The sequence below is a fragment of the Hermetia illucens genome, chromosome 5, assembly GCF_905115235.1.
Source record: "Hermetia illucens chromosome 5, iHerIll2.2.curated.20191125, whole genome shotgun sequence".
Classification (NCBI taxonomy): domain Eukaryota; kingdom Metazoa; phylum Arthropoda; class Insecta; order Diptera; family Stratiomyidae; genus Hermetia; species Hermetia illucens.
Window position 1 is genome coordinate 68,906,539 of NC_051853.1, and position 72,089 is coordinate 68,978,627.

Consider the following 72,089-nt stretch of genomic DNA (forward strand, 5'->3'; position numbering starts at 1 on the left):
TAAACATTATTGAGTGCACCTGCATAACGGATGCACAAACTAATAGAATCATAAACATTATTAAGTGCACCTGCATAACGGATGCACAAACTAATAGAATCATAAACATTATTAAGTGCATCTGCATAACGGATGCACAAACCAATAGAATCATAAACATTATTAAGTGCACCTGCATAACGGATGCACAAACCAATAGAATCATAAACATTATTAAGTGCACCTGCATAACGGATGCACAAACGAGCGAGCATCATAGGTATTTAAGGTAGCACTAAGGATTAGAAAAGGGGAGTCGAGTTGTAACTGTGGAAGGATGAAGATCAATAAAATATATTAAATAAATAACTACGAGTCTAGGTGGAACTGTACGAGGGGGAGTCTAGTTGAATCTGTACGATGATTAAGATCAATAAAAATATATTAAATTAATAATCATCAAGTGTTATTAATTTTAGTTGTATAAGGCAGTGAATGTCCGGTGTCACGGTGTCTAAGAAAAGAGCAAAGAGGAGTGATGAGAAGGCACCTCTTTGATAAATACTTACAAAGGCACGAAGCGGGTTTGATATGTCTGCAACACTTCGAATGTTACTTTTCGGATTGTGGTAGAGCAAGTTAACCCAGCGCACCAGTTCTTCTGGTACTAGGTATTAGGGTAGAACATAACAGCTATGTTGGTGCAGTACACCGTCAAACGCTTTCCCTATAAATGCAATGTAAACAGAGCGATGGTTCTCGCGGCGAGTCTCTCGAGTAACCGCGCCATATTACATCAGTAGTTCTGCAGCTCTTGACAAACCAAGCTTGATAAGAATGTGTTCAAAACTATTCATGTTACGGGACTGCAACCGGATCGGACTGTAATTAGAAACTTTTGTTGGACTGCCTTCTTTTTTCCATATTGGAACGGTGGTGTCTTCTGCCAGTCAGACGGTGGTCTACCTTCCTCAATAATCCGATTGAATAATTCTCTGAGCCGCAGTGTTGGGTTGCTGGTTTTTGCTTTCCACACATCAGATGCGATGTTGACAGGTCCTGTTGCTTTCACCGAATTCACTCGTTTTATTGCTTCCTCAACGTCAGTAGCGTTTCCAAGTAGAATTGGTCTTAAAGTCGGCAGTGCTTGTAGAAGTGATGGATGAACAAATTCTTTCATAAAAATCTGCTCAAAATATTCTCTCACGCTTTGCAATCAGCAACGATGGTAAAATGTCGACGCTTCATGATCAAATAGTCGATTTGCTTTTTACTTTTTTCATTATAAAATGTATGAAGATGAGACAATCGTTTGTTGAACCATGTATTCATAATTATAAAGTCATGAGTTGTCAGCAGAATCGACTATAAGCCCGCCACCCAAATTACGTGCTTCATACCCTTCCTCCCATCTGCTGTTGTCTGTCTTTTCACCAACATGAGCATTAAGCCCAGTTGCAATGGTGATATAATCATCGGCAGCCAAGTCACAGGACTTTGCTTCGAGAAGTTGCCAGAGGGCGTCTGTCTGTAGCGCATATGCCTTGAAGAAGTAAATGGTGTGATCAGCTGACATAATGGCGAGCTTCATCATACGGTCATCAAATCGGCCGAATTCTTTAATAGCATCAAGGAAACCCTCAGAGATGGCAATGCCAATACCGTGTTTAGTGCGTGAGCTAGCAAAATAGAGAAGTTTATAGCCCTTTCAACCGCGTTCATGTTCAATGTTGTAGCTTTTGGCACCAGAACACCGGGTTCCTTGTAGAGCGCAGATATCAATGCACTTTTCCCGTTTTTGCTCGGAATAATTTACTTGCATCTTGACGCCGCCCATGCGTCAAACCCCTCGACAAGACCAGGGCCTGTCTGGTCGATTTGACTAAGAATGCCCTAGGATTTCTTCGAGGTTAAGGAATGAAGTGCTCTAACACACTTCAAGGCCCTGATCCAATTTGATTGTTGCACCAACGATTATTATTATTATTAGGATCTCTCAACACGATCATTTTGCTTTGAACGCCATTGGATGCATTTTATCGGTCGGCCTGTCACGGGTCCTGTTACCAAGAGGGATCAGATAGGATTGAGTATAGTGGACTAGCTCCAATTATCTTTTCCGCTGATTTCAGCATTTTATTTTTGTTTTACTGAGGACAGTTAATACAAAGTATGTTACCTTAAACTCTGCTGCTTTACCTGGGCTTGGGAGCAACACGCTATGTAAATAACACGACGGAGTTCGATTTAGTGTTACGTTTAGATAATGTAACTAATTTATTGTTAATAATAATTATGGAGGCGACAATCCAGTTGAATCAAGACTTTGAAGCGTTGTAGAGCACTTCATTTAAGACGGTAATGGTATTACAAATTTTCGGTACATTGTAGGAGTTGATGTGGTCAGCTTTGCGTTCGCCCGTGATTATTTCCTGAGGTATTAATAGCTGAGTCGGCTGGTATCCAACAGCCAGTCACGATACAAATCCCTCTGCCACGAGAAAGACTTCAACCGCGACCTTCCGCTACGATAGCCTTCCGTTTTAACCATCTAGCCATTCAGGTACAATATGCTACAGCTCGCAAATAGAAACCTGTTGTTCGCAAACCAATAGTATCAAACTTATAAGGCTTTCAACAGGTTGCCATATCAAAAACATTGAAATTCGCCGTTTCAAGCTTTTCCCAGGTTATATAGATAACGCTCCAGGTATGAAAGGTTCTGTTGATTTTCTATGTAGGCTTGACTAGACGATAACTCCATTTATATAATATATAGCATGCAGTAATGTGGTACTGACATTTACTCTCGTGGAGAGTAGTGATTTGACACAATAGGGGAAAATTTCATCTACTATTACATTTTTTAGTCTCCGGATAGCTGAGTGGTTAGCGCACAAGACTATCGTACGGAAGGGCGTGGTTCAAATCTCACTGGGTGCAGTGTGATTTGAATCGTGATTTGACGTGGGATACCTGTGGACTCAGTTGTGAATGAGTATCTGAGTCAAATCAGGGTAATCATCTCGGGCGAGCGCAATTCTGACAACATTACCTCCTATAGGGTACTATAGTCCGGTAGTGGACCGTTACGTTCTTGCTCTCAGGGCAGAGGTGAGCCAGCGTTTGACGATTTGCCTCTGCCCTGGTAAAAAACCGTAAAGCCGTCTTCGCCTAATATCCGTCCTCACTGTTCGGTGCCATGCGTTCTTGATACATAGAATAGTATAGAATTGAGTTGTCCGGGGTACTACGATCTCACGATGCGGCAGTCACTTTTCATGTTACTACTCAAATAATACATAGTGGTAAGGAAAGAATACAGAACTGTTCTATTCCGTTTCCAGAAATAATACTAAAAATTGATTAAGGCATTCAGTGATCTTTCTCAGAACGCTAGTGTTTACCTTAAATCCGATTCTGCTTGGGTCCTTTTCCAAATCCAGAGTCATTCGGCTAATGTCCATAACTCATTTTAAGAGCAAACACACCCTTTTTGGACCCCTGCAATCCTCCATTTCGTAACCAATTTCAAAGCGGATATCCACTTAAAAAATTACTAATTGAGACCTTTTATTTGATACCTCACATTGGCATATTCGCTGGAAAAAAATGCTGCACCCATCTTTTACGCGTATGGGGAAGGCCCTTAAGTTCAACGTGAAATAATGCAATTCACCACTGATGTGATTTCCCATCTTGGCACAGTTGTTTCTGAAAAAAGTGCATGTGACTGACAGACAGACAGTGAACCGATTTTAATAAGGTTTGGTTTTGTAACAAAGTTCTAAAAAGTAACATTCGTTATTTTCTTTGTTTGAGGAACATTAACTCTGTGTCTATGGGGTGGGGGGAAGCATAACCTCCTAGCACTCAGTAATGGCAACGTAGTTTCTTAGCACACGTAGTAGCTAAATGTACTGGGCGCCCCTGCTAATATTTCAGGTTGTCCATTAGTGGATGAGATGCTACCCGCTGCAGCTGGAATACCTGCATCGAAAAACCTAATATTCCGATTGCGGCATCTCAGAATTCAGATCCCCTTTTGTTATGGTATTTGAGAATTGATTTTTCTCATCACCATAGTCTGTGTACCAAAGGTAGTTCTATCATATTGAATCTATCAATAGAGGTTAAACGAGTGCTACATTCCTGAACGATTTTTGAGGTGATCAGTAACTGCTCAAGTCCTTTAGGGCTTAGCTTACGGGTAGCACGTCTGCCCAGGGACTGGCGTAAATAGGGCTCGATTTTTAGTCGGCTCATAAAGATATTTTTCATACATATAGTGCAGTGTGTGAGGAAGACCTTAGTTCGACAACCAGTTGAAGCTAAAAAATTTTTTAGAAATTGCTATAAGTTCGTTTTTGCATTAGTTTACTAAAGACGGCGGAAGAGGCCAAGGATAGCAAAATTGCCAGTGAAGAGTTACCATTGGTATCTTTAAGTGCGAATGATCCCTTCACGCGGAGTGCTAAATTGATGAGATCACACATATTTCAGTCTCAATTAGGACTACAGACAGTAAGCTGGGTTAATGTTAATGTGGTATGGCTTAGTGATACACAGATAGCGTCTATAAGCCTTCCTATTGGAACAGCAAAAAAGTCGAATGCAGCAAAAAAATACGGGTTGGTTGGGCATCTGCTTGCTATGTGAACAGAGTCCAGTACAAAAATGCTTTAAGTACTGGCGGTTTGGCCACATAGCGAAGGGTTGCACTAGTTCCCAAAACAGATCCAAACTGTGCCCCAAATGCGGAGACCAAGGACTGCAACGGAGCACTAAAATATGTTTTCTGTACAAGAACCAAAAATAGCGACAGCGCCCATATTGTATGAAGCAGTAAATGCTGAGAGGAGCTTATAACTATGTGAAAATGAAGTTTATGTAATTAAATCTGAATTCGAGCGGCCCAAAACCTGATCTCGCAGAGCGTGTTCGAAAGGAACGTTGATGTAGCCATTATGGGGGACAATACAAAAATCTGCAAGAGGAGTATAAATAGCAAGCGAAAACAGCAATATAGTCATCTGCAGCTATGGCAGTCGAGCAAAAGAAGACGTGAAAAAACACCCGGAGGACAGACTTACGCGTGCCGAAATAGGAGGTATATACTTCTTTGGCTGTTACGTAGCACCGAGCCTCAGATTAGAAGAATTCATGTTATTGCTGGAAAAGCTATCCTTCGATGCAAGCTGATATAATCCAAAATTAATAGCCGGCGAACTCAACATGAGGATGGACGATTCCATAGCTTACATAACGACGAAATCTATGAGCGATACCATGACCGTCCGGTTGTGGATTAAATCCGGCTCAATAGGTTACGGTGGGCGGGTCATTTAATCTGTATGGATGAGGATGATCCCACCCGGAAAGTCTATAAGGGCAATATCTATGGTAGAAAAAGAAGAAGAGGCAGACCCTGCCTAAGATGGAGCGGTGGCGTAGGTCAGGACGCCAGACACCTTTTAGGGATATCGAATTGGTGGACCTCGGCGCAAAACCGGGATGTCTGGAGTTCCTTATTAAGGCAGGCCTAGACCGGATACCCGTTTTTGCGCGGTTGATGATGATGATGATGATGACCTGAACATATGGGGAGAAGAGTGTGGTAGCAGAGAAGGTTTACAAATGGACCGATATTGCTAGATACATTTTTACACTTTAATATGGTACTCGTCAATTATGGCGGAGTTTTTGGGAGGGAAAATTACAATCGGTTGCGGACATCACCTTCGTGAGTGATGCGCTGGCCTAGGATCTGCAGTGGCATGTCAGCGAAAAGTACACACACAGTGATCACGGGGTTGTCGTCTTCTAATCGCCGTAACAAATATAACAAGTTGGGAAACCGCAAGCTGGACGCTTCAGGTACGAAAGGTTTTGTGTATTTCTTAGTACGTAGCACGTAATATATGCATATGTCCACTTTCGGGTGATATTGACATTGATAGTCTTAAATTTTCAAAGAAGCAACGACTTCGACGTATTATAAATTTGTTAGTAATGGTGTGATTTCCATGAAACTTGGTATGATCATGCTCTACATTATAGCCTACATCACTGCCGCTAGGATGAATTTAAGGGGGGTTTCCAGCCAATTACAAAAAATTATAGTAACATACAATTATTAACTTTCTTTGAACAGATATCGGTATGAAAGGTATTTCGGAGCCAAGGCACCATATAGTGGCAGCCTCCTGATTTTTTCAGATTTTTCGGTTCAGTAGTTTCTGAGAATGGCCCCCTTAAAGAAATGATCACTTTCAACCCCCCATGTTTCGAAGAAATGTCAAAACTAAGACCGGCTTCGAAAAGTACTAATCGAGACCTTTCATTTGATACCTCACATGACTATATTTGATGGAAAAAAATTTTACACCCCCTTTTTGCATGTATGGGGCCCCTCTTTAAATTCAACATAAAATCATGTAACTCACTGTATGTGTGAGCGTTCACAGTTCCCACCTTTCTACTGGTGTCAATCGCTATGACCGTCTCCGAGAAAAATGCGTGTGACGGACAGACAGACAGACATACAGACAGACGGACAGACAGACAGACGGTAAACCGATTTTAATAAGGTTTTGTGTTTACACAAAACCTTAAAAATGATAAGCTGGGTAACCAATAAATTTGATGCGGAGATGTTAAAGGAGCTATTTCCGGAAGTCGCTTTATTGACGGGAAGCGCAATAGAAAAAGTTTCAGAGGTCGGGCAAAAATTATAGCGAGCATGTGATTTCTCGACGGAGAGCTTTCCGGAGACGAAATCCCAATTTCTGGTGGAATTCAGAAATCGAAGAATATCAGAAATACTGTTTCAAAGCTAGGAGGCGCTCCCAGCGCAGAAGAATCCGCACTATAAAAAGGAGGATGAAAAAATTGCAAATAGCTATAATGAAGAGCAAAACCGGGTATTACAAGCCTACGAGTACCAGAGTTAGTTCAAACGGATGGAGTGGCCAATATAGGTTGGTAATGTCATCACTAAGAAGAGAAAGAGAAGGGTTCTGGAGACATCAAAGAAACTCACTGAAAATAATTCTCCAGGGCTGGGTGGCGTTGCGGATACCGCTTTGAAAGTGGCAGGAAGCGCAGCACCCATTACGTTTGCCCAGGTTTTAACGGCATTGCTTCGAGTGTTCCCCGCTACAGAAGTCGATACTCATTTCGAAGTCAGGTAAAGCATTGGGTGACCCCTCCTCATATAAACCGATGTGTGTGGTCAATTCAACATTGAGAGAGTATGATCCAGGTGTTGCTCAATAGTGGGGCGATTAACTTGAGAATGAGAATAAATGTTGGACCATCATTGAAAGTGTTTTTTTTTCGCGTCCTCTTTAGCCATTTTCCGGATGTAGAAGAGAATCGATGAATAAGGAGGATTGAAAGCCTATTGATTGCCACGAGTAGAGGCAACTGATATACGCTGCAGCTCTGACACTGTGACAAATCTCGGGAAGCGCAGCCTATTTTGAGAAAAACGCGTAAACTATCGCTACCTTAAATAATAACGACTTTAGGATCATATACGACGTGCAGGTGGTAGCAAATTTTTTTTTGGTTCCTATCAGAGGAAAGGTAAGCAGTCCGCAAGAGTTGCATCTTGTAGCAGATACTTTTTCTTCTCGTTACCAATGACGTCCTCTTTGTTAAAAAGATGGGGAGTAATTCCTTCCTCAATTGCCTTGACTAATGTGACATATGCTTGGCTCTGGATTTAGAAAAAGAGGCGAGCAGAGTTGGACTTACAACAGAACCAAAGCTCTCAGTCTGGTAATTGCACTCTTCTCATCTGGATTAATAGGGAGATTATTGAAGGCCTTAATCAATTTCCTGTGTTATTTTTACCGTCGGCGGCACTGGATCGCCTTTCGCTGATTTCTTCAAAATTTGGAAACGCATCTATTTCAGTGCGTAATAATGAAACAGTTTCGTTTTAAGGTTAATGTTACTATGCATGTGGGGATAGTACATGGAAAGTCACCGACACTTCTATATGAAAGTCTTGATGCTTCGCCAACACTTACCTGCATCGTGAGATTGTAGTACTCTTGTTTGTCGCGATTTCGTATAAAAAAAGGTGTTGACTAGAAGGCGGAAGTGGCAGTGGAGAGGTCATATATAAAGAACGGGCGACAACTCCACTGCTGCCTATTCTATGTAATGGAATCAAGAACGCATGGGGCGAACAATGAGGAAGTAGTTCGAAGTTCTTGGGAAGAAAGGTAAAGAACATACTTTCATGTTAGTTACGGACTGAAAAGCTTCGTTCGAACTGAGTAATTCGACTCACAAAAATAGAGAGAATAGTAAGAAATCCCAGAAGAATCTATCAAGATGTCTATACGTGGCACTTACGCAATAACGTGGCATGTGGTGGACAGTAACATCAGGAATGAACTAAAATTGGAAACAATAACAGAGTCATCATTGACGCGTATGAAACCAGCCGTTCGGTTATGACCGTGATTCAGTGAAATTATGAAAATTATACGGGCCCTATGATTACTATCACATGAGTATTATTTTTCTGCTCCTTGAAGGTAAGCTGACCAGAATTTTATGGTTTCAATAGGAAGCTTTCTCTACGAAAATGAGACTGTCAATCTGAAAAGCTACAAGACAACAACAAGGACAGCAAATATCTGCTTCAGCACTTTCTTTCATAGTGCTTAAAAGACATGGACAATCAAAAACTGACACACCTGAAAGCTTATCAGTTACAGATACCAACGTAGGGCTCTTCCATTTCCATAAGTCTAGGAAGATCTCCTACAAAGCATGATCAGCCCCGCAAATGTATCCAGCGCATTGGCTGCAAGTTTGAATGCCTGATTAGGTTTTCTTAGCAACCAGCTTGAAGTTTCTTTAGTCTTTTTTAAAATCACCAAAAGTTAAGCTTTCTGCTGGGGAATGTGCGTCATCTCGACACTAAGTCGCATTTTTTTCTATAGAAAGCTGGCTTTGGGCCGGTACCCGATTTAAGCCATCCTCCACAAAAGCTTGCTGGACTATGGTTTTTGTCAGCCAGTTTGACAGTCTTACCATTTCGTAAGTATTCTGAAAGTGACTTTCCGAAAATTGAGTTCAATCGAATTTTATTTTTGCGCTCCACTTCTTGGTATTTGGCACCAACAGTAAGCTGTTGTTCAAAGCCTCCCTTTCTCCGCATAATTTGGGGCCGGGCTTCATTCCAGGGCAATGTGTTCTGGATTGAGAGATTTAATCGATACTCCTTTACATGATTTCAAGGTAGAGAATAGTACTGTTCTCCCTCACACCCCCCTCACAGACAGATGAGATGGGAAGTGTGATATTTTTACAATTAAGTGACAGTCCTGATTGTCCATAATCGTGCAATCGCCTAGCTTTACTACCAACACCAATAGCTTTACTACCAAACCCTATCTTCACCTTCACATGGTGACCGTTGGGAGTTCTTTTCTAATAAAAACTGCGGAGGAGGGTGAAGGCCTGTCTCCCGCGGCACTAACCGGTCCTTCAGGTTGGGGGTTGGGTGGGGTGATAACCCTACACCGAAAACCGAAGCTACGATGTCACGAAAGGAGCCATGGACTTAACGAATTTTAGCACGACGAACCCGATAACGAAAACGGATTAATGATTTCCGCATTTTCCCATGGAACATGTGCTCCTTGTACAGATCAAATGATACCCAGTAGCTAGCAGATACCCTGTCCCACTATAATATACTTCAAAAATAGCGATGCAAGATACGTGCTGGATAGGCACCGGTTTCCTTTTGAGGAGTCACTTCACCATATATTAAAGCGGCCATCCAGCAAATCATATGCTCGGAGTAGTTTTTCTAGTCAGTTAAAAACTTAAATCTGCTGTTATCGCCTTTGAAACATAAGCGAAAAGCAATGCACCCTGCGTTTGCGAGGCAAATTTCAAAATATTAGCTAACGTTCACGCCGCTACAGAGGAGACTGCAGTGCCGAAGAATACCTTCTACTAGGCAGTAAAGCGGAGCTTCGATGCCTGTCCTAAATATGACAAGAAAATCATACTTGAAGTTTTTGATAGTAGAGTAGAAACGGAACCAATATTCAGGCGATCCGTGGGCTCCTATAGGTTACGTAAAAACACTAATGGCAACGGATTACGAAGTATTTAGTTAGCAGTATCGAACTACAGCAAGCAATCGCTCCAGGCCCGCAAGTTTTATCAACAATTCGGCAGGATGAAGCTTTATACACTTCGATGCTCATTCTGCCGCGATTAAGATGGAAATCCGATTTTGAACAGAATGGACATATTGGAACAATCGGTTGAGTGCTTTGATGAACCGCTCAACAACAAAAATATCGACGAGTTGGAGGTCCTGCCAACTGAAGACGATGGAATTCATCGACTTGAAATAACGGACGAATTGATAATCAAATCGGAAAACCGGAAGCTACACGCTTCAGGTATGAAAGGTTTTGTGTATTTCTTTTATAAAGAGATTTGAGTGTGTATTTGTCCCATTAGTACGTAGCACGTAATATATGCATATTAGCAATAGTGCGATTTCAACCAAACTTACTCTATATGCTAACCTACATTGCGCAATTACGTGGTACTATGATGAACTTCAAGGGGGGTTTCCAGCCAAATACTAAAAATTATAGTAATATACTCTTATTAAGTTTATTTGAACAGACAGCGGTATGGAGAGTATTACGGAGCTTAGGCAATATACAGTGACAACATCTTGATTTTTTTCTGATTTTGCAGTTTAGTAGTTTCTGAGAATGGGTCCGTTAATAATGATCACTTTCAATCCCCGCACTCCCCACCTTTCCAACAAATATCAAAACTAAAACCGGCTTCGAAAAGTATTAACCAAGACCTTTAATTTGATACCCCACATGACTATATTTGACGAAAAAAAAATTATCACCCCCCTTTTGCCTGTATGGGGACTTCCCATTAAATTCGACGTAAAAGGATGTAATTCACTGTATGCGTGAGCGTTCACAGTTCCAGCATACACCAAATTTGGTGTCAATCGCTTGTTTTACACAAAACCTTAGAAATGGAGGCGATCAATTACAATAAGCGGTTCATCAGCTTACCGTCAAGGAGTGGGGCAGCGAATCAATGCCTAACGACTGGCAACGGGGCATCATCTGTTTGTGTAATGAAAAGGGGGATATTACGCAATGCAGCAATTATAGAGGTACCAAGTTCTTAAGTACTATTAAATATTGTCTTCTATCTTCCTAGGCCAGCACATCATGGGATTATACCAGGTAAATCAGCAATAGATCAGGTTTTCTCTGTGCGGTAGGCGATGATATCCCGACGGCCAGATCTCTCAATACCATTCGACATCAACAACAGTCTAAGACAAGGCGATGCCCTATCATGTGTCCTCTTGAACTTGGCCCTGGAAAAGCGATCCTTAATGCAGCTCTTTAAGTCCACCCCTATACTCGAGACGTAAAAACTGCCTTCATCCAGGTCGAACATTCGGCCATTGTCGCGAGGTCTTGGGCTGAATATTAATGAGGGCAAGACGAAGAACATGGTGGCAATGTTAGAACCAGAAACGAAAGAACCAACAGCATAAAATGGCACCGGTGAAATGAAAACAATAGAGGCAACAATTTTGAGACAATAGAGCCTATTTTATCCTAAAAAAAAATGTTTCCCTTGAAATGCCTCACCATGTATTCTTCGGGGACTGAGTTTTAAGAACGAATAAATGGGAACTTTTCGCGCGTTCCAGAGTAGAATCCTGTGAAGAATTTTTGCTCCCCTAATTGAAGATGGGCGATTCCATAGTCTCTATAATGATTAAATTTGTGAACGGTAGCACGATCGTCTGGTTGTGAATAAAATCTGGCTCAACAGGTTAAGGGCAATATTTATGGTAGAAAAAGAAGACCAGGCAGACCCTGCCAGAGATGGAGTGATGGAGTAGTTCAGGATGCCACATATATTTTAGCGATATGTTTTTGGAAACCCGATAGTTCCTTACTGAAGTAAGCCTAGACCGAATACCGGTTGTTACGCCCTTGATGATGATGGTGAAGTACATTGATTGGGCAGATTAAGTTTTCCGGACTAAATAATCGTGGTTTTCGTAATGATATTTCTTCCAGCATGTTTCAATTCCCTTTTGTTTCAAGAAAATTATTTTTCATAGCTCCGTATATTTCCTTCGATAGAATAGAAGTTTGTACCAAATTTTTCTTTTAGTGATAGTAGTCGCATGTTGTATAGGTTTTTTAGAAATATATGTATTCAATTTAAAGCACTCTGTTGTTGCTTAGTACTAGATTTATTGATGCCATAGCCCATCTTGAATCAAATAGTGGTTTCTGGGAATTGAAAATTATCATTTTGTCTATAGATATTGCTAGTTAGATCAGAGGATAATACGATTTCAGTAATATACTCAATAGACTGCATGTTTGTTTCTCTTCCTCTTCAGGTAATGCCTTGAGAATTACTGCCTCAAATTACCATTCAGCAGCGAAAGCGTTCACTTTCTAAAGGATATTCATTTGTCTCCACCTACAAAACCCCCCTTATCAATCAAATTCCACAGAAACGATTATGCAGTTATAAAGCGATCTAATGTCTGTAATGACGTTGTATCATTAATCTCTGCAATCTTAATATTCATTAAGGTAAAAGCCATGAATTCAAGAATCAGGTGTGGTAGATCATTGCTGCACTTTGATCCTTTTGAGTGATGTCTTAAGTAATCATATCAACACCATCTCATACAAGGCATCTGGAGGTAAACCAAATCTCCTTACATTCCAGCAGAGCCAGGATAGTCACATTAAATGAGGCAATTTTCCATCTTCAATTGCGGTAAAATTCCTCTTATCTCAATGGGCAGCCAAACATATTAGTGTAAACATACTCAAATACGCTCCAAGGATTTGTTCTTATGTGGTTTATCCCTTTCACCATAATTCCTCATAATCAATGCTCCCGCAATGTCGTTGTTGTCGTGCGAAAATTAAATCAAGAGCCTAGACATTTCTCTCAGCAGTGGTACAAAGTGATAGCCCGGATATCTGGTAATATTTTCGTTAGAGGAGAAGTTGACTAATTCCAAAGAGAGACTATAACTTTTAAGGAAGAATTTGAAGGTTTTAGGCAAGATATTGTTACAGGAAGGAAATAACGAGTTAGTCCATCTAAGATGAATTCAGAATCATGGAGAAAAATATCACTGAATCATCGGCCCCTGGAGCTTGAATTTCGAATGAAGTATGATATTTCTAACAGTTCCAATTAAATTATTCCGACGAAAAGTGTCCCACTGCCGAATTCTCGCTTCTGCACCCAGTTCCACTGTATTCCCCTATTATCTTGCATCCTTTTAACATCTCCTCATATCTAAGGATTCATATATTGAAGTGGTTTCATGCGTGAGTTGATAGACTTGAAGTGAGGATATTCAGGTGTGATTAAAGTAGGATTACATATACCATATTTTGGATTTGAGCCTTCTGAAATTATTCCATCACTCATTCTCTACTCACCACGACTCTGTGGTCTTACTATTTGTTACATTAATTAACTCTGTGAATTATTGTTGCGTTAAGATAGTGCTTAAATTCGCCAATGAAATCATCAAAGCTTAGGTGTGAAGCTTGGGGACCGTAAATAGTTTCGAGGTCTGCTCGCAGGTTAACCAACTGCTTGCGCGATTTTTATGGGGTTGTTTATGAAAGGATTAGCGATTAAATTAGAGGACGAATTTTTAAATTAAGTTATGGAGAGGGACATTGTGCTTGATGGAAATTTGGCATACCTATTTTTCTGTAGTTTATGACGAACCTGAGTGCTGGCATCGGGTAGTTCAGAAGTAAAAAAGAATGTCTCCTCCGTAACATTTTGACTTGCTCAAATTAGTAGCTCGAAAACCACTTCAGTAGGAAAATGAAAAATTTAAATTGGTGCACCTGGTATCACCCTTCGCGTGGTAACCTTGATACGTCTACTTCCTGAAGGGGAAGATTCGTGTAAACGGTTCAAAAATCTCATATTTTTTCTTCAGTTAAAAGTGTTGATAATCTTCTGTATATAAACCCTGAGAAATACAAATCCAAACTTGAAATCGCAAAAACACGATGAGAGTGCAAATTATATCCAAGTTAAACCGCCAATAGTTTGAGCCTAAGCCAGGATAAAGCTGGATTATTGTTTAGGATATGAGGGATGCTGAGTCCACATCTACTTGATGTTGGACCGGACCAAATGGAAACCAACTTACTCCCACGTTTTTCGGTGAGGTGAGTAGGGGTCTGATGAGTTGCCTCTACCCTGGACGAAACCGTTAGTCTATCTTTTTGATTGCTTGGGTAATATGCCCCAAACGAAGGGTCCATGGATCCGTGGACCAAAAAACCTGGTACTAAGTTGCTCTTCATTTGGTGTGGTCTAACATCGAGTGGATGTAGGCTTAGGATCCGTGACATTCCAAACAATACTGTACACCATTTTGATTCATTTTAGATGATTGACTGCTATCTTCTTCTTTTTCTTCAGCCTTTGTCCCGTTCACAAGCGGGGTCGGCTCGTCGTGATCGGCTTCGCCATTTGGCTCTATCGAATGCCTGATCTGGGTGCAATCTCGAGGCTTTCAAATCCCCATCCAGCGTATCAAGCCACCGTTGCTTAGGTCTGCCTTTTGGTCGTTTACCATCGACTTCGATGTTCAGACCAATCTTTGCAAGTGAATTCTCGTTTGCACGAATTGCGTGACCATACCATCGAAGACGCCTCTCTCGCAACTTTTCCACGATCGGTGCAACCCCATAACGATCGCGGATATCCTCATTTCGGATGTGATCTAAACGTGTGACTCCACTAGTCCAACGCGATGATTGACTGCTATATTACTTACTAACTCAACTTAATTGTTATATACAAACATATATGTATATACAGTTGTCCTTAGAAATATCGATTTTCACTTATTGAAAGTTTAAAAGCGTTTTTCTCAAAACGGTATTTTTAAAGTTCGTTTCGTTTTTAATTTTGCCGAAATGTTCCAGTTTTTCCTTTATTAATGAATCCTTCATTTGCAGAAAATAAAACTCACATTAAATAATTAAACCTTAAATCTAAGGTACTTAACATGCCTCTTTCTAAAGATCGAGGTGTGTATGATCGTTAGATGCTAATAGAACGTTATGTTTTCATCAAAAATTAATATTATTGGATCTTCCTTTCAAATATTTCAAGCCTTTTGGGCAGTCGAGTTTTGGACTTTCTAAGCAGATTATGTGCCAAACTGTTGGGATGAGTTGTCAGTTTGTACATGTATTTGCAGGTATAGACTGCAATCGCAAGACTGTTGGTATCTGAAAATCTCTGTAAAGCTCGTAATTTTTCACAAACCAAGGTGGCTTTGTAATTGTACGCAGAATTCTGGTTTGTAAGCGTTGCAGTAGCTCTATATTAGATATTCTCGCAGAATCCTATAACTAGATCTCACATGTCCCGATAGATCTCACATATCCCGATAGGTTTTATGATTTAATTTAAGCATAGTGCGCTTGTTTAAAAGCCATTGTAGACTTCTTGCTTTAATGGTCATTTGTTGACTTGAATATGCCTTTTCTGCCCAAGTGCAATCCCAGGTATTTGACACCACCAGGTTGGGGAACCTGGGTTCCATTTAAATCGATTGGAGGGTAGGTTTTCCGATGGAGCGCGACTGTGGTATGAGTGTATTTCGACTCATTGATTTTGATTTTCCAAGTGGTCAGCTATTTCGCAATCCGATTTAAATGCCGCTGGTGTGTGGATAAGGTACAGCATCGGTCCTAGAACGCCTCTTTGCGGTACATCAGCATTGACGTTATGGTCACGTACTGAATTCTAAACGTCCGTCCAATTACGATTCAAGAATCTTATAAATATTAGCCGGAAGCAGCTTCTTAATTTTGTACGCAAGAGCTTCGTGCCATATCAAATGCCTGTGCTACGTCTAGGGACACCGCACAACATTACTTCGCTACAATTCCATGTACTTGCTCCGTCGTGCTATGCCTTTTGCGGAGGGAAAATTCATGTTGGAGAATTACTTTTTCGTCGGAAAAGAAAGTTTAGAGTTATGACAGGAGGAGGCTCTCGAAAAGCTTTACATTTAAAGATACCTAATTAATATATATACATACTTGGTTGCCATTTATCCCTTCAGGTATAGTGCGTAAACCACCTTTACGTGTCATCATTCGCGCTTAACTGATATGCTTTTCAGCACCTCATGATTTCCTGAGACGCCTGCACTGCTTCTCTACGGTTCGGGCACCAAGTGCCTATAGGAAGACCTACCCGTCGGCAATTTTGGGAGAGTGGAGTCCTTTAGATGGTATAGGCAACAATGCAGTTGTCGATTCTCCTTAATGTATAATCTATCTACTGCCACTTTCGCCTCCCGATCACATTGTGTACGGACACCAGGATTGTGCGCCGACCATGTTCCTCGTTTGTAATAGTATCAGACCAACGTACCCTAATGATACTCGCAGACAGGTGTTGACGAAGACTTGGAACCTTTGAGTAGCAGTCGAGGTAACTTTCCATGTGCTACTCCCATATAGCCACACTGATAGGACACTAACATGGCTCTCAACTCGATCTTGGTGTTGTGATAACTGGATTTCCAGATTTAAGGCAAGGTAGCAAAATCGCAACGGGCAACATCCACGTCGGTGCGACCGTCCAGCAAAAATTACGTCCCCGAGATATATAATTTGATCGACGCTTTTGATGTTCTGCTTGATTGGACTTAGAATCTTGGGTTTGTTGATATTCATCTTCGACCAACCCAATTAGCTTTTCTTCCCAAAGTCTAGGGCCATTTGAGAGAGTAAACAGATGACATCAGCGTAGTCGAGGTTTTTGAGGAAAGATGTAATGATCCATTGAACTTTTTCACGCCTTCCTAAAAAGGAAATATGAAGAACGGCACCGATAACAACAACACGCTTTCGACTGGAACTTCTTCTGGGGTTTAGCTTCGGTGCAACACGTGACATTTTGTGAATTAGATGCCGCCTTGATAATAGTTGTTGCTTTTTTTGGAATGCTCCTCCTGTTGAGAGCATGCCAAATGCACTCTTTCTTCATTCTATCGGAAGCTCCTAAATCTATTGCTGGTAGAAATCGATGAACAGCAGGTGAAGCGAAGATCTAAACTCCACGCACTGTTTCAAAATGATCCATAAGGTGTTGATTGTGAAGTGTGAAGGATTCGGAGCGGAGACTAGACTGCTCTTTGCAGACAAGCATTCGAAATGTTCCTGAATACGTTCCAGGAATATTCTAGCTGTTATCTTTTAAACGGTAGGAAGCAGAAAATAATAATAATAATCATCGTTAGTGCAACAATCCATACTGGATCAGGATCTTGAAAAGCACTTCATTCAAGACCGCAACGGTAGACTACTGTACGAAGCCATGCGGTCAGCATTGCGCTCGCTCGACATCCGACATCCAGTCACGATAGCAAATCCTTCTACCACCAGCGAGATTTGAACCGCTACCTTCCGCTACGACAGCCCAGTACTCTAACCACTTGGAATTTTAACGATAATTTCCTTTTTCCGTTTTCTAGGAAAAGTCTCGGATGGCCAACATTTTCGCACGAGTGAAAGTAGTAGATCTCCGGTAACTGCAGATGTAACGACAGCCCATCGCTTTGACCTTGTTTGAGTGCATTGGTCGGAATGATTTCTTTTCTCTTTGGAGGAACAGTTTTCAGTTGTCGATTTGCGACCAAATATACTTGTGAAATCATTGCTCGCTTCCACGACCAGCGTTATAGCAAATTCCCGTTTGTCACGAAGCACACTATGCTGAGCTTGCAGGTCCAGCGTTAACGCCCGCCATCGCTCGCAGTGGCCAATAAAGCCTTAAACCATTTTCGTTCATCGATTTGCTTCCGTAATTCCTTTTTCAGTCAGATCGTATAACGCCCCTTCAAAAGGTGGCAGACGACCAGTGTGGTAATCAAGAAGAGAGGCTTTTTGATAGCGGCTCAATGCACATCTACATTCTCAGCTGAATTACTTAGGTTTCTACCGGTCGATTAGCAAGATAGTTCTTCTATTGTCGAGCGACAGTTGGATGATACAAACCTTTGGGGGCACAGTTCATCATCCCTTTCGAGGCTGATGTCAGCACTTCTCTTGTTACGCATATTCAGGATACAACTAATTGATCTAATTGCTCATACGGTGCCTGTTAGTTGAATCCCAACTGGCCTTATGGTAGGCTATGTGCTCATGGAATGTGCTACTAATGACGAGGCTATGGAAACTAGAGAAATCCACAAACCTCCCATCATTACTGTTGCGGTCGATAACGCCGTGTTTCCATCACATATCCGAGCAAGGTGTTGCCAGAGACCATCGGGGCATTCAGATCACTCATCACGATCATACGTGGAGTTGCTTATAGAAACCACCATGAAGTCTCTATCCTGGCCCAAGAAATGAACTTGAGAAAGATGGTCATCCACGCGCGATCATGTGACTTAAATGGGTCTCTTCTCAAAGCGGTGAAAGAAAGCTTCCTCAAATATCAGAATTGGCAATCAAACCATATACTTGCAACTAGCGAAATATCTGGGATCCATGGTTAATAATCTTAACCGACCCTTTGGGAGTTTAGCAAGAAAAGCTAATGGAGCGAGTAATTGCCAGCGGTGATGTTGCTAAATATATATATAGGTGACCCTTTGGCTCGTTATCTCGAGTTTCCTGTCTGGGCCGTAGAAAAAAGCCTAATGGCCTGATCGGCATCTTTGTCAATAAATGCCGACGCTTCTATGAGCCGACATGTGCAGTTAGTGAGTCCTATATCTATCGTCTGCAACTGGCGCGTTTATTCAGGACGGACAAAAGAATAGAACGATTTATCCAAAGTACACTGGACCTGCAAAATTATCCCATTCAAAGCTGGTTAAACTACGAGTTGGAGATTCTAATTCCTAAGCGGGCACGGTATTGTGCGCACTTGTATGGTTTCAGGCATGACGACTCCCTCCCTTTGTCCAACATGTTAGGTGAGCGCGGAAGAGGTGGCGGATGTTACTTTTAAATGCCCAAAATTTGGTGTACATAAAGTAGAGGTGGAAATTGTCACCTGGACTAGTAAGATAGTGGAGAATATTTTATAGAAGATAATTACTTTATAATTACTGCAGTGCATGATATTCCGCTTTTTATCTCGCAATTATACCTCCTTGCTAGTCATCGGGCATTGATTCACTGTCGAAGACCATAAGTGATGAACCGTTAGGTGTAGTCACTTGCCTCCATTTTTAACCAGTTACATCGGCTACTGGTGACTTATGGTTTTTAAGCGAATGAATTGCAGGGACTGTCTCTTTTTTGTTAATTTGAAGGATCGAACTTTCAATCCTCTGAGTGGGGTGAAGTCGTACCAAGAGCGGATCGATGAATGGAAGTCGAAGGCAATGCACGGTAGACACGTGAATTTTCTTTGGCAGCCATTTGTCGATTTGCATTTGTCGAACAGATGGCTGTGTGTTGGGGAGCTTTTTACTGAGACGGAGGGGTTTATGTATGCCATTCAGGACCGCGTGGTCGCCACCTGAGCTTATAAAAAGCTCATCATGACAGAACGGGTAGAGAGCGACCAGTGCAGTGTGTGGTTCGGCGTTGGAGACGTTGGACCATCTCATTTCTGGTTGCACTGTTATGACACCGGTGCAATACACCATCAGGCATAATGCAGTATGTAAGGTGATCCATCGAAACCTTCCATACAAGCATGGGCTGATCACGGGAACATGTCGGGTTTATCGATATGAGCCGCAAGCAGTACTTGATAGTTCTGCTTACTGGGGTTGGCAAGTCCTAACTGATCGCTACGTATCGCACAATAAGCCGGACGTGCTTTTAGTAGACAAGACCGGTCGCTCCACATATATTATTGATGTTACTATATAGAAGAAGGTGAATTATGAGTCATGGGCTCGGGAAATCAAAGAAATTTGGCGCCTCTAACGAATGGTTGCAGCTCTTATAATATTGTCAGCTATAGGTATTCTACCTAAATCCCTCACGGCTTCCTTTAATGTCCTGGGACTTAGTCTGTTTGAACCATGCAAAAGTACAATATTCTGCATACGTGCAAAGAAAATAATTTAGAAAAAAATATTTGGTGGTGGTATCATTTGTCCGTCGCCTTCAGTTGGTAGGATCTCCAATACGCTGATTTTTTTGGTTGTTAAGCAGCTAATCGCCTCAGTATGCCCATACGGTCGGAAGTCAGACTTGCTTCTTTATCTCGGCAGGATGAGAATCGAGGTGTCTAAGGCTGCATCTTACTGACTTGCTGGTGAAACTTCTGCGCCTGCTGAGGTTGCTCCCTGTACTCGTCGAGGTCATTGACGTATTGGTTTTCAAAACTTCCTCTTTCTACCTGTAAAGTCGCTCCTCCGTTCGACTGAGTTCGTAATAGGGATCTGCTCGTGCCCGCGTTTTTTGAGGCTACTGCATTGCTCGATATGCATCCGTCCGCTCCGTTGTTAGCTAACATTCATCGTTGAACCAGTTGCTCCGCTTCTTTTTGGCAACTGAAGGTGTGCTTCTTCTGCTGGTTGTGAAGATCACTTATGGATGTTTTATCTCCAGGAGCTCTCCGTTAGAAGTATTATGAAGCACTTTGTTATGAATGGTTTTATACCAAAAAGATGATGATCCGAGGATATATGTTCTGACATCCATCCATACTGAGAAGTGGGTTCGTTTGATTAGTAAGTCATTAATTTGATTGAAAGTGGTCTCATTTGGAGAGCCGCATTTGTTTGGTTTCCGCACGAATTAGGTATTTCCAACGATCGCTTCGTGTTACACTGCTAGTTGAATAGTCCGTTGTTATTGGTCATTTTAAGCGTCCGGATAGCTGAGTGGTTAGAGCGCAAGGCTGTCGTACAGAAGGTCGCGGTTCAAATCTCGATGGTGGCAGTGGGATTTGTATCGTGACTTGACGTCGGACACCAGCTGTGAATGAGTACCTGAGTCAAATCAGGGTAATAATCTCGGGCGAGCGCAATGCTGACCACATTGCCTCCTAGTGTACTGTTACGGTCTTGAATGAAGTGCTCTAACACACTTCAAGGCCCTGATCCAACATGGATTGTTGCGCCAACGATTATTATTATTATTAAGCAAGCCGTGGTATACGATAATTCGTATTCTCCCTACTTGATTGTTAAAATTTCCAAGTATGATTTTGACATCATATGTAGGGGTAGAGGTATCCTTTTCCGACGTTGCCCTCTTCTTTGTATGGGGCGTTCCATGAGAATTTGAGCAAATCGTTTCTGCGGAGTCGTTGTCGGTTCCGTCGTTGTAGAATCTGTCCAACCTGATGCACTTCTCTCGTGGCTATATTTCGCTGGTTGTTTTTCAAATTAGGTTGTCAGCTTCACCGAACCACAAATCCAGAGCGAGCAGTTGGTACAATTCGTCCTGGTTTTAGGCGGGGGACACTCGCCCTCATCCATCTGAAAATGTAGTTTTTCATTAAGAAAGAACTACTAGCGATCACCACGTGGATGTGGAGATAGAGTTTGGTAGTGGAGCGGTTGTTGTTGGTTTTGTAAGCGTTTTCCAAGTCTCATACTCTTTGTCGTGGGTACCAGACCGCGTTTGGCCTTGGGACCTTAGAGAGCTAGTGAAAATATATAAAGATATCACACAGAGGCCGTATAGTTATTTACTGGTGGATTTAACCCAAGGTATAAACGAAATTCTTAGATTTCGGACCGATATTTTTAAAAAAAGTTTCCTTACATGCTATTGTTCACCAGACGGTATAAGGAATAATCATGGTGTCGAAAGTGAGACGATTAAAGGACAACAAGCATATATTGTGCGTTCTCAAGAATGCTAAATCCTGTTTAAGAAATGCAATAATCAAGACGGCTCATCCAGAAGTGATAAAAGCGATATGTGAAATAACACTAAACACCCTCAATGGTAACCACCTTCCAAGCAGAAAAGTATTTAACCAACTCTGCAAGTATAAAAAGAATATGCGAAAGTTGGCTGAAGCAAAACGCTCTGTTCGAAAACAACGGAAAGTGCTTATACAGCGGGGTGGCTTTGTTCCCATATTATTAGATAGTCTACTTTCAAGTCCTATAGGAGCAGTTATTTAAAAGCAAATATGCAGAGAAACAATGTTCTTAACAAAATGCTTCTATTATCACCCGAGGTATACGAAAACCTCAAAGACGTTATTGAAGAATCGAACAATCAGACTTTGTTTGATAAGGCGATGAGTAAAATACTGAAGAATAAAAACCTTCCTGATATGAATAAGTGGTATAGCTATAGAAATGAGCTAATAAAATTTTTAAACACCAAACGGCGAGGTAGACATGTTCCAGAGCTAAAAGGCGATTTTCCAGCAGCTAGTAAAGGTTTGAGCAAAAAGGAAAGTCTTCGAGACAATCAGACGCAGACAAGATTGATTTTTAAAGAAGATTTATCAACTCAGACATCACCAGAAAGGGAACCGTTCTTGACGGGAGAGAAATACTTTGAGGCAGAGGCTGAAGAAATAACGCCACCTAGAAAATCCCTTTCACCTGCAGCTAAACGACGTTTATCAGCAAGTAGTATTGCCAAAAATCTTCAGCAACCGAAAATACAGAAAACTAGTACAAGTAGATCAGGCACGGATGATTATAGGATAATAACAGCTGATGATGGTATAACTCAATACACAGTTCCTATAGACATGAGTCCCGGTGAAGTTGTCAAAGCTATGGAGAAGTTAGAGGAGAGAGAAGAGGAAGGGTATAAAAGGAAGCAAACAGGTGCTGTCAAAAAGACTACATTAAAACCTTCACGTCTAGATCCTGGTCAATATGAAATATCTTTTCCAGTGAAAAAAACTGCAAGGCAAAGTGAACGTTTGAAAGGTAGAAAGGAGCGAGCCGCTAGTGTACCGGATTTTGATTGGGAAAGGATATAAAGTGATAAAGATGCCCGTCGATATCGAAAGCGATGACTTTTATATTTCCCTCCTAAGTAATAGTTCGTTGCTCTTTTACCCTGATAACACACACGCACGTTTTCGAAATATATTACCAAGATTGTGTAAACTAAACGATACCTGGTGTGTAGGAATCACAGAAGTAGCATTGCCAGTGCAAAAGGTGAGCACAAAAAGATTTCCCGGCGAGTCAATTGAGGAAAGCGGTAAGAAGAGAACAAAACGTGCTTTACCAGAAATAACTAAAGCTGATCCCATAGCTTTGCGAATTGTACTGGACTTTGATGACTTTCATGGTTCACTTAACTGGACGCAAAAGCAGCTCAAAGAGATAAGCAATAAAGATCTCTCCTACTGACCTTTACTACTCTTTGACTTTTTTAACTATGTAAACAGTAAAAATATGCTAATAGAAAGAAAGACTAAAAAATTTAAGTTTTGACAGTTACGTCTTTAAAATTCCAATTTTTCAATTTTCCTTGAGGTATTTGAATTTTTTGTGAATTGGATGCCAACAATAGCTGCAACGGTTTTCGGTCATACTGCTTCGCAGGGCAAAGGTGAGGTAGCGACTGATGAGTTTGCCTCTACCCTGATGAATGAAGCTATCAGCAACATGGATAGAGGGCTCAGGACCACTCTATCCGCCTCTTCAACCTGGTCTAAAACTTAAAGGTATCATCAACTTCTACCTACTATTCTTCTCCTGGCTTCAAAAACTCTGAAATGGAAAATTATTCAAGTAGAGGAATAACTCCATTACTACATAGATATAAGATTCATTCACTCTCTGCAAATAGCCGTCCCTCTCCTTTCGTATTATCTTTTTTTTAAGGCAACAAGGCTGCGAAATACCCTACATACCGATATCTGTTCAAATAAAGTTATTAATAGTACATTCCCTATAATTTTTAGTAATTGGCAGGAAAACCTCCCTTAAGTTCATCCTAGTATCACGAAATTCTGCAGTTGTATTTTGCTATAGCACAGAGCATGATCCTACCAAATTTGGTGAAAATAGCACTATTACTAAGAAAGTTATAAGTCAAAGTTGTCGCTTCTTTGCAAATTCAAGACTTTGAATATCACCTGAATGTGAATATTCTCACATAATATATGCATATATTGCGTGCTAGGTACTAATGGGACAAATTCACAATCAAATTTCTTTCTAAAAGAAATACCTGAATTTGAATGAAACTGGGTTTCCACATTCTGCTACGCAAACTTACTTAGATTTGAGTAAAGAGGGGTTTATTTAGTTGTAGCGACCAAAATGCACATATTATCGGCTTCACAGAGCGCCTATTGAATTCTAGATGAAACCACTTAAACTTCTTAAGTCTTTCATGAAGAATAAACCTTCTTCAATATCCTCAAATTTGATGGGTGGCGTTTTAATAGTGGAAATAGTACTCCTAAAAAATAATTGGATTGACTAAAGTGATTGAATACCTGTAGATTCAAGAGGAACTGGATTTACCAGAAACTGGATAATTTCCATTCAGAAACATACGGTGCGTAGGCTTATCAAGGATAATACCATATTCCATCGCTTATACGATTCGGAAGTTTTTGACTGACTTATATTACATTACAAAAAGGCTCGAAGAAAATTACCTTCTCTTTTTTTGCATCCGCATGAGCCCTTCAAGGAAACTTACCGCTAAAACCAAAGGATTGTACCCTGCCTTTAGCAATTCAAGTAACCAGTTTAAGTTGAATGGCCTTCTACGTACTATTTCTGAAAATATTGGCCAATTATTGGCTTCAGGGAAGGACGCACTGAAAATAATCCGTACTGCCAGTAGGGCCACTTCGGATCACGCTTTTGCGGAGTATCTCCATCATTAATTTGCGTTAGCAGAGAATTCAAATTATTTCCACGAAATAAATGAAACTTCCACAAGTAGATTGATAGTAATTGCCTTACAATAAGTGCGTATTTGGTAAATGATGCTCGCGTCCCTCCTCCATGTGAATACTTACAGACTCATGCGAGCATACCCGATGAAGACAACGAGCGTCACGCTACACAGGTATCCTTTTTCACTACCAACATAACAATTCCATTTTTCATCGACCTCGTTCTAGGTGTGATGGTGATAAATGAGTACGAGTTCGAAACTGCATTAACTTCTAACTGGCAACCATCTATCTGAGTATTGTTGAATGTTATAAATGTTTTTGTTTTTAATATAAATGAAATAAACTGACTTTCGCGACGGTGGATTGAATAATGAAGTTTTCATGTTTGCCACTTGCGAACAGTTTCGAAGGATACTGAAATAAGGAAGATTGAAGTTCTACAAGAATGAAAGGTACATTTCGGAACTACACTTCAGAGGACAACTAATTGTTTAAAATTAAATCTGGGCTAAGTATTTCTATAGAAAATTGAAATATTAAAGGCAAGAAAAGGTGTGGATATATCGCAATGGCGGATCATAAGTTGAAGCCTTTAATATCGGTTGTACGTGTCAAATGAAACACAATGAACGATACAAAATAATTTATTTTCTATAATCATACATCAAAGGAATCATCTGACAATCTGCACAACAAGCCCGTTCCAACTTAATCGAGAGGTGGGAGTGGTGGAAGCCGCTGACCATTTCCTCCAGGGCTCAACTGGAATCTACGTCGACGATTCGGATTGCCCTTTTTGAAGCTTAAATTTCCATTATTTGTGCCAACATATCGCCTCTGAGGTCTTCTTCGTCGCCTTTGTGGTCGTCGTTGACCTTGTTGACGTCGTTGACCTTGTGGTCGTCTACGTTTATTTACTTGTCCTTGGCCCACGCCTTGACCAGCAGGTATAACTGGTTGGTTTCCATTAGCACCAGCAGCATTAGCAGCTCCTGCCGCGAGCTGACCGAGACCTTGCCCTAATCCTAGAACTTGACTTATGCCTTGGGCTATTCCCCCCACTTGTCCTTGAGGAGTCTGCTGAGCAGCGGCGTTTCCTTGAGCGGCAGCAGCAACCTGATTTTGGGCAAGTTGATTTTGCTGCCGTCTCCTTTTTATTGCTTGTTGATTTTCCGGGAAGTAGTCATTGTAATATGCAGGGACGTTTCCTCTACGCCGGTTTACGTTTATTCGGTTTCCATTTACCGCAATCGGGCGACGACGTCGTACAGGGCGAAGGGGCCGGTTTTGTCGACCGATGTATATGTTTTGGGAGGCATCTCGTCCCACAGGTTTGTCTCGGATGATAATTTCTGCCTCTATTTCATCATCTTCGTCAATGTCACCTTCATCATCTTCGTCATCTTCATCATCTTCATTGACTTCTTTGTCATCATCGATGTCGTTGTCCTCGTCGTCTTCTAAATCATCATCCTCATCTTCACTATCGTCATAACGATTATATCTTCGCAAGCCGACCCTATTTTGATCTTCAGCTTCTTCTTCTTTCTCTTTGCGTCCAGTTCCCCCTGTTCCCCCAGTCCCACCGGTTCCACCACCAGTTCCACCACCGGTTCCACCTCCTGTTCCGGTACCGGTTCCGCCTCCTGTTCCGGTACCAGTACCCGTGCCAGTAGCCGTGCCCGTTCCAGTCCCAGTGGCGGTACCTGTACCTGTATTCGTACCCGTATTCGTATTAGTTCCTGTGCCCGTGTTGGTATTGGTGGTGGTCGTTGTACCCGTTGTTCCTGGAGTATTTGTAACAATCACAGGCGGTGGCTGCGGAATTGGGATAGGGATTGGTATCGGTTTGTCAATGGTAATGATTTGAGGGGTACCTCCACCCGCGAAGAATTTTTTTAGAAGAAGGAGCTTCTTCGTGAGAAAAACTCTTCCTTCATTTTCGGAGGATTTGCTTTCATTATTATCTTTTGCATCGCTTGCATCAGACGTTGGTTTAGTTGGTGGTACCGGGGACTGTCCCAACGTTCTTGGCGCATTTATTCTGATCGGGTAGTTGTACAGAATCGCTTCAGATTCTGGCTTGGACTCTGCAATTAAAAGCGTCTTAAATCAAAGTGAACGATAATCGAATGTAAGTTCAATATATACCTGGATCGATCTCAGCGAGAGCACATCCTACCACCAAAATGATGAAGCACAAACACCTCATGGCTGCGTCTCGGCGCTTGTTGACTTTACTTTTTCTCTTTATATACTTTCTATGTGCAATTAAACGCTCATATCCGCCCAAAAAGTAATTGACCGGCCGTCAACAACAGCATCACTTCTATATTCAACTGATGTGGTGGAATTTGTACACTGGCGTATTTATACGTGTACCACCTCCTGCGTTATAAGTTCAAATTCTAAGACAGGTACTTTGCGATCGGCGTGTTCTTACCTAGCAATTTTGCAAGTACCCAACCCGGACGATTCAAAGCGAGTTCATGGATGCGCGAATAATTCATACCAAAATAAGAGTTTCAAGAGCTTATGAGCCATTTTGTTAGGTTTACTGAGAATTTATTGATATTTAGGTATCTATCTTGGGCCCCCCTGCAAATTAGAAAGTAAATAAATTTTTGGTGTTGCTATTCTCATAAAACTCGTAATAGCTAGCTTTTGTTTGTATCTTTGCTCCCAATGAAGAAACAAATTAAAATTATCCTATAATTAATTGCACTTTTCTTTTTGTTCCATCTTTTGGAAAGTATCATTTGTCAAAGAAACTTGGAAATGCTTGCGACATTGGTCTGATAACATAATAGATGTCAGCTTCTTCTACGTTCTTTGATTCTAGCTTAATAGTTCAGGAATGTCGTAGATTTAACAAAAACAGCCTACCTTCTACATTTTCGGTTCATTTTTGGTTCTTCTGCAAGTTTTTAATTCTCCTCTTAGAAGGATCGAAATAGGCTAACGGTTTGGTTAAAAGCTATATTTCTGCTGAGCAGCCCCAAAGGATCCATCATATGTAGCTGTTTGGAAGTATGCTCCAATCAAGTATACTTAGCTATCAGCATCCATTGTGATTTTGGTTTGTTTATTGTTGACTCTCAGCTATTTTTTCTCGAGTGGGTCTAAAAAACCCAGCTTGCAAACAAAACTTTATTAAAATCGGTTCAATGTCTGTCTGTCTGAAACACGCACTTTGATTGACACGAAATTTGATGAGAAGGTGGGAACTGTGAATGCCCAGAAATGCAGTGAGTGATATCCTTCTACATTGAGATTGGGGGGGGGGGGGAGGGGTTCTATCTAGGAGCAGTTTGAGAAATATTGTTAAAGTCTGGGATCATCAATCTTCCTTAAAGATAAGGACTTTCTAATGCGATTTTCGATGTTCCGAAAATGATCATATGAATTAGGTACCGAACCAAGGGAGTTTCAGTTTGCTCTGCCTCATCATAATTGTGTCTTAAATCAAAGTCATTCACGTAGGCGTGCGGAAAATCCAGGTGATAAAATTTCTTTCTGCATTATTCATTATTTTCTGTTTTGTTCGCGAGTACTACACTGACCTGCGAGAAAAGCATTGTACAGAGGGTCAATGAGTGTTCTGCATTCATTTGAAATAAAGGCTCTGAATACATTTTCGTAATCTGGTACCATCAAGCTGCGATCATTCGATTTATAACTTTGCGCATAATTATTGGCCATTAAGCAAGGCAATTTATAGACTTGCAAATGCCCGAATCGTTCAGACGCCACTGTCGTCCGGGAAGCTCAACGTTTGCAGAGTGAAACTAAGGATTCCGTGCTAGTACCGTATCTAATGTTATGATTTTTCGTTGCTGCGCACACAGCATTCTAAGCGGCATCGTTGTCACTGCCGTTCCAGTTATCCCTGCTGAAGCCCTGAAATTTTGAACATCCTGTGCTTGTCTTTGGTGCGAACTATAACAACATCATGTAGACCCAAGGCGAAATAAATAACGCAGTTAATTAAGCCTTCTGGTTCCAATAATCTTCCGTGAATTAGCTGCCGACTTCCCAGCGCCGACCTGCCTAGAACGCCCGGTTTATGGGATAGCATTGACTTCTAGGTCGACTTCAGCAAATTTCGATGGTCCTTGATAATTCGCCCAAGCCACGAGTCGACTGTTCGGGTCCCACGTTGGGCGCCATTTGAATAAAAGGAGCATACTCCACTTTTGCGGCCTGAGAATCCCAAAGAAGGAAACTAACTACAAATGGCGTACTTCCTAAAGGTCTGAAAGAAAACATCTAGCCAGGATCTGATTCGTCATGGATCTTTCCGCTCGATCGGGACAATCTGATCGCGACGTTTACTGTTCCTCACTAGCGATCAAGTAGGTACTTCTTTTTATTTCCAATCCTAGTTTCGAGTGTATTTCACACTAGGTTTGCGATTCGCGGTTTCGGTGCGGACTGACGCGACTCATGCACCGGATAAAGGCCACGTGAAATTTTGGTAAATTACACTTGAGGGTCTGAAATATCCAAAACGATATTCCCCTTATTACTGAGTCTGCCTAGTACAAAAGAGTTGACGGAACATATCAACATTCAGTATTTGACCGCGTATCGCGATGGTCAGTTTACTTAGGGTAAGTTAGATTAGGTTGTCAGGTTTATGGGGTAACTCTCACCTCTTGGCCGACTGCGACCAAACAATAAGTCATAAGAGTTCATACAACCTGTATGACTGTCCTTGATTCAATTATTAAGGTTTTATTAAAGACAAAATATTGTTAAAATCGGTTAACTATCTGTCTGTCGGTCTGTCTGTCACACGTATTTTTCCAGGAAATATGTTAGTTACACCTATTGACACAAAATTTGGTAGAAAGGTTGCAACAGTGGATCCTTATGTATGCGGTAAATTAAATTGCTCCACGTTGAACTTAAGGAGGTTGGATAGGCGTAAAATAAAAACGTGGGATATCAAATGAAAGGTCCCGATTAGTAGTCTCCGAAGCAGGTATTAGTTTCTACATTGGTTCCAAAGGAAAGGAGTGGTGGGGTCGGAAAAGGGTCAGTTACTTCAAGGACTCATTCTCAGAAACTACCCAACCGAAAAATCGAAAATAACACGTACAGGGTGTCTAGGCTTCAAAATAGTTTCGATATGGATAACTGCTAAAATAATAATTGTATATTATTATATTTGGAAAATTTACTGCGAACACCCCTTAAGTTTATCCTGCACCCGTATATACTTCAGTAGTATAAGTGTAATAAACACTTTATTTTTCATATAACCAGAGGCGCCCCTTGTCCTTGGGTCTCCTTGGGTCGTCTCGAACTGACATCGAAAAAAATTTTGGCTGTCAAAAGTTGTTTTTCAATGTCGTGGCTAACTGGATTGGCACTTGCGCGAGTGCAACACGCAAGTTATTTACTCCGCCGCAACACTCCATCGCCAGATGAAACCAAAGGGGGTTTCAGCGAGGAATCACACGCACGGCTCCCTAAACTCGGCTGCAGCAAGTCAAAACGAACGCGTCGCGCGCCTCTCGTCCTGGTTGCGATTTCTTGCTTGATGGGAGGCTTTAGCGGAGCCAAGCGACCCCGTTTAACCATGCTACTGACATTGGGGTTATAATAATGTCGGCCTTGCTCAAGGACTTCGAACGGGCACTCATAAAGTGGCTGCAGCGACTTTCGAGGAGCGTCCGTCCTAATTAGGACGTACGTACAGGATTCGAGATCTCTGGGCAGGACAGTCACGGTTTTTGCAAGGTTAGCGTGTGGTGGCGGCTTCACTTTTTGAATTGCGTCCTTGAGCAGACGTATCAGATTGGTAGTGTTGAGTCTCGACCTGATGTCAAAAACAGAGTCGCTGGGGAGTCTCAGATTCTTCCCGTATACTAGCTCCGCGAAACTTGCAGCAAATCCTTTCGCGATTGGCTGTTCCGAGGCCAAGAAGAACGAGTGGCAGGGTTTGCGACCAGGGGGAGTTGTCTATGGTTATGCAGACTAAAAACGACCCATTTTAGGTTTTCACGGGGGAGCAGAATTTCTCAAGCCATAATAGAGACGACATAGCAAGAGAGTTTCATTAAAAGCCTACTATAATTAGAAAACATCAAAGGAGTATCCACCATCGATGGTGAGTGACCAAAAGGTCAGCCGAAACAACGGTGGCTTGATATGGTGGATGGTGATTTGAAGGTTTCACGATTCCATCCAGATCAATCCTTTGATAAAATAAAATGGCGCAAACAACCACATCGAGCCGACCCCGCTTCTGGATGGGACAAAAGCTAAAGAAGTTTCGCCGAATGTGAATGTTACTCCTAGCAGAAAATTTCGAAATGAATTATCGGAAATCCTAACTGTACTTTTCCCATCTATTCTCCATTGCTTTGGAGACTTTTATCCCTCTATCCTTCCGGGTGAAACGCCCCAGCTCTCCACCATTACCCAATAATTTCTTTCAGTCCTTTTTTCCCTTTTGCTCCTTCATGAAAATTTTTGCCGTTCTTCAAATGATATCGATCTTGTCTTCTTCATCCTTCCGTGTGTGACTTTTCTCAATTTTCTGAAGTTACTCCTTCCCTGATGATGATCATCCTGCCCTTGAATCGATGCATAAATTACTAGTCTCAATCCTCATATTGTACGCCACCCTGCTCAGTTCAGCCGTCGAAAAGTGAAATTCGAAGGTCTGAGTTCAATGCTGTCAACAGTTAACTGGGACTTCATTTTTACTCCTTCAATATGCGAACAAGCACTCGACCGATTTTATACCAATCTTACGAACCTATTTCCTGTTTAGGTCCTTTCCTTCCCCATAATGGCGTATTGCCGCTACGCTCTTATCCATTGTGGTTTAGCACGGCGATCTATAAGAAGTTCTGTTTGAAATACGCTGCAAGAAAAAAATAAGTTAACCTACCTAGCTGGACGCTTCAGGTATGAAAGGTTTTGTATTTTCGTATGTGAGCAACCTTGGGTACATGGCAATTGCATTTACATAATAATTTAGAATTCAATCGCGTACCATTTTCCAGGAGCCATTTACATATTTGACCTTGAGAGTTGGGGCTAAAGAATACACTCAAAGTTTTCCCTGCTTATTGTAAGAGGCGACTAAAAGGAACAGAAATTTGTGAGCTAGCAACCTTCAAATTTTCAAACTTTGTTGCTACCAGAACGTCCACCAGGCTTCCTAAAGTAACATTGTGACTATGATGGGCGATCTGAATGCCAGGGTGGGATCTGAAAGCAGCTTGCTTGAACATATGATGGGAAAACACGGCTCTGGCAATCGCAACCGTAATGGTAGGAGGTTCGTCGATTTCTGCAACTTCCACCGCCTCGTCATTAGTGGCCCTTTGTTCGACCACAGAACCTGCCATAGGGTTAGTTGGGTTTCAACGGACTGACGCCGCGCGTACTAGATTAAGGAGCTGTCTCCTGAATGTGCGTAACAAGAGAGGCTTCGAAAGGGATCACCATCTGATGGCTGCTCACCTTCGCTTGCGTATTCGGTATGAACATCTCTCAGGGTTGGAAGCTGCTCGACAATGGGATATTTCTACCCTGTTGATCGGATGCAAATATAATGAGGAGCCTGCCTGAGAATATCCATGACCATTTTGTTGCTATCAAAATGCTTTCTTCTCGGGTGCTACAAATGTTGTTGGGCACCTCCCGAAGGGTCGTCGTAAAATCATGTTGACTACGGAATCATAGAAGCCGTCTGATGAACGAAAGGGGTTGAAGGCGTTATCGACCACTGCGAATGCTGGCAATTGTGACGTGTTCGAACTCCGATACCGAATGAAAGAGAAGTTCAGCATAGTGTACGCCGTGACATAAGAGAATTTGCTAGTGCGCTGGTCAGGGAAGCCAAAGATGTCATAAAACGTAATGATTTCAGAAGGGCTTACATGTGGCGGCAAATCTTTTCATGGTCCTGTGAAGCACGTCGACGATCGACTTCTGATTTACAACGACGGACAACTGAAAAGAAGAACAATACTTCACCACGGGTCTTAAGCGTATCACATCCCGTGAAGTTCCTCCTCTTATGGATTAAATGGCTAGTCATCGTAACAAGTGGATACGGACAGTTCCTGTAAGTAGTAGCGGACTAAAGCCGTTGAGTTTGATTAGTTCCCCGCAGCTACTGCAGATCTGCTGATTCCACTCGTATAGGAATCCTAGGAAATCGATACTTTTCTCAGAGAGTGGAAGACCGGAATGATCGTTGAGATTCCAAAGAAGGGTATCCGTCTTGGGTGTGATAACTGGATAGGTATTTGCGTGCTTCCTGCCGACGCAAAGGTAATACTTGAAATGATCCTAGGAAGCATCAAAGAACATCTAAACAAGTCGGAATACCGGAAGCTCGCGCTTCGGGTATAAAGGTTTTGTGTTCATCTTATGTAAGAAATTTCAACGCACATTTCTCTATCCGTATATAGCTACAAATCCAACATAATCCTTTATATTTTTCCAAACTACGAGACATACGTACACATTACGCTCACCCTAAACAAACAAACTGCCTATTTCCGAATACTGTACCCATATATGCACGTATATCACTAGGTACTACCCGCAAAGTTCATTAGCACGCATATACTATATACCTACATACACACATGTCTGGTTGGAGTAATTGATATTCACATACAAATGATTAAAAAACTAAAACAAAATAATTCTTTGCGACCCCATCCATAACAACTCATTTCGTTTTGGTATTGACGAAATGATATGTAATGATGACGTCATGCGGGTTGTAGAGTGTACGAAATTCACAAAAAATGGTAAAGTTTTACCCCCTATAACTTTGTTAGTAATAATTGGATTTCTTCTTGAAACTTGACCAAACTGTGCACTATATTCTTCATTATATGCATGCTAAATTTCGTACTTCTGGGATGAACATAAGGGGGGGTGCCGGGTAAATTTCTAAAATGTGGAAATATACTATTATTAACTTTATTTGTGCAGATATCGAAACCGGATATATTTTGAGGCCTAGATTTCGTAGAGACGCACCACTGTGATTTTTTTCAGATTTTTCGGTTGGACAGGTTCTGAGAACGAGACCTGTTACACTTTTTGGGGGTCATATGTTGAGCCCTCACTCCCCTATGTTTCACCCAATATCAAATATTGAACCAGTTTCGAAAAGTACTAATTGAGACCTTTCATTTGATACCCCACATGGCTACATTCTGTGAAAAAAAAATTTGCGCCCTCCATTCACATGTATGGGGAGCCCCCCCTTAGACTTGACACAAGATAGCGCCACTTACTGCATGTAAAGGGAACACCAGATTACATACTCTCACCAATTTTCGTGATAATCGGTCTAGCCGTTTCCGAATAAATCGGGTGTGACAGACAGACACACAGACAGACAGACAGACAGACAGACAGACAGACACACAGACAGACAGACAGACAGACAGACGGACAGACGGACAGACAGACCTGTGCGGAGTTGCCAAATCTCCCATCAGGCACGTCCCTTCGTGCGGATAAGGGAATGCTCGGCGGATGCGTAGGAATATGCACATATACGCATTTGCAGGTGTGCGTGTATGGGCATGCTTATGCGCAGGCCGGGTAGGTGGGAAGTAAACGCCCGCCCGTGGATAAAAATTGGCTATGGGAAGGATACCCAGAAATAAAACCAAACATGGAGGAACAGAAGGAGAATAAAGTTACGGTGCAGGGCTTCGGAAACCCAGTACCGGCGGCTTTTGGGAGTGGGCAAGCAGGCTCCCGGCCGTCGATATCCCTCGACTGCAGTGCCTCGGTGGTGGATTACTTGGCCACGGTTGCATCAAATACTACAAGTAGCCTGGAGAAAGAGGCATTTAAAAGGAGTACATCACTCCCGAGAACGCCTGTTCAAAACCCAAGAAAAGATAGGGCACAAACTGGTCAGGTATTAGCCCATAGCGGGGTAACTACACCTGGTCGAAATATGTCGCAGGACTTAGTGGTTGATCCATTTAAGAGAAGCTCGACGATAGCGCGATCTCCTCCGAAATCAACCTTGATGAAGGAAGGAAATCTGGGAAGCATTCGAAAGGCTAATAAGTACGTAAGCGCCCAATGCGAAAACCAAGCGGAGGAGCTATGTCAGAGTCCGGACGAATCATCGTTTGCCCTACTCGGAGGCAAAATAGTAGAGTTGTCTGAATTTATTAAGGACAAACACAACGTGCACCAGGCCATCAAAAACATGGTGCGTACCATTCGGGTATTATACAATGGTGCCAAGGAAGAAAAAAACGCCTCGAAGAAATCAAGCGTCACCCAGGCAACACAAGTGACACCCCCTCAACATCCAAAGGGCGGTAAACTTGAAAAAAGGAGTAGAGAGTGCGCGAACGATTCTTTCGGATGCTCACAGGACGCGAAAAGGCAAAAAGGCCTCTCACCGGCAAAAGGCAAGGGAAACAAAGTTACCAACATCGTGGAAACTGCGGCGCCGGCTCCAATTGACCCAAGGGAGGCAAAGCCCCAAAAAGGGACCAAGGAAGCATGGACCAAGGTTGGTGGAAGGAAAAACACGACGCAGAAAAGAAGATTACGGCCCGAATTAATCATCATCTCCAAAAAAGGGGATATGACTTACGCCGATATCCTTAGGAAGGTCAAATCCGATCCTGAGCTGATGGACCTTGGAGAAAACGTCAGCCGAATCAGACGCTCCCAGAAAGGAGACTTGATGCTGGAGCTGAAGAAGTCTCCGGGCAAAACGGTAGAAAATTTCCTCGGCAAGGTGGAGAAGTCCTTAGGAGAAGAAGCTCAAGTACGGGCCAGAAAGCAGGAGCTTGTCATCGAATGCAAGGACATTGACGAAATCACGACCAAGGAGGATATCCGTGACGCCCTAGAAAAGCAGTTCGGACCACTTGGCTTGCAAGATTCCGCAATCAGGGGACTGAGGAAGGCATACGGAGGCACGCAAACGGCAACTATAAGCTTACCAACTGAAGCAGCGTTCAAACTGCTGGCGGCTGGGAAAGTAAAAATAGGTTGGGTCGTTTGCCGACTCAGGGAGCAGGTATCCCTTAAGCGCTGTTTTAGATGCCTGGAATTCGGCCACATAGCGGCGAAATGCACCGGTGACTGTGACAGGTCAAAATGTTGCAGAAAATGTGGGGGAGAAGGCCATATGTTCAGGGAATGCAAGGCTGAGCCTGAATGCATGCTCTGCAAGGAAAAAAAGGGCGTCGACTGTCGGCACGTTGCAGGCAGCAGCAGATGCCCAGTGTTTAGGCGAGCCTTGAATGCAGTAAAAAAATGAGGTTGATACAAATCAACCTCAACCACTGCGAGGCAGCGCAAGACCTTCTCTCGCAGACCATCTATGAGAAGGGAATCGAAGCTGCCATAATCAGCGAGCCCTATCGCAACAATAAGAGCGGTGCCTGGACTGCAGATGAAACTGGTAAGGCGGCAATATGGGCGTGTGGAAATCAGGCCATTCAAGAAGTGATGGAGTTTCCAGAAGTTGGATTCGTCAGGGCAAAAATAGCTGGTATCTATATTTATAGTTGCTATGCTCCACCAAGCGTGACGATAACAGAATTCGAAGGAATGCTAGGTATGCTAGTCTCGGATGCAAGAAGTCGAAACCCCAAGATCATAGCTGGTGATTTCAACGCGTGGGCCGTGGATTGGGGCAGTCGCACTACGAACACCAGGGGCCGTATCCTGCTCGAGGCTTTCGCGGAGCTAGATTTGGTGCTTGCCAACACGGGAAACGTTTCCACTTTTCGTTGGACAGGGTCGGGCTCAATAGTCGATCTGACATATGTGAGTACCACATTGGCGAGGAGAATGACATGGTTTGTCAGTGAGCATTATACTCACAGCGACCACCAGGCGATTTTCCTCCAGATCGAATATGGGCCATGCGTCGATACCTGTTCCCGTGAGGCTGGAAACCGGGGCTGGTCCGTGAAGGGGCTTGAGGAGGATGCATTCATAGAGATGCTATTGGGAGGCCAAAGTCCCGGTGGTGCGGCTACGGAAAAGGTAGAGCAAATGATGGGACGCATAACAAGAGCATGCGATGCTGCTATGCCGAGGCGACGAGTTCTCGCAAAAAGGCGCTCAAACTATTGGTGGAATGAAGAGATCGCGGTGCTACGGAATGCATGTTTTCGTGCTAGAAGGATCTGCCAACGAGCTAGAGCAAGACCAGACTTCGACGAGAAACGGCTAGCATATGTGAACCTTCGAGGTAGGCTTAAGCAGGCTATACGGACCAGCAAGCGAGAATGCTTGAAGGAGCTTTGCACAGAGGCAGACCAAAGCCCCTGGGGAACAGCGTACAGGATAGTTATGAAGAAGATGAGAGGGCGAACACCACAATTGACCTGTCCGCATCTTCTGCTCGATATCGTGACGGCGCTCTTCCCCCCGGATAAAGGGGAGCGCAAACAACACAAGCGAGCACTCGACGTCTACACCATACCTGCGGTAACTGAGGAGGAACTTATGCAAATTTGCCGGAGAATTGGTGATAACAAAGCACCCGGTCTGGATGCTGTTCCCAATAGAGTTAAGACCAGACCCGACTGGTTTATCAGCGTGTTTGAGACATGCATGATAGAAGGAATTTTCCCCGATCGGTGGAAGAGGCAAAAACTAGTTTTGCTCCCGAAGCAGAATAAACACCCAGGACACCCTTCATCATACCGACCGATTCATCTACAACAGACTGCTCCCTACCATCGAATATAAGGATGGACTATCGGAGCGACAATTTGGTTTTCGTCAAGCCCACTCAACGATCGACGCCGTAGACGTTGTTTTGAAGCTGGCTCGAGACGCGATGTCGTTTAAAAAATGCTGTGCCGTAGTGACATTGGACATCAAAAATGCGTTCAATTCCGCAAGCTGGGAGTGGATAAAAAGTTCACTGGCTAACACGGGTGTCCCTAGTTACTTGACTAAGCTCCTCAACAGTTACCTTTCGGAGAGGACACTTTGGTACGACACGGATGAGGGATCCAAGCAGTACACCGTCACCGCAGGAGTACCACAGGGCTCAGTGTTGGGTCCTCTCCTGTGGAACGTCATGTACAATGGGGTCCTTGTCCTTCCCGTGCCAAAGGAGGCCACGATAATCGGTTTCGCAGATGATCTAGCTGTGGTTGTCGTCGCGAAAGAACCTGAAGACGTCGAAATGTACGCTAACGAAACCATTAGCGCCATAAAAGCGTGGCTGGAGATGGTTCAGCTTGACCTTGCGGAACAAAAGACGGAGGCGGTCTTGATTACCAATCGTAGGAAGAGGAATACGATTAATATTCGCGTTGGTGGTCACGTTGTCACTTCGAAGCCGGTTATCAAATACCTGGGGGTGATGATTGACGCTAAGATCAATTTCAGGGGACATCTGGACTATGCCTGTGAGAAAGCGGCAAATACCAGCGTATCATTAGCGCGGATGATGCCTAACATTGGAGGTCCAAGGTATAGTCGCAGATTACTTGTGGCCGGAGTGGTTCGCTCCACACTATTATACGCGGCACCAGTTTGGGAGGAAGCATTAGCGTGTGAGAGTAATCGTAGGAGAGTAAATATGACTTACCGCTTAGTGGCGCTAAGGGTGTGCAGTGCCTTCAGAACAATATCAGGCGAGGCAGCGTGTGTTATTGCGGGAATGATCCCGATAGACATTCTGGCAAATGAGACACGCTGCCTGTACGAGGCAAGGAAGATGAATCCTCTTGAAAAGGATGCAGAATTCCGAAAGGCGGCAAGGCGAGAGTCGCTGGAAAAGTGGCAGAAACGGTGGGATGACTCGCAGAGGGGTCGCTGGACCCACACTTTGATTCCCCGCATTGAAGAGTGGATCCAGCGACGACACGGTGAGATTAACTACCATCTGACGCAATTCCTGTCAGGACATGGTGGTTACAGGAAGTACCTGCACCAATTCAGGCTGGATGATTCTCCCTTGTGTCCTGAATGTGGTTGCACACCTGAGGACCCGGAGCATGTTATGTTCCACTGTCCACGATTTCTCTCAGAAAGAAGGAGTCTGGAAAACTCCCTGAAAACCACTCTAAGCCCGCAGAGTATCGTCGGGGAAATGTTGAAATCGGAGGGAAACTGGTGTGCGGTGAACACCGCCATCAAACAAATACAAGAGGAACTGGCAAGAGCGGAGCGCGCAAGGAGGACGCGAAGAACGGAAGGCGTGGTCGCGTAAAGCGCAGTCCACCCCGCGAAGTAATGCTTTGCGGCGGTCCCGCGGGGAAGGAAAAAGGAGAAAGTGGGGGTGGTTTTAGTGGGTGAGAATCCCACACGCTGCTGCAACCTGGCGCGGCAGTGTCTTTCTAAGATTTCCACCTCCATCCATAAAAAAAGACGGACAGACAGATACCGTCTCGATTCTAATAAGGTTTTGTTTCACACAAAACCTTAAAAATTGGACAGAGGGCGGACTGGTTTCCGCTCCGAATGTTCCTATTAACCACATTAACAAACACGGAACATTTTCGAGCAATGCACGGATTTGGAGAAAGCTTTTGATGACGTGAACAGTGCTCTACGCAAGAAGGGCGTTGTGTACCGAGGTAAAATCTCACATGATTTCGAGGCCGAAAGCGCAGTCAGCCAATTTTGCTTCCTGTCACCGATATTATTTATTTTAGTTATCGGTGGCGTTCTTCATGCTGCCTTGTTGGGGGGACGTGGACGAGTTCAATCGGCTATGACATCTTCCCTTATATGCTCTCTCACCGGGTCAAGGACTTTGGCCAAATGGCTCTGTATTTGGAAAGAGTAGCAAGTAGAAGCAAGCAAGTTCTTTCTGTGTTACTAGTAACATGTGAAAAGTGTCCTTCACTGTTAGTCAACAGCTCCAAGTCTTTGTCAACACTTGTCTGCTTCGTATAATTGGCGTACGATGGCCTGACACTATCTCAAGCGAAGGACTTGGTTGCCACACAGGCCTGGCACTCGTACGCAATGTGATCGGAAGACGGAAGTGGCAGTGGATAGGTCATATAATAAGGAGGGTCGGCAAATGTGTTACGGGCTACGCAATGCAGTGGAAACCTCTCTTCTAAAATGGTCGAGGAGTTGGTTACTCCAAGTTCACTTGGCCCTGGACAGGGGACGAAGAGAGTGGGCATCTCGGGAAGTCTTGGAGGAGCTGAAGGACATTTCATGTGGCTGATGTACTATGCCTATACCATATACCTATAAATCAAACTATATCGATTATAGTTTATTCTATACGCTTTACAATAGAAGTTCTACATTATTATCAAATCTGAAGATGTTCAACTAAAACAGAAGCAAATAAGCCGAAAACCGGAAGCTTGACGTTTCAAATATGAAAGGTTTTGTTTATTTCACATGTGAGTGTATATTTACCATACCAGACTACTGACTTTAGTATTTTGGGCTGCAGTAAATTTATACGGGAAAGACAACTCTAAACTGCTGGAACTCTATGCCTCTTTATCAGTAATAATACAATTTGGGTCAAATTTGGGGTTCCATGCTTCGTAGTATAGTCTATGTTACTGCAAATTTGTATGACGCTATGGTAAACTCAATTTCCTGAAAACATAGAGGAGTAAATATCGATATGGCAAATAAATACCCTATTTGTCTGGACACAATAAAGGGGCAGTTTTATGACTTTTTTCAGATTTTACGATTGGAAAGTTTCTGAGAATGGGTCCGTTAAAAAATGATCATTTTCAAGCCCCTACGCCGCCTTTTTAACAAGACTAAGACTGGCTTAGGAAAGTTGTAATCTACACCTTTCATTTGATATCCAACATGACTACCTTCAGTGTACATCTCTGTTTTGCAGGAATCAGAAGCCCCCGTTAGACTCAATGTAGAAAGACAGCTTGCTATATGAAGGGGCGTTCACATTTTCCACCTTCCCACCCTTTTTTTGTGTCAATCGGCATAGTCGTTTCTAAGAAAAGTGTGAGAGACAGACAAACAGACGTTGAAATGATTTTGATAACGTTTTATTTTGCCAACAAAAAAAACGTAAAAAAATATAAATTTTCGGGAAGTCATGTTGTTCTCAATCACTTTAGAGCTTTGCTAACATCAGAAAGTCAATGACAACTAATTCCAAGGAGTATTTGGTTAGTGTCGAGGTCGGATTGGCGTGCGGAAATTTGAAGCTTTCCTCATATTCACAAAATTCGCAACACGCCCAGTGTTTTTCCACTTTTTTCAAATTTGCAGACCCATCTTAGTCATCGTGCGACTTACTTTATAATAATTTTGTCTCTTGTTTCTTTCGTCATCATCAACGGCGCAACAACCGGTATCCGGTCTACGCCTGCCTTAATAAGGAACTCCAGACATCCCGGTTTTGCGCCGAGGTCCACCAATTCGACATCCCTAAAAGCTGTCTGGCGTCCTGACCTACGCCATCGCTCCATCTTAGGCAGGGTCTGCCTCGTCTTCTTTTTTCACCATAGACATTGCCCTTATAGACCTTCCGGGTGGGATCATCCTCATCTATACGGATTAAGTGACCCGCCCACCATAACCTATTGAGCCGGATTTTATCCACAACCGGACGGTCATGATATCGCTCATAGATTTCGTCGTTATGTAGGCTACGGAATCGTCCATTCTCATGTAGGGGGCCAAACATTCTTCGGAGGATTCTTCTCTTGAACGCGGCCAAGAGTTCGCAATTCCCCTTGCTAAGAACCCAAGTCTCCGAGGAACACATGAGGACTGGCAAGATCATAGTCTTGTACAGTAAGAGCTTTGACCCTATGGTGAGACGTTTTGAGCGGAACAGTTTTTGTAAGCTGAAATAGACTCTGTTGGCTGACAATAACTGTGCGCGGATTTCTTCATCGTGGCTGTTATCGGTTGTGATTTTCGACCCTAGATAGGAGAAATTATCAACAGTCTCAAAGTTGTATTCTCCTATCCTTATTCTTCCTGTTTGACCAGTGCGGTTTGATGTTGTTGGCTGGTTGGTTTTCGATGCTGATCTTTCTTTACTAAAACCCAAATAATGCAACTACATTGTTTGTAATCCTTCCCCTTCTACATGATTCTTAACAAAACGACGAAAGTTGTTTGTTTTCTAGCTTGAGGAAAGACACTGTTACACAAAAGTGATGATAAAGCCTCTGTCGAGAATTGCTGATCTATTTCCCTCCTCTGTTCCTCTAGGAGTGGTTTAAGTGTATTTCATTCACGTGGGTTTTTCGAGGGTTTTTGATTTTCAGGCTAGTTTTGTCCACTCTGCCCTCTCCCAACATTTCCTTGTCACCCATTACATGGTTTGCCTGCTACTTGTCTAAGAATTCATGCAGCGTTTTCTTTCATCGTTACATGTCCCGTTCCTTTTCACCTTCTGTTTCTGGGCCCGCTATTATTTTTGTTATCCACCCAGGACCATCTCTTTCCGCTAAAGGTTCCCTCCTTGCTTTACGCCGATAGCCTAAGGTTATATTCAATTATAGCTTCTCCAATAGACCTCGTGTCCCTTCAATCGAACTTATACAATTTGGTTCGATGGTAAGGTGGCACTAGATGTTAGCAAACGATATCTGATGTGTCCTTCTCCCAAATTCTGTCCTACCCTGCTTTTCTATTCTCTTGGCAGCTACCTTGGCGTAATTCTTGATGACGCTGTCTGGATGACAGTAATGATGCTTCCAGAATATATGGCTTCATATTGTGTACCACTTTTTACTGACCATCCTTAATACTTTTCAACTCCTTCGCGGGAACTGGGAGAGGGATGACTGTTCACCGTCTGTACAACCGGACGCCGGAAAGGCTTTTAGGGCTCCCTGTAGAAAAAACAAAGATGGGGAAGGGATTATGGTTCTTATAGCCTGGGAGTAACTCAATTTACTCCAATCCCTATTTAAGGTAAATGATCTACTTTGTACGAAATGCCATCGCAGAAAATGAGTTGTCATCTTCTAAAAATGATAGGTCTTTGGATATAGGTTCCATTTATTCCTTACAACACAGAAGTGTAATTACAGACTAATTACAATTAGAGTGTCTTTATGCTGGGGACTTCACCACTGTCATTCAATATGTGTATGGAGGTATTTCTCTGAAAGGGATAAGCAAGGTATGTCCACGACTTATTGCTAAAGCTTGACAAAAAAAGCTCGAATTAGCCAGGAGTCTGCTCAATTCGAGGGCTATTCAGTGAAGTAATGTGCTACCTGGTCCTCTAGACTTTTAGTCACACTGTAGTTTTAAGCAAGCAAAAGGTTAAACTTTCTTCTTTCTCCTCCTTCTCGGGACAACACCTATCTTTTTTTTCCGTTTATTGTCCTTAAATGAATAAATAATGATTAAATTTTTGGGTGGGATTCAAGTGGATGTGGACTCAGGACTTCCTTCATACTCAAAAGAAAGAGATTCTAGTGTTTGGAGGCTTTCTGCTTCCAAATAGGTGTGTTGAGCAATATAATTATGCTTCAACTCAATCAAGAGGAGTAATTCTACTTGGGCTTATAGTTTTATTATTAATTTTTTTTGTAGAAAAGGCTCTTTTCCATTTTCTATTCAAACGACAACACTTCAATAATTCAATCCAAATATATAGTGATTTATACAATTTCCCCTATTACATACTCGAGATTGATTGCTTCTTAGTTTTTTGGTAAGCCCCGAAGGTGCAATGATGTTCATTCAACTCTTGGTTGGATATTTGCGAAGATACAGCGTTTGGTCTAATCCCATGTTGAACCTCCTCGGACAGCCTAGCGGCCGACATCATATTCACACATGAATTATAAAAATAGAGTTCTTGGGTATTATTTTAACAAACACAAAGACCCCTAACAGACCATTCTCTTCGGCGCCAGCATTTCACAAAAATCAACGTTATGTGGAGACTTAGTTGGGGTTTTAAACAAATCCAATCCATCTTACGAGAGATTTAACAACAAAAGGTTCCTAGCTTAAACGGAGAAAGAATGAGGCTTTGGCGTGTAGAAAGTGGATCATCAGGGTTTATCCAGTGTGTATGAATTTCCAGTGTATATGAATTTTCGCCGGCGGATATTAGTTGTTGCTAAATGGATTTACATGGTAACTATTGTAGCTACTAACTACCGTCGGAGTACACACCGGTAATCTTCAAAGGCATTTTCACATTCGCATATCTGAATTGTAGCATGTCGCCCATTTAGAGCTTTAGATACAAAGATATGATTATGCTGGGGGTGCAAGGGGTATAAGAAATTAGTAAATGAAAAACGTTGTCGGATCCATGTTGGAGTTGTGTTTAACGGGATAATCCTGTCTCCGTTTGTTGAATTCTTTACACTTGATTGTTACTGAAAGTAGAAATCTTTGTTAACGCAAAAAGATATAAGGAATTTTCGACATTCAGTCAGTTTAGATGACAGATTGTTTACTAACTACGAGTACTTTTTGTAGGCAGCAATGCTTAAAATATCTGCCCCTGTAAACAAGACTTGGGTTTTGCGTGATGAACATTACAAAATAAGGCCCGTTTTTTGCACTTGATTTATTTTTAGATCTTGTTTCAGGAATAAACAACAGAGGCACGGCTGAAAATAGGATAAGAAGAAATGGAATGTCGGTATTTCCAGATATCGTAGGCAGAATTACATTCCATTCATAAGAACTTTGAGGAATTTCAGTGTAGTTTGCACGTGGCATGGGATGTCTAATTGGCTACTGTCAATCGGAGTGAAAGGGACATCGGAAAATTCTAGTGCATCCTCCTTTTACCAGGGAGATGGAAAATACTAGTCCAGGGTTCAGTCCTATTTAAGATTAGGAGGTGGAATTCTGACACTCTGTGCTAGCTCCTTTGAGAAGGTGGAGTATTCTTGATGTTTCGGTTTTCTGCAAGTCGTTAACAAAATTCCCATGTCTGAATCCGCATATAGTTCGGACTTGCACTAGGATAAGCTTTATAGCCTAAAAATCAACCAAAATTATGCCAAATAAAAAAGAGGTGAGAAATAAATGGCCGATTCCACTCATAGACCCGATTATCCCTAGAACTGGAATGCCATAACCGAACAAGCGAAAAATGGCTGTGTTTGATAACTTTTTTCAGCCCTCCTTCCTTTGGCATTATACTGGCTACTTAAAATAAGGTATCCCTAGCTGTGTGCTTAATATTCAGGGGAAAGAAAACATACACAACCAACGTTATCATAAGTATACCTTTTAACGGTCGTGTGTAATACAAAATCTCATTAAAATCGGTTCACTTTCTGTTCATCTGTGTGTATTTTTCATGAAAATAGAAAGCCGCAGAACAGTCGCAAGGTATGACTTCGCCTGGAAGACTGCGGTTTAACCGACGAAGCCTTCCGCCTTTTGTGCGTCTTTGCCCTTGTACGCAGAGCGGCAGTTAGCTGGTGAAAGATTCCAGTTAACCCGTTGGGGAGTTCCGTCCCTACGTACTCGAGGAGGGCGATCAGACCCGAGTCTGCAAGGGACTCATCTGAAGTGGCTCTGCCACGAAGCCTCACCGCAGGTTTTCTGGTACCATATGAATCGGGATGGTCCTCTGAGAGCATATGTTCCAGGAGAATTCCTGAAGGATGTGTTCTCTGCCCGGTTATTTGCGGTTGACTCCCTAGTGGGAGTTTCATGGTGGTTGTGGTTATGCCTACATTGCGGGCAGAGCTCCTCGGAGCGTGGAGTTGCGCTGTACAACTCGGGTGCCGTACCCCTTAGTTGCGGCAGAGGTGTTAGATAGCCCTCACATCCACTGGTATGAATGCTGGGCCTGCACTCAGTATAAACCAGTACCGCTGTACTAGTCATGGCGGGGCTTTGATTGTGATCCCAAAATCAATCCGTATCCGAAGAGGACCGTAGGATTATGCCTACACGGTAGGTACTCACGTTAAACCCCCAGGACTTTCATGCCTCTTTGAGCACTTTGATTCCCCGAGTTCCCTCTAAAACCTTTTAGCGACGAAGTTCACTGCACGCCAAATTGCCTCCGATTTCAACATTTGCCCGACGGTTTTCAGGCTAATTTTCAGAGAGTATGTCAGGCTCCTCTTTTCCGGGCAAAATCGCCGACAATAAAATAGGTGTGCAACCACATTCATGGCAAATGGTAGAATCATGCAAGCTGAATCGGTGGAGATATAATACTTCTTGTAACCACCATACCCGGACATGAATTGTGTCAGATAGTAGAAATTGTGTCGTCGCTGAATCCACTCCTCAGTCGATCATCTGAACATTGCTGCCATTTTTTAGTGACACCTGCCTTGCTGCCCTTTCATATTTTGAAACCTTTTCAGGAAATTCATTCTCCTTTTTCGTATAGGCAGGCATGTTTTCCTGAATGTCCATCGATATCATTCCCACATTTCCTTAGGCGCTACACAGCCTTAGCGTCACTAAACGGTAAGTCACGTTTACCCTCCTCCAATTACTCTCACACGCTAATGTTTCTTTTCTGTTGCTTATAACAGTATAGAGCGAACCACTTCGACTACCAATGAGAAGCGCCTGCAGTTTGGACCTCTAATGTTAGGTATCATCCGCATTAACGATACACTACAATATTTCCTTCGTGTAGCCTACGTTCGTGGGGTCAAGAAGAAGTTAAGTAATTGACCTAATAATCTACACTTGACAGTTGCTAGAGTTGATTACACATTTGCGAGTGCTAGACGAGGTCTCACTGTCAGATCACCGATACCTAGAATTCAATCTGACTATTGCGGGCGAACAGTCTGCAGTACAAAGACGGAACCCTAGGAGAACAAATTGGACACAGTTCAATGAACTTCCTGACAATAAAGTACAGTTCCCTAGGCGACTAAGGACTCCTTTGGCGCTGGAAGATGAATTGAAAACTCTGAACTGCACACTTTTAGAGTGTTATGAAGTGGCTTGCCCTATTTCCCGAGGTCAAAGCGATAAAACGGCTCCTTGGGGAACTGCAAAAACTTAGGAAATCAACCAAGCGACTTCTGAACCGGGCTTGCAAAAGTAATAAGAACGAAGGCTGGTTAATTTTCAGGAACTCACAGCGTGAATATAAGAGGCTCGTTAGGTGTTTGAAACGACACTCCTTTAGAGCATACTGTAAAGAACTGGAAGGCGAAAGAGAGATTTCGAGGCTGTGCAGAGTCCTCAAAAGGGATGAGTCGGCCAAGTTGGATTCTCTTAGAAAACTCGACGGTACTTTCACGAGCTTCAGACTGAATTCAGACCCTCCTGGAAGTACACCACCCGGGAGAACGGATGAGAGAAGTGGCAGGGGGAGAGTTGGCGGTTCTTGCAACCCCTTCAACACGCAAGCTCTGCAAGGGGAACTGGGAAACTGCGAAAGCGGTTATTAACCATGAAAACTTGAGAGCTGCCGTACTGTCCTTTAAACATTTCAAAGCACTTGGCATGGATGGCATCTATCCGGCAATGCTAAAGAAGGGTATGGATCACTTAGAGCGACGTTTAAGAAATATTTTTCGACGATGTTTTGCTCTGGGCTACGTGCCTTCCTCTTGGCAAAAGGTTAATGTAGTCTTCATAACGAAACCTGGGAAAAATGATTATTCTAATCCAAAGAACTTCAGACAGATCAGCTTGACTTCATTCTTGCTGAAAGGTTGGGAGAGCAGTGGAGCGTCACATTCGTGGAAACGCGCTTAGGTCGCATCTTCATTCTTTGGTCACAAAGATAGAGGATGCAACTTTGAATGGTGAGTACACAATGGGGGTGTACGTGGACATTGAAGGGGCTTTTCATTGTGCGTCTTTTCAAAAACTTTGTGATGCCGCCAGAGCGCATGGTGTTGATGTTGCTTTAATTAAGTGGATCCATGCTATGCTAACGCAGAGATTGCTGTGCGCTGAGATGAGTGCCGATCGCTATCTGACTCCAAAATCAACTAAGGGCTGCCCCCAAGGAGATGTGCTTTCGCCACTTCCGTGGAGTATGTTTATTGACTCACTATTATGCGAACTGCAAAATTTGCCAATACACGCTCAAGCTTATGCTGATGACGTGGCTGTGCTTGCTGTTGTTCGGGATCTTGGAACGGTGTGTAGGAATATACAACGCGCCGGTGATTTAATAGACAGTTGATGCCTCTGACATGGTCTTTCAGTTAATCTAAATAAAACCACAATGGTATTAATCACAGAAAGGAGAAAACTGGATCCACTTTGCCCCCCTGAAATGAAGGGTACTAACCTTCAACTCTCCGAAGAAGTGAAATATCTGGGAGTTATTCTAGACAAGAAGCTTCTTTGGAACAAACATGTAGAGATAAAGATGAAACGGGCTCTCACAGTTTATGGGCTGTGCAGACGGACCTTTGTGGCGACATGGGGCCTCAGGTCTCATGTGCTAATGTAGATATACGTTGCCATCATTAGGCCGATGTTCGTATATGCAACCGTAGTGTGGTGGGTTAAAGTGAGGCAAAAGGGTTTGGGGGTATCACTGGTGCATGAGCACGACATCCGACGCAGCTCTGAATGCACTACTCACTTTGCAGCCTCTGGATATATTTATTCAAAGCATTGCAATGATGGTGGTGGTGTTCGGATAGCTGAGTGGTTAGAGCACAAGGCTGTCGTACGGAAGGTCGGGGTTGAAATCTCGCTGGCGGCAGTGGGATTTGTATCGTGATTTGACGTCGGATACCAGTCGACTTAGCTGTGAATGAGTACCTGAGTCAAATCAGGGTAATAATCTCGGGCGAGCGCAATGCTGACCACATTGTCTCCTACAGTATACTGTAGTGTATCGTTATGGCCTTGAATGAAGTCCTCTAAAACACTTCAAGGCCCCGATCCAATATGGATTGTTGCGCCAACAATTATTATTATTATTATTGCAATGATAGTAGCTTACAGACTGATTCGATTAGATCTATGGGAAAACAACGGCTCACATCCGCACAGAGCATTGGAAGAGTTTCTAGGAGGACTGAATTCAGTTCTTACAATGCCTTCTGATTCTCGTGTCCCCATCCATCTATTTAGTAGAATTATGAAGTTACTCTGAAGCGTAGAGAGAACTGGGAAATCCCAGAGCAATGTGTGGCGGGGTATACGGAAGTCTTGTATACCGATGGCTCAAAAACAGAAGAGGGCTCTAGAGCCGTCCTCTACCTCTCGAATAAAAACGAAAAGTGGGTTTTTCCTTTGGGACAATATGCAACGGTTTTTCAAGCCGAAGATTATGCGATGCTAAGGGCGGCAAGCGGGGTGATTGACGAGCGGTTGAGGGGCAGGCACATAGCAATCGGCAGTGACAGTCAAGCTGCATTGAAGGCATTGAAAAGTCCTTTGATCACCTCGAAAATCGTTCAGGAATGCAGAAACTGTTTGAATTCTATCTCTAGATTCAATACGGTGGAACTACTGTCAGTGTGTCGCAGAGGGAAATGAAATCTCCGATGCTTTAGCAAAAGAGGGGTCAATTTCCTCTATGCCGGGACCGGAACTAGCAAGTGGAGTATCAGTAGCATTGGCTAAGTCTGTTTTAAAAAACTTGGAAGAAGTTTCACATAATGACAGGTGGCAGAGCCTAAATGCTGCTCGACACACCAAACTTTTACTGCCAGAAACGAACATGTGTACCGCAAAGTTTATCCTGCCGAAAAGCAGCAGGATTTGCAGGTGTATTGTGGGCATTCTGACAAGCCATAATTCACTAGCTGGGCATACGTTCAAAATAGGAATTACTCAAGATGATACGTGTCCCTCCTGTAATGAGGAATCGGAATCCACGGAGCATTTTCTATGTGAATGCTCCGCCTATGGACGCATCAGGCATCAGATCTTTGGTAACGATGTTCTCCAGTTGCGACGGGTAGCATCACACCCTCTAACGGAAAACCTGCGATACGTTAACGAATCCGGAATATTTCGTTAGATGGGGGTGGCGAGTACAATGGGCCAACACGGCCTGAGTGCTCAGAAGCTGTAGCTTCTCCCCCACCACACACATACACACACACTTTCCAATACCGAGCTCTGTGATGCTCCTCCCGTGATACCGCTTAGGGTTCCTCATATGCATCGTACCAACGTGTCCTTCACGAGCGGCAACTTTTGAATACTTTAGTTATGTAACTAAAGACTCCTGTTTTAATCAATGAACTGTTTAACCATTTTCAGCTGGCTGAACTATTTGTGACGTCCATCGTTACCGCGGAACACCATCTATCAGCCGACAATGTGTTACGAACCAGCCTCAAACCCCCGTCTACGGCGTCGATCTTTCAACAACCTCGACGGCAACCAAACTATCGCTCGAGGTGTTTTCTAGCATCATTCCCATCGTGTCTATAAGGTAAACCAGAAGGTATGATGATGGATGCACACTGTGTTTCGGAACATTTGGTTTTACATGCCTAGACATACAATAACATAATGTAAGATATATTTCTGTTATATTTATGTGTAATAAAAAATAAATTTCATTGTCCACCGCAAAATAATTCCAGCTGTACCTACCGTGAATTCCAATTTCCACGAGTTGTAGCCTAATCTGGGATATTTTGACACCATTCTAAATGGATCCTTTCATACAATACGGTCCTGGATTTCAGTTGATTTCTTCGGATGTCTGCTACCCTAATCTCTTGCAACGGGGTTCGCGTTATGGGATCGGACTGTGAAATACTGAGTTTCTTAGTCACTACTCTCAGACTAGATCCTTTTTGCACCGTTTTAACGATATGCTTCTCAGGCAATTGTTTTCTAAGAACACAATAAATCAACAATAAACTAAGAAAATTATGTTGTTTCAATAAATGCACCATAAATTGGAATAAATTGGAAAACAAACTTTAAGCATGTTTTCTTTCCCTTAAAAATTGAAAAAATTGGCAATTGAAGGTGGTCATTTCATGACAACGTTTTTCAAAAATTGAAAATACACATCTAACTTTATATAAGAAATGCAATGAAATTATCTATAATATCATATATAACATAAATATAGGGAATACATTAACTTTTTAATGGAAAACATCTTTAAAAACTCTAAGCCGCAGAGAGAAAATCTGACCTGTTGCTGATTTACCTGGTGTGAAGCCTCTTTGGGCCAATGATGTTGTGGGCGTATCGGGCTATCCGACCTCAGCAACGTGATACCTATATAATTGCTGGACTACTTGACATATCCTTTTTATGTATGAGACAGATAATATTAATTGCCTGTCGTCAGGCATTGATTTGCTGCCCCATACTTTGAACATCAGTTGGTGAATCTTGGTGTAATTGATTGCCTCCATATTTAACCAATACAGCTGTCATTCCATTGCCTCCTGGCGACTTATGGTTTTTAAGCCGATGGATTGCAAGGACTGTTACTTGGTGGTGGCAGCATTTGTCCATCGTCCTCAGTTGGCGGGACCTTCAACTCGCCGATATTTGGGTTGTTGAGCAGTTCATCAAAATACTCAACCCATCGCTCCAATATGCTCATTCTGTCGGAAATCAGATTTCCCTCTTTGTCTTGGCGAGGTGAGCATCGTGGTATATAAGGCTTTATCCTTCTGACGTGTTGGTGAAACTTCCGTGCCTGGTGCAGTTACTCCCTGTATTTTTCGAGTTCACAGCTTTGTTGGTTCTCGCAGGCTTCCTTTTTCCGACTACGAAGTCGCTTCTTCACTCTACAGAGTTCGTGATAAGTCTCTGCGTGTGACCGCGTCGTCAATTTGGTTGAGAGTGGTCCCGTCTGGAGAAGCCCATGTATGTCTGTGGCTCGGTTTCCGCACAAACCAGGTACTTCCAACAACCATTTCGTGCGATTCTGCTAACTGAATAATCCCTCATCATGTCATTTGTGTTTTTATGTAAGCTATGGAAGCTGACGTATCGCCCGAAAACGGTATCTATCCCTACTTGACTGTTAAAATCTCCAAGTATGATTTTGATATCATGGCTGGCTTCGAGGGTCCGCTCAATCGCCTTGACCAATACCTAGTTTCAGTCCTCTTAGCAGAAATTACAAGTTAGGCTGATCTGCTAGCCATGCGTGATGTATACTTCAAATTTGCGGCTTTCTGAGTCTCTTTGCATCGATTCCAAGCAAAAGATAAATCACACTTCAGAGCCCGGGTTCAGTGTTTGCTCTCACCTGACAGACTTTATAACTCGGTTGTGAAGAGCCTTCTGTCATTGTTCACTGTTTTATGAAATCCTTATTCCACCACAGTGTTTAACCTTCTTTAGTATATTGAGTGAAAGAGACTAGAATAAGTAGCGCATCTTTGAATCTCTTTATCACTCTGTTCGCTTTTTATGGTTAATTTGATCGTTCTGAAGTTGCAATCGCATGGGTCGTTGTCCAAGTTAGTCTGAAGGTTTTTGAAACCACGATGAGGGAGCACTATCTGATACTTTCGTAGGAATACAATAGGTCACCATTTCAGATTGTTTTTTCTACGAACAACCCATGGTTCCTATATGAAGTAAATAAAGGTCTTGCAGTAATTAATTCGACGGCTAGTTAGTTTAGGGTGGGCTTTATAATGTTGCCAATTTATTTGGAAAGTATTCTCCTTCGTATATGCTTTAGACGAAGATGCTCTGGGTTGCGCGTCCCAACATTCAATGTCTTTAGGAGTTGATAGTAGTAGTCCTTAGCCCGAAGAGGGGTCTGGAATTCCCCTTGCACCTGGATCATCTTAACATTTGTTTTAGAAGCGCCCATCGTATGGAAAGTTCTAGGCCTATTAGTTCTGTCTTCTGTTTTGCTGATTGGAAGCATCCATGCGATAGTATTGAGGTTGTCCAAGACACTAAGTTCTTCCAGAGCCTCAGCGCAATTGTAATGCTTAGCTGGAAGCCAGAGGAAACACTTCTTTAATGATGGAAGCTAAGAGACTCCTTTCGAGAAGAATTGTGTCAGTGAGGGAGGAACACTATTGTCTGAGCCAATCGTTCATAATTTCGTCGGCCCCTCACTTAGGATTGGTTAGTCATGACCGAGATTTAATTTTCACTTTCATTTGTTTCACGATTTTCTGCTTTGGCCTTTGTTTACTGGGGAAAGCAGGTCGAACTCGTCAGAATCCGCGATCGTCTAGAGAAGGCTTGAGGTAGGAGTTAGCGGCCATGTTTTAACCTCTGTCATCATTCAGTCTTCAGCGTAGTAATGACTCCTTAGCGTGGGGCTTTGATTATTGCTTAGCTGCAGGTTTCATCACCAGAGTTCACCAGAGTGGAGGGAGGGAAGAAATTGATGATTGCAAAAGTCCTGATGACACATCCGGCACGAGTTTGACAGTTTGAGATGTATTTGAATGCTTACTTCTGTCGCAAAGATAAATTCAAAGTTCAAAGTTCAAAGCCAAGTCCAACAGGGTTTCATCTTGTTGCTGACAGTGTTGTACTTCTTGCCATCGGACCCGTTCTACATACTGGCTTGGACGGAGCGCGTGCTTAACAAGCGATGCCATCTGCCCTCAAGTACTTGCACTAAGCTGATAACGATTATTGCTTTCCGTTTAAGTCATGGATCTTGGGACCAGGGTTCGTGATTTGACAAAGGAGGCAAGAAAGGTTTGACAGGAATCATCAGCTCTGACCTGCGTCGTATTATTGGAGGACTCTGACTGAAGGCAGTATCGAATGAAGAGCAACGTTGGGGCATTGGTCGTATTTCCGGACATGCTGGTTAGAAAGCAGAAGTCATGATAGAGTTTATTTTTCTCCGAAATACACATATCCCAAAATACACATATTTCAACGACGAAGTGAAAAAAGTCTAATTCTAGTACTGAGGATGGTAGCAGTGTGGCAAAAGTAAAGTTGGTACAGGTAAACAGAAAAAAATTGAATTTTAATTTAATTAATGAGTTTAAGTCTGTAGACGGAAAACATCAATGATGGTGCTAGATATGATTAACACAGTATGCTCCACGTGGGGGTTTATTTCAACCATGAACCATCACTTATCATTGGGTTTAATTTTGAGTTCGGCCACCTTTGTCTAAAATTTAACGTGCGTCTACGATGCGTGTCTTTTAATCTCTTTTAAGAGGATCCACCAACTATTAGTGCGATGCGTTTACTTTTCTGTCATCATAATTTTATTTAACAAACAAGGATCACGTAAATGAGCCGGAGGACCCTTGGACCCCTCCTAGTGTAAATTTTCAATTGATTGAATTATTTTCATCTTATTGCTTCCGGGACTTCTTGAATTGCTTGGTAGAATAATGCCTTGAAAAAATCTAATGTTCATTTTGTGGTCTCCTACTTTTGATCTATTAAAAATCCGTTCCGCAACAACCATTTGTATTTATTACGATTTGGAGTCTACTTTGAACTCTTCTTGGTCCAAATGTTAAGTGAAACTATTTGGGTTAGTTCCTACTTTTTTCAAATTGTCGAAAATTCAATTATATCTTTGAATTTTAAGTTCGATTGTTTTTCTGGGAAGTAAAAGATTTGAACATAATTGTTCGGTGCTGATCACATAGAATACTACACTAAAATTTCCACTACAGCTTATAAAGCTAGTCATCGAGTCATAATGCCAAAATCATCAATTTTTGAAGGAAATATGCAAATTAAGTATTTTGGACTTGTCGGGGATTCTTGCATATCTATCGTTAACCTTTTAAGTCATCCGTGAAGATAACTCATCCCATGAACAGGTGCAAACCGTGTAGGTACATAATTCACAGCAGAGCTGAAAATCACTTTCAAACAGACTTCGTTAGGGTCTTAATTCAAAGCCAATTGTCCGCCGGAAACTTGGCCAAGACTTCAAGTCATAATCGTGCTTCCAATTCGCTTCGCTTTCCTATGATGGCAGTCGAAAATGGTAATTTGTTCTTGTCCAGCAAATCATCCGGAGCTTTTCTCCTCGCAAGATGGTCATGTTCTCGGTTGATTTAGCGCAATTCTAATTACTGTAAACAAACTTGAAAGTTGTTGTACTTTTGTTCGGAGTTTAATGACCCAACAGACGTGCCAAAATTTCCTTAAGGGATTGCTAGAAAAATCATGCTGGAGGTGAATGAATCTTCTTGCCAATTAGGTACAAAATGCTCTATTGTGCTTATCATCGTTCATTCAAATTCATGTTTCAGTCGAGATGGATTGTTCCTTACCTGGTATTTACGGTGCTTTGATGTACACAACATATATTTACACTATAGAGGTACAAGATAAAGAGCACGTCGTTGGAGTCTTCAGATGAATCGGTGAATTTCTTATTTCTCATAGACGTCCGATTGTCGGAGTCGAGATTGAGGAACAAACCCGACTAGCACGCCAAATGTCTATTGTAGAAAACTATTGTATAGTTCCCATATGTGAACTTACAACCATCCCCCACTGCGCTTCAACCTCCCTTGACAAGTGAGAAATTCGCTTAACATGAAGACATTTTGTTATGCTAGTCTCAAGCTATTTCTTGACCCTGCTGAATTATGATCATCGGTTAAGCCTTTCCCGAGAGCCCATTGAAACAGATTAATGTAACCTTTTTTGTTTAATAAGAGTTAATCATCAGAGATACATATTTAGAATAGTTCACCGTTGTTGAGGAAGGTATTTGGGATAGTTTAGGAAAAAAATTGTTGTCCATGTTTCAAAAAGCCCAAGTGACAAATGGTTGTAATTGGTGCATACAAAAAACTCACTAAACAGCTTATTTGTTTAGCAATTAGTGTTGGGGAATTAGGACAGGACTGACTTTTATTATTAGCTATATGGAGGCATGTTATTACGCGATTTATGTTAACATTACTATATTTCAACTCACCTTTAGCAAAACAACATTTTTGCTAGATCAAAGAAAATCGTTAAATTAGTTAAGTAGTTGGTAGTTAGTTAAATTAGTTTGGATTGGATATACGGCTACATTCCATTGACTTCACTAGTGAAAGGATCTTATTAATTCTTCCAAATCAACAACTTCGCGTTAATAAACAAGTATTAATATTAGAAATTGGAATAGGAAAATCTATGAGAATATTGGAGTGGAAATGATTTCCACGTCGTATTCTCTTCGCAAGAACTGTAAGCTTGGAAGGTCACCATCGACGGCAGCAATACTCCTGGACTATCGAGATTCATCCGTGATTCCCGGATCGACATGAATACTGCTCTTGTAAAAAGCGAACTTCATCATCATCATCAACTGCGCAACAACCGGTATCCGGTCCAGGCCTACCTTAATAAGGAACTCCAGCCATCCCGGTTTTGCGCTAAGGTCCACCAATTCGATATCCCTAAAAGCGGTCTGGCGTCCTGAACAACGCCATCGCTCCATCTTAGGCACGGTCTGCCTCGTCTTCTTTTTCTAAAGATATTGCCCTTATGGATTTTCCGGGCTGGATCATTATCATTCATACGGATTAAGTCACCCGCCCACCGTAACCTATTGAGCCGGATTTTATCCACAACCTGACGGCCATGGCATTGCTCATCGATTTCGTCGTTATGTAGACTAAGGAATCGTCCATCCTCATGTAGGGGGCCGAAAATTCTTCGGAGGATTCTTCTCTCGAAAGCGGCCAAGAATTCGCAATTCTTCTTGCTAAGAACCCAAAGCTCCGAGGAATATATGAGGATTGGCAAGATTATTGTCTTGTACAGTAAGAGCTTTGACCCTATGGTGAGAAGTTTCGAGCGGAACAGTTTTTGTAAGCTGAAATATGCTCTATTGGCTGCCAACAACCGGGCTCGGATTTTATCATCGTAGCTGTTATCGGTTGTGATTAGAAACGGTCTCAAAGTTGCATTTCCCTATCCTTATTCTTCCCGTGAGGACCAGTGCGATTTGATGTTGTTGGTTGGTTGGTTTTCGATGCTGACGTTGCCACCATATATTTTGTCTTGCCTTCATTGATGTGCAGCCCAAGATCTCGCGCCGCCTGCTCGATCTGGATGAAAGCAGTTTGTACGAGTTAACAAATAACAGTTAACAAATGGGTTAACAAATGAAACGATATTTGTTTTATACTTTTTTTATTCATTCACGAGGGCCAGAGTGCTTACGCTCTGGTAGTACTCGAGGAACTGCTGATCTCCGTTTTCTACACCTCCTTAAATACTACGTCTTATTTACTAATGAGTCGACAGGGAAATATACAACACATATTTCCTTGTGACCCATGGTTCTTATCTTTAACACAGGGAAACTATACAAAACATGTTTCCCTATGACCTGTGATCTTAATTACTATATGGGTTCAGACTTTTATTACCCATGGTGATAATGTTCCTGGAAGGTCGGGGATTTATTTATCTAATGGGATATTATTCCAGGAAGGTCGGGGATTTATTTATTTAATGGGATGTTATTCCAGGAAGGACTACAGACATTGTTATCTATTGAATAGCAGATGGTTGGCATCTGCTTCGTCGACTATGACTACTCCCCCTCTTAAGCAGATTCGTCCCGAATCTGTTGCAAGTTGCTATTGATGGTTTTCAGGATGAGCTGCATTCTCTCGTCGTTGTTGAATTGGACTGGGGGTATGATGACCTCATGATTCTCGCGGCGCTTGTACCTGCAGTAGCACACTGATCCCGTCATTGTCAACATTGTAAATCCGAAAATAGCAGCTGCAAACCAGTTACTTGTTTTTTTTTTTTTCGCTTCAAACTGGTCTGTCATTTGATCGATCTTTTGTAAATTCTTTAGGTTGAAAATGCTCGGTGTCTGTGGTTCCATTGTCGACTTCCTGGATGTTACTGGATATAGCGTGCCCTTTATGTGTACGTCATTCGAGTGAATAAGGAGGAAAGTTCCGTTAGTAGCCATCTCGCTACCGTTCTCGATGATCTTTACATTGTTGTCGTTGATGAGTATTGTATTCTCGTCGATTTGTACAATTGGTGAAATGTGATGGGCTGTCGTGGTGTTGCACGTGGCTGTGGCGTTACTGAAAATCTGCATTAAACAGTGGTCGAAGGGATACTTACGTAGAGATATGCTGATGAAGCAGATTTAGAATAGTATTATTATGAACTACGGGAGAAACTTTTACTAATGGACAGATTTCCTCAATGTTTGGAATTTTAATTAAATATTTCAATATGCTTTCGTCGGCATAGACTTTAACTTGTGAGGCTGTCATTAAATCATTTAGACTAATAGTAACGTTTGAATTAATCAAATCTCTTATTTCATAATTTGCTAAAATAATAGGATTTACAATGTTTAAGCGTGCAAAAGTAACCGAGTAGACGACATTATCTAATAGACCTATTGCTCTTTCATTTCTTATTGAGATCAGTTGAAATAGGCCTGAATTTTCCACCCTAATGGAATTACGTTGAATCGTATTAATTTGAGTGGTTAATTCGTTAATTTTTGCAGTGAGTTCTGTATTGGTCTCAATTTGTTGATTTTCCGCTATAAGCAATCTAGATTGTTTTTCTTGAAGTATTGTCCAGTCACTATGATCAGGAGTCCCAGTAATAAATTTCAATGCAGAGCCTATGAAATCAATTGATCTTTTTTGTTTGTGGAATCGCAAGGAGTTTAGTAATTTCGTAATTTCGTTAAAATCAGCTTCAAGAGATGCTTTTTCTTCTTTAACTTTAAATAGCTTTTCAAAGTTCTGAATATTTTCTGCGATTACTTCGAATTCGGTTAGGTTCACGGTGTGTATTAAATAAATAATTTCTGGGTAAATCGCGACGTTACCCTTCCGGAAAGGTATATACATAGCCGTTGAGAAGTCCAATAGTCGTGCGTTGGTTGTGGTGAAGACTAGTAATTCGAAAAGATTTTTATCGAATATTATCTTTGTGAATCTTTTTACCATCAACTAATACAGTTGTCCCTAAATCTTCTTGAACAATCTTCTTTACGTATCTCCTAGTCAGTTTTGTTCCTCGCCGTTTGTCTATTCTAACAAATATTTCTTGACCGGCGTGGAATTCACGGGATACCCGTTTCTTATTCTGGATTTGACATTGTTTCTCTTGAGCTTTCTGGAGGAGATATCTTACTTCCTTAATTTCCTTTTCAGGTAGGGAAAATAAGACGTCTACAGGTCTTCTTTTAATTACGGAGTGAATTGAACCATTATATTTGATGGCGGCTGTTAATATTATTTCCTCAGTGTCATCGGTGTGGCTCTCCATATTCAAAGTTCTCGAAATTTCAGCAAGTGTTGAATGGAATCTCTCTATTTGACCATTACTTACGCTATGCATTGCAGGTACGGTATAGTGAGATAAGTTGAACTTGTTTTTAATCAGAGATTCGATAGTTTGAGAACAGAATGAAGGTTCATTGTCAGTAACCAGTATTCTTGGTTTCCTAAAAAATCCAATAATCTTGAGTAGAACATTCTTTATATCGACTATGCATCGAGAGGATATACGTTCTACAATGGCAAACTTAGAGAACTTGTCGATACATGTGATAAAGTAAAGACCATTTGTGTTAAAAATATCCACGTGCAAGATCTCACCAGGGTAGTTGGGGATTGGAGTAGGAGTCAACATCTCTTTCTTCGGATGTCTTGCATACTTTCCTTGCGCACAAATAGCACATTTTCCCACGAAAGCCTTAATTTTCTGCCTAAGCTTGGGAAAGAAATAGCTATCTAAAATTTGCTGGTAGTTCTCGTTTGCTGAACGGTGTGCTCTTTCATGCTCTATAGCTATGGTTTCCACTTGATCGTTACTATTGAGAAGATCAATAACGAATTTAGTAGTGTGCCTAAATCGGACTGATGGAAATAGTTCCACTAATTCGTTTTGGATTTTTCCGAGCACATCAAGCGGACAATAAATTCCGTTTACAATATTATAGTTAATTACATTTTTAAGAACCATATATAATGAATGAAAATCCTTAAATTGAATATCGTGTCGGAGATAGCCGGCGAACGGTGCTGTCGTTTTTATTTCGGTTGATTCTGCCAGTGATAAAAATATTTGGTTTCTGAAACTATTTATCGGTTTATACACGGCCCGTATGTACTGAGTAAAAGATACTTTACTGTTTGTCCAAGTTCTCCCAGTGGAATTATCGTTGCTGAGATGTTGAATGTACTGACGAGATAGAGCGTCTGCTACGACATTACTATTGGCAGGTTTGTATGGTAGAGCTTCGTTTGGATCAGCAAAAACGTTAGAATTACATCTCAAGATTGATCTGAATTCCGAACGAACCTCTTCAGGAATTTTATTATAATCCATCCTCAAGGTATTTACCTGAGCACACTCCATAAAGGAAAGAGGTTCCACGCCATTTTGGTGTCTGATACAGCTTGAACCTGTATCAACAGTAGCGCTGATTTCCTTAAGGAAGTCATAACCCAATATTCCGTCAAAGTCAACCAGGTTCGGTAGAATGAAAAATTCGGATTCCTGTCCTAGAATGTGAATGGTGCATTTTTTTGAAATTTCGGTTGACCCATTAATTAATGAAACATAAAATGGATCCTGTACCGGTCTAATAGATTTCAAAAATGAAAGTTCTTTGATGTAATTCTTTGCAGCTCCAGTATCAATAAGTACCTTCAACTTTTTTCCATTAGCTGCTGTTTTCACAATAAAAGGTAGTCGAGAGCTAGTGTTCAATAAATAAAGTTGGTCAGTAACATTTGAATGTTGTTCGTCATCTGAAACATTAGGATATTTCTGAGCTGACTTTGATCCGTATTTCTGTGCACTAATATAATTGGCACGTTGTGATCTTTTATGGTCTTTACCGGATTCTTTATTCTTAGGTTTGCCTTGTCGGGAAAAATTTGTCACTTGGCTTTGGTGGAACACTCTATTTGGTCCACTTGTATTAAAATTTGGTCGGTGAGTCGTCGAATACCTGTTCTGAGTTCTTTTAGAACTTGATACATTATTGAATCTCGAAAATGATGGATCTATATCCATAGGCTCGGGAGTTGGTAAAATCTGTTTCTTTGTTTGGGACTCTACCTTGTACTGTGGAAAATGTTTGCGAGGCATTGGATTGAAAGTTTTTCGTTCAGCGAATGCACTAGCAAAAGCTGACCTTTCTTGGTTCATTTCCAATTCTTGAGCCAACGCTAAAGCACTAGGAAGATCTACGGGTCTGCTGGAAAACAGTATATCGCTTAATGGGCGATTCAATCCAGATACAAATACACGCAGTGCGTCGCTCCTGTATTTTTCATTCAGCAATTGCAATGCTTCCTGGTTCTCGGAATATTGCATTAACGCTTTGTTTGTTATTAGAGTGAGCTGTTTTTCCACGGTATCGTAATACTTTACTATGGATAATTTACCCTGCCGAAGAGTTGAAAGTTCCTGCTCTAAGAGATGCAATGGTCTTTTATCACAATACGTATGGTCAAGTCTAACTAGAATAGCTTCAAAATTCAAAGGAGTGCCAAAGGAAGACAAGACAGTGTCGGCTGCTCCTGTAATTTTATTACGAAGAATTGCAATCGCCTGATAATATCGATTTGATCCAACGTATCTCTCATAAGGCTTAATAGCCGCTTTGGCCGATTGTCGCCAAGAGGGGTATTTCTCAGTTATTCCTGAAAATTCTGGCACGGTTTTTACAACGTCCAGCGAAATTTCACATGGAATAGCATCATTAATTTGTACATCTTCGTACTTTTTTACTTCTTTAGAAGGAATAGCAGAATGAAATTGGGAAGATAATTCATTTTTTTGCGATTGGAGTGCATACTGAAATCGCGTTTCTAAGGCGGCATCTGCTTCCGCTGAAATCTTTTGACTTTCAATGGCTAATGCATTGATTTGCCCTTGCACTTCGAGTTGCATTTTAGATACAATCTCCGTAGTGATTCGGGTTATAAGGTCAGTAATGGCATCTGCGCTCAGTGACATTTTTTCGAAGTTTACGAAATTTCAAAAGAGAATAGAGAAATAAGAGCAAAGTAGATAATATTAGCTACAAGGTTTTACAAAAAAAATTACTTACAGGATTAACATCGACGTATTTTCACAGGTAACTATAACTAACACTTAACTGTCTCTAATTGCTCGCCAGAATGCCACTTATCACTGCTATAACACCGTGCAACTCGACGCGATTATTACATGTACTATACACTCTCTCTTATACCGGATATAACTTTCCGTGAAAAAATTTATCAAGGAATAGGATAGGTTCAAATCCTTTGTTGGGCGCCAGTTAACAAATAACTGTTAACAAATGGGTTAACAAATGAAACGATATTTGTTTTATACTTTTTTTATTCATTCACGAGGGCCAGAGTGCTTACGCTCTGGTAGTACTCGAGGAACTGCTGATCTCCGTTTTCTACACCTCCTTAAATACTACGTCTTATTTACTAATGAGTCGACAGGGAAATATACAACACATATTTCCTTGTGACCCATGGTTCTTATCTTTAACACAGGGAAACTATACAAAACATGTTTCCCTATGACCTGTGATCTTAATTACTATATGGGTTCAGACTTTTATTACCCATGGTGATAATGTTCCTGGAAGGTCGGGGATTTATTTATCTAATGGGATATTATTCCAGGAAGGTCGGGGATTTATTTATTTAATGGGATGTTATTCCAGGAAGGACTACAGACATTGTTATCTATTGAATAGCAGATGGTTGGCATCTGCTTCGTCGACTATGACTTACGTCTCGGGTGGTTCTTCCTATGATGTCGATATTGTCAGCATAGGCCAGTATTTGGGTGGACTTAAGGAACATCGCACTTCTTGCATTTACCTCAGCATCACGGATCACTTTCTCGAGGGCCAGGTTAAAGGGACGCATGATAGGGCATCCCCTTGTCGTAGACCGTTGTTGATGTGAGAGTGATCCTGCTGTTTTTATCCGCCCTTACACATTGGTCAGGGTTAGCTTAGTCAGTCTTATCAATTTCGTAGGGGTACCGAATTCTTTCATGGCCGTGTACAGTTTTACCCTGGCTATACTATCACGGGCGGCTTTAAAGTCGATGAATAGATGGTGTAACTGTTGTCCATATTCCAACAGTTTTTCGATCGCTTGCCGCAGCGAGAAAATCTGATCCATTGCTAATTTGCCTGTAGTGAAGCCTCTTTGGAATGGGCCAATGATGTTCTGGGCGTATGGGGCTATCCAGCCTAGCAAGATAGCAGAGATAGATGGTACTTAGCAACGTGATATCTCTATAATTGCTGCACTATGTGATATCTTCCTTTTTATGTATGAGACAGATAAGGCGATCATAGAAGGCATAGAAGACAAACTGCAACTACGTTACTTTCACTGGGGAAACGCATAAATGAACTTTGTGAGTTCATCAACGGAAGGCGGAATATCCACCAGATCCACCAGGACTCTGATATGGGACATTAAGTAATAGCTGTAATAACTGACTCATTTCAGAACTCCGCATTCCCCCGCTTTACAACCAATGTTAAAAGTAATATCGGTTTGAGAAAGTACTTTTCAGTTGATATCGCACATGACTTTACTCGTGGAGAAAAAATGTGCAACCCTCTCTTGCATGTATGGGGACCCCTCTTTTACCTCAACATGGAACTACGTTACTCACTGTATGCAACGGGATTCACAGGTCATACTTTTATACCAAATTTCGTATCAATAAGAGTAACCATTTCTAAGATAAAAGGTGTATGATACGTAAAGACAAATAGACTGACGGACAGACAGATAGTAAACCGATTTTAATAAGGATTTGTTTTACACGAAAGCTTAAAAACGGGAATGATTGGCAGTTCCTAAACCCGTGCAACGGCGAAAGGTGGGCAGCAAGAAGCGTCAAAAGGAGAAAATGAAGATTCGTATGAAAGCAGGCTCGAAACAAAAGATGATAATCGAGTGCAAGGACCTGGACGAAGCTAAATCATGGGAACATATTAGAGATGTGCTAAAGGAACAATTCACTCTTAGCGGAATAGAAGAAAGTGCAATAAAGAGGCTAATAGGATACACAGGATACATATTATTATTAGCTTGCCAGTGGAATCAGGGGTTAAATGATTACCGTGGGTGAGGTAAGAATATGTTGGGTCATATGCCGACTTAGAGAACAGAGAGATCTCTCAAGAGATGTTTCAGATACCTCGGTTTCGGGCACGCTGTAAGTCTGGAGAAGAGGACCAAATTATCAAAGATTGCACTAGAGACTCACGACGCATGTTGTGCGAAGGGAAAGAGAGGGTGGCCGATCGCCACTTTGGGGCAATTGTGCGGTATATTGGGGGGAACTGAATTATAGGGCTAAATAAGGTTGATGTAGATCAACTTAAACCAAGGCCAGAAAGCCCAAGAACGGCTCTCGCAAACCAGTTGATTGTGGACATGGTCGTAATCTGCCAGCCTTTCCGAAATTATGATAGAATTACGTAAGTGAAACACTCATTTGGAAACGCGGTGATGTGGGCAAGCGGAAGACAGGCCAAACAAGAGACAATGGTATTCTCAGCGGCCGGCTTTTTAAGGGTAAAAGCCAGCAGCGAATATATCTGCAGCTGTTGCGCCCTTCTAATGCAACTATAGCGCAATATGAGGCAATGCTAGACAGTTTGGTATTGGACGCTAGAGACCACTGTACATGAGTCTTGGATCGGGGAAACCAAGAGGATGGTGAACATCAGAGGCCAAATCCTACCCACCTTCCGAGGCAGAGTGTTAGTATCTCGTTGGCGAGATGGATGGCCGTTGAGTGAACGCTATACTCTCAGTAACCACCACACTTTCTTTTCCGACATTAGAAATGGAAAAGGCGGCAGTCGAATGCGCAACATAAGTGAGAAAACCCGAATAGTTGGCTGATCTACTGAAGCTTTTGAGGAAGCCATATTTCTTGCAGCTTTAGAGAAAGGTTATGATCTGAAAGGAATAGCGTTGCAAAAAGTGAGCCAGCAATGGCATTGGGTAACTGAGGCATGCAACTTAAAAAATACAAAAGATCTGTGGACAGCAATGGGCTGCTTCCGTTCCTTGAACTAGGGGGAACTAGGAGGAACTAGGGTCATTGCAATAAAAACGATCATGGATCTGGTTCAGGAGACGTCAAAAGTGATGCATTGTGGTGGCTGGATTAAAGGACCCTGGCTAAACTGGGTACGAATAACCGAGAATTACCGCTGGGATATAGTTCTTTGGTGTGATTTGAATCGAAAGAATATGTTGTGACAGCAGGTGGATCATAATGTATGGCGGAGTACTTAGCCTTCGCTTGCCATAGAAACCAACGCTGGTTGGTTTTGTAGACGACTTATTAGCGGTGGTAGTAGTGAATCATTCCGAGCACGTGTTACTTTATGAAAGTGAAAGCATTTATGCCATTAACGAAAAGACCGGGACTGACAAAATCAATGATGGTTATCACGAGGTCGTTTAAAGGTCGGGTTTAAAGACCTGGCAGTAAAAATCGATGCCAAATTGAGTCTCATGGGGCGCTTGGACTGTGCGATGGTGCAGACCAGGATGCCAGACAATTTCTGAAGATATCGATCCGGTAGACCTCGGCGGAATTCAGGGATGTCTGGAGTTCCTTACTAAGGCAGGTCTAAACCGGATACCGGTCGTTGCATCGTTGATGACGATGATAATCATGAGAATATAGTCGCTGGCTGCTTTTCGCAGGGGTAGTCAAATCAATCCTGTTATACGTGGTTCCTGTTTGAGCGGAAGTACTGAACAATACAGCGAACCAGAGAAGGGAGGGTTTGAAATATCGGCTGATGGTATGCAGAATATATACGACAGTATCGGATGAGGCAGTGTGCATCACCGCGGGAGTAATTCGATTGGATCTTTTAGCAAATGAGGCACCCTGTCTATCCCAGAGAAGAAGAGCGAATACGGATTTCCGAAAAGCCACTAAGGGGGAGTCTTATATGAGATGGAAGCAACGGAGGGATAATTCCGGAGAAGGTTGCACACATACACTAGTCTTGTGTATTGAGAGATGCGTCTAGAGAAAATACGGCGAAAGGAATTACCACCTAATACATTTCCTTAAGCAACACGTTGGAGACAGGAAGTATTTGCGTTATTTCGGATTGGGGGAGTCTCCAGACTGTTCGGAATGCGGTGCTATACCCGAGGACCTGCAGTATGTTAAGTTCCATTGCCTGAGATTTGCAAACGAAGGAGGGAAGCTAAACGAAGCCCCTCAGGGAGGAGATCCTGGAGAGCGCCACTGATTCGTGATGTTGTAAACCCGAGCCCTTTCTGGGAAGTAGAACATCACGGTGGTTCCGCGGGTATAATGGGTAAGAATCTCGCACGCTGCTGCAACCTGGCGCTGCAGCGTCTTTTCAAGATTCCACCTTCATCCGTAAAAAAGGATATTAATAAACTCCGCGCTCCATGTGGGGTCAAATTCATTTGAAATGGCGCAGTTGGTGAGCCTTCGCTATCTGAAGTCAGCGGCTGTTAAATAGTATGAATAGATTCTCTCATTCACAATCATCAGCGGTCGTGTACTGCGTGCACCGAAGAAGTGTCCATCAAAATAACTATGTTACGTTTAGGGCTCGGATCATGCCCTACATTTCATCAGATATATTCCATTAAGCTTGTTTCGATTGTACTTCATACTCAACGTCTGCCACCATATAATAGAATCGTATGTTAGGATGCAAGCAACCTCGGCTGTGTACATCCATCTTCCGCCACAGATCCCATTTCTTTATAAAAGTCCTTTTGCAAGTGTAGAAGGCTAAGGCTATATAGACCGAGTTCGTGTCCATTCGTTACTTTAATAAAAGCTGCAGGACCGCACTTAGATACCCTATACTGGAGGAAATTCTTAAACTTTGTCCATTTTGTCGCAGAAAGTGAGATTCGATTTTACACACCAACTTAAAAAAGATTGTTTTGAGAAAAACGGGTTTTAAATTCTGCAAATGAAAAATTGATAATAGGAAGGACTTACAGCTGTTCAGCGTTTTCATCCCTATTCTGCATTTCTTCAGCTTCGAAGGTCGGTATATACCGGTCGGTACACCAAATATATGCACAAGTCTGTATGTGCATGCATAACAGTTAATCGGCCAAAACATATCAGAATGGGTGAAATTAAGAAAAGGTTGCCGCATTTTCTACAGTAGAGTGAAGTTTTAACTTCAAAAACATTTACAATTTTCGGAAATTGCTAACAATTTTAACTAAAAAAGAAGTCCTGAGTTTTTTGATCCGGTTACAGGAATTTAGGCGGTTTGAAATGCCTTTTCAACAACCTTTAGTTCATCTGTCTTGTTAATGTTACCATTGGGAGTACCAAGATGTTTGCTCTTGATAACATGACCAAACTTTTTGTAGTGAATCTTCTTAAGTTCTCTGAATAGGAGGAAATGAAGAGAATAGATAAAATTCATTTGCTAAAACATCTGACTTTACGCTGTTCCCACTAAACTTTTAGTTACTTCTGTGCCCCTGGGGTGTACTATCTTTCTTAAGTCCTCTCCTTTGTGGCTGTAGATCGTATTACATTCCTTAGCATCCATGGCTTTGAATCTATAATCTTATTGCTGAACACCAGGGGCTGGGATTCTATTTTAGGCAAGATGACTTCTTCGGGTTTTTTTCCAAATCAAGGCTGAAACTATGACCAGTATTTCAACGGTTTACCCACGCAACATGTGCCCCCAGCACCACCTGTATGGTAAACCAGTCGTGATTTCTCTTACATGTTGGGTCTTCAAAAGGAAATATTCCAGAAATCACGTGATTTCCATCCTCCGACTCTCCAGCGGTTCATAGGGTAGAGAGCGGCAGCACAGATAATCTTTCAACAGGTTTCGTTTTAGTCTGTCTTGCAGAATCGAAGGCATTTCTAGTATCATATGTTACGAGAAGAACTACCTTTCAAGATCAACGTGCGGCTGTTACTTCAGCTTGACGACCTGCGTCCATGACATTCATAACAGCATTCACCGTAGATCTCTACGCTCTTAAACCGAACTGTTAAATTCCGGGCGGCTCGTATCGCTTCGCTGCTTTCTGCTGAGCTTGTCAATAACCTTTCAGACAATGTGAAGCATACTGAGCAGTCGGTGTCTAGTGGCAGCTCGGGATATTCGTTGATCTTGTTGATCAACGCTGGGATTACCAAAATGATGAAATTTATAACCGAGTCTCTATGGATGCCCATCTCCCTCCCTAACTATCAAGCTGAGGAGCCTTCTTTTGACGGATGTGCACTCTGCCATTCTGGCGTCCTTTCTTTCTCTTGCCTATTTGATTTTCAACGATTGAGAGGCAACTGTAAGTCCATTATACGTTCGTGTCCGGGGCGTTTTTCGTCTCCTTTTTATACGAAATAACACGTACTTTGCGTCTTCGCCTTAATACATCTAAGACAATTTGGAAAATTATCTAATAAAAAGCAGTCCAAAATCTGTCTATAAGAGGGTCCACATCTTATAAGCTAGGTTTTGGTTTTGAATTTGAGGATGTTTTGAGCCCACCATTCACTTTATTGTAGATCGGATTGGCTGGCAAACAATTTACTTCCACGGTTGTAATCTATGGACCTCTCAATCTAGATCAAGCATCCAAGTTGCAAAATTATTATGGGAATCCTGAACTCCCTCAAACTCCTGAACAAAGTTTAATTTAACTTCGTCCGGCTTAGACCTGTATTTTATAACTCGGTTTGTCCTGGTTATAATTCAAACAAATGTCGTGCTTTTGAATTTATATAAGGTAGCTAATACTACCTTTCAGCTACTTTATTCACGCTGCTCTTAGAGCGGGGGCGAGGCAGCGTCTGAGTTACCCCCGCGCAGGAGGAAACCGAAAGTCACATTCAATGAGCTGTTAGCGGTTGTTTCTCAGCCTGTAACTTAGCTGGAAGTGGAGCACCTTTTGCAATCATTCGCTTAGATCAAAGAGGGATTATATTCTCACCTTGTCATATTGTATGCCAGTTCCAGGTTTATTATCCTTACTGTTAGTCACGGGAAGTAGGGGAGGAGAATATCAAATATAATAAAACAAATCCATTAAAATTAAAGTGCAAATAATAATATCTCCACCTTAGTCGGTTGCAAACCATGTTATAGAAGGAGAAGGAGTGAGAATGGCCTTAGGCCGCAGGGGAGGAAAAAGAAGGAAACGAATTTTATGGTCATGTAAATTATTCACATTAGATGCTTACCCATTAAATAAGAGAAATGAGAAAGATCCGCGTGTATAACCGAAGGATCGAAGAATGAAATTTACGCGAGAAACTATAATAGTACAAAGTAGACGACCTAGATCAGGTGCAAAGAGTTCACCAGTGATGATAAATAGTTTAAATCAAGTTATTATTCGGCCGAAGAAATTCCCACCCTTCTTTATTGCGGATATTACCTACTTTCTCCCTAAACATGATTCTGTATTCTGCAGACATAAAACCGATAACTTCCATTACAACCCGCCTTAAACTCATAACGTCTATTATTAGTGGAAAAATCAGTGCGCACTTCGAGACCATTTACATTCTGTCCGAAAAGTGGAAGGGCTGCTTCGAAGAGTCGCAAAGAGCAACTTATTATCGACTTGGTAGATGTATGATAGGCAACTAGGAACCGAAGAACGCAGTTTAGTTTCTATATCGATTAAGTAATACCGTATATCGGATGCAGCGTCCAACCTATCTGAATAATCGAAGCCTTACGTCTGCATCGCATAGACTCGAAACTACTAAAGTGTGCAGAGGCAGTCATGAAAGTGTGGCATATAACCCGTCACCCTGTTCCTCTGAATGTAAGAGTACCTTAGAGCACATCAGAGCCCATTTATATAAAGAGAGCAATCTTCCAAAGTAATATGTACTCCTCGGAGACTTGGGTTCTTAGCAAGAAGAATTGCGTGGCCCCGTTCGAGAGTAGAATCCTCCGAAGAATTTTTCGCCCTCTACATGAGGATGGACGATTCCGTAGCCTAAATAACGACGAAATCTATGAGCGATATCATGACCGTCCGGTCGTGGATAAAATCCGGCTCAATAGATTACGGTGGGCGGGTCCCTTAATCCGTATGGATGACGATGATCCCACCTGGAAAGTCTATAAGGGCAATATCTATAGTAGAAAAAGAAGACGAGGCAGACCCTGCCTAAGATGGAGCGATGGCGTAGGTTGCGCCGTTGATGATGATGGTGAATCTTCCAAAGGGATTCATTGAATGCTCTATGGTTTTTTATCACGGAGAATTAATGAAATTAATAGAAGAGATGACTTCACATTCAGATGGAATTTAGTTTAGACGAGTGTCGAATCCTAGTGATCCGTGTACACTTAGTATCGTGAATAAAAATGTAGAGTTGTCTTTCTGAGACTTTAATTTCTGAGTGGAAAGTTAACTGTGCTAAGAAAAGAGGTCGGATTTGTTGGCTGGCCGCTTCAGGTATGAAAGGTTTTGTTTGCTTCTTGTCTGAGCGTATTTGAGTGTAGAACTATTCCATTTGTACGTAACCCGTTAAGAATATGCATTTAGCATGTCAGATTTAGTACTTCGGGTTGCAAATTTACACGGTAAAGACAACCTTGAGGTACTATAACTTTGTTACTAATAGTATGACTTTGATCAAACTTGGAGATAGTATGCTTCATATTATATTTGATACTACTACCAACTTTTATAACTCTGAGATAAACTTAAGGGGGGGGGGTTTACTAAATTTTTTCACAAATATGGTAATATACTATTATTAACTTAATTTGAACAGATGTCGCTGTGGAGAGTATTTTGAGGCTTGGGCACCATATAGAGGCAGCTTCATGATTTTTTTCAGATTTTTAGGTTGGGTAGTTTCTGAGAATCGGTCCTTTAAAGAAATCATCAATTTGCACCTCCCCCACTCCCCGCCTTTTTAACATATCTCAAAACTAAGACCAGCTTCGAAAAGTACTAATCGAGACCTTTCATTTGATACCCCGCATGACTATATTTGGTGAAAAAAAATTGTACAGCCCCCTTTCACATGTATGGGGATCCTCCCTAAATCTCAATGTAGGAAGATATCACTCACTGCATGTCTGGGGGTCTACAAGTCCCACTTTCTCAAAAAATTTCAATCGGTATAGCCGTTTCTGAGAAAAGTGTCCGTGACAGACGAACAGACAGACGGACAGACAGACAGACATTGAACCGATTTTAATAAGGCTTTTTTTACAAACAAAACCATAAAATACGACATTTCTTAGAGCATTTTGGGGGCGTACGGAAGAGAATGCCTTTTACGGTCAGTTTGTCATGCCTACCCCCTTTTCAAGTTAGCTCAGTGTACGTTGATTTCAGTGTGGTAGTTCACAAGGTTCGAGTTCCACCTTTTCTCTATTTAGGCGTTGTTATCGTAAAGTAGGTTAAAACTAATGTTTCAATACCAAACCTAGTTTTTAATGACATAAACCCAAAACGTTATTAAAATCGGTTTATTGTCTGTATGTTTGTCCGTCACACGCATTTTTCTTAGAGACGGTTATAGCGGTTGACACCAAATTTGGTAGAAAGGTGGGAACTGTGAACGCTCATGCATGTAGTGAGTTACATCCTTTTACGTCGAATTTAAGGGGCGGGGGTCCCCATACATGCAAAAGAGGGGTGTAATTTTTTTTCACCAAAAATAGTCATGTGAATGAAATGAAATGAAAGGTCTCGGTTAGTATTGTTTGAAGCCGGTGTTAGTTTTGACATTTATTGAAAAGTTAGGACGTGCGGGGGGTTGAAAGTTATCATTTCTTTAACGGACCCATTGTCAGAAACAACTCAACCGGAAAATCTGAAAAAAATCAAGAGGCTGCCACTATATGGTGCCTAAGCTCCAAGATACCCTCCATACCGATACCTGTTCAAGTAAAGTTAATAATAGTATATTACTATAATTCTTAGAAATTGGCAGGAAAATCCCCCTTAAGTTCACCCTACAATCACGAAATTTGCAATGCAGGCTACAGCATAGAGCATGATCCTACTAAGCTTGGTGGGAATGGAGCTATTACTAACAAAGTTATAATAGGTCAAAGCTTTCGCTTCTTCGCAAATTTAAGACTTTGATTGTCAATATCACTTTAAAGTGGATATTTTCAAATAATATATGCATATATTACCTGCTACATACTAATGGGATAAATGCAGACTCAAATCTCTTTATAAAAGAAATACGCAAAGCCTTTTTATACCTGAAAAGTCTAGCTTCCGTTTTCCCGACTTGTTTGAATTTATTTTGTCAGAAGTATACTTACTTACATCATATCTGCATAAGTGACATGAAATCTTAAAATAGATACCTTATTTTGTAAAATGGTATTTTCCTGCCCATATTAC

At 42.0% G+C, this 72,089-nt stretch overlaps 1 protein-coding gene across 1 annotated transcript; it reads right to left on the bottom strand.

The window, feature by feature from the left end:
• Positions 1-25,532: 25,532 nt before the first annotated feature.
• Positions 25,533-27,254, bottom strand: LOC119657332 (nucleolin-like). Its single transcript, XM_038064201.1, has 2 exons — positions 27,040-27,254; positions 25,533-26,978 (listed from the first exon to the last, which is right to left on the bottom strand). Exons 1-2 carry the CDS (start codon positions 27,098-27,100, stop codon positions 25,597-25,599), a joined length of 1,443 nt encoding a protein of 480 aa, XP_037920129.1. The 5' UTR covers positions 27,101-27,254; the 3' UTR covers positions 25,533-25,596.
• Between the last annotated feature and the right edge of the window lie 44,835 nt (positions 27,255-72,089).

What these genes read in the sequence shown, in the direction of transcription:
- LOC119657332 (XM_038064201.1), bottom strand. Translation starts at nt 27,100, where the DNA reads ATGAGGTGTTTGTGCTTCATCATTTTGGTGGTAGGATGTGCTCTCGCT. An exon ending in TCTCGCTGAGATCGATCCAG is followed by an intron (nt 26,979 to 27,039) that starts GTATATATTGAA and finishes TTTTAATTGCAG; the next exon opens with AGTCCAAGCCAGAATCTGAA.